Genomic DNA, 71,009 nt, shown 5'->3' with positions numbered 1-71,009 from the left:
GTTCTTAAGATTCACTGATGGTATTTATAAAAATATCTTGCAAAACTGTGTAACCTGTGTGACTTTTTCTTTGACACTCAGGTAAAATATGTTTCTTATTTTGCACCTCAGCATTGATGGGAATCTTAATACCCGCCTTTGGGTGTCAGGCTCACTTGGACAAGTGGCAGTCCCAGGGCCTTAGCAGGAAACTGACAAACCGCTGAGGTGCTCGCTGTTCAAGCCAGCAAGGTGTGATGGGAGGGGGACATCTCTACTGACCACAGTACCCACAGCCGTGGTGCCAGACTCAACTCTTGGACCTTTGCTGAGCCTGGGCCAGGCCACACACTGTCCCGTACCTAGGCATCTGCACGGCCCCTCTGTTGAAAGTCCTACAACCTGTACACTTTATGGGGGACAGGGCACAGAATCCCCCCACCCCTCATTCCCCAGATTCAAGTCTCCCTGGGACGGACTTCTCCTCTCTCTTCAACATTCTGCACGTCCCTTCCCTCCATCCAGCCCCAGCTCCACTATCTGGAGCTGGAAGTCAAGGTGCTGCTGACTCTGTCCTGGCACAATGGGCAGCAGTGCACACAGCCCTGGGCTAGAGGGTCCTGGGACCGTGTAGCAGCCCACCACACAGGAACGGGGCCTGTGCTGGTCCCATCACTGGATGACGTCAGGCAGGGGGTCACTCGACCTCTCTGTGCCTGGATGCCACTAAAATGGGCTTATTCATAGGACCCACCTCACAGAACGACATGAGGATTAGACTGGAAACGCTTAGAAGCGGGAAAGGAAATGAGTAGGAAGAAGACAGAGGATTTTACATCAGTAAAAGAGACTGATACCATAACGATGGGTACTTGTCATGGCACAGTCACCCAAACCCACAGAAGGTGGGACACCCGGAGTGAACTCCACCATCACCTGTGGACGAGGACAATTGCGGCGTCTCAGTGCAGGCTCATCTGTTGTAACAGAAGTCCCATCCTGCTGCGGGAAGGTGGTCATGGCAGAGACTTTGTGTGGGAGGGGCAGGCAATATTTGGGAGTTCCCTGCATCTTCCCCCTCAATTTTGATGTGAACCTAGAACTACTCTTATAATTTAAAAATGTAGTTTAAAAATGCTTGTAACAATCCTCAGCATAAAGCATGCATTCAGAACTAATCATTATTTTTTATTATTATTAATTTCCTATACTCAAAGAAAATAAAACACAGTTCACTTCTTTCCTTTTTAAAGTGCAATTTACACACAATAAAATGCATGGACCTTAACGGCAGCAGAAGACCCTCAGGCTCAAGGCTGACATTTCTGTGTCCCCAGAGAATCCTGCCCTCACCCCTGCACCCCCCACCCCCGTCCCTCTCTCAGCTAATACCCCACCCACCCGGATAACACCGTCTGACTTTATCAGCAGAGGTTACTGTTGCCACTTCTTAAACTTAATGCATCATTTCTAAACCAGGGCATCCTGCTGTACGGTAAGGGGCTTGTCAGAGACCAGATGTCCTGCCATCCCATGTTCTCATTGGACATAGTCAGAGAAGCAAGATGGGGGAATGGGGTAGAGGGTCGTCAGAATGACCCGAAATGCCCCCAGCTCCCCCAGACCCCCTCTTCCTGGCTCAGCCCAACAGGGCAAGAATGGGGGCGAACACCACAGCAGAGCTGAGCAGCGTGAGCTAAGAAAGAAATGACTGCTCCAACCAGGGTGTGATCAATAATTGATTCAGGGAATACGGCTTTAAGGGTGATGAAGCTGTGGCGTGTGGACCCGAATCGCCGACCCGTATCAGGCCGTGCAGCCCCAGGCAAGAGCCCCTACGCTGGCCTGTTAATAATTCCAACCCATTTCACATGCACAGTTGGCTTCGCCTCCCAAATAAATTAATTATGGACACTTTAAAGGATTTTCAGAGGGAATCTCATTACTAACTGCACATTCTGCCCTCCCAATCAATAGTTCTTTCATTTTTACATAGCAATTGGGAGAGAAAGGGGGTTTTGAAGAAAGAAAAACTCCTTCCAATTTCTCATTTTATCATCTGCAGCCCCGGCATTTAATGGATGCTCTGAGACAGGCTCAGACTCCAGTCTCCTCAGTGTCACCTTGGGCAAGTTCATTGAACTCTCGGAGCTTTAAAATACCTTTGCTTTTCCCTCCACCTTGAATGCTCCTCACTCTATTGGCCTCACTGGCCACATGAGAAACTCCTATTCATTCTACAAAACCCAACTACATTCATAAAGGGCAGGAGATTGGCCTGGTGATAAGACCAAGCTTTAGAGTAAGACCGATGGTCCTGGATTCAAATACTGCCCAAGCGCTTACTAGCTAGGGTGACAGTGGGCAAGGGACTTAGGTCTCAGTCTCCTCATCTGCAAAATGGTACCAATACTCACACCTCCCAGGTGGCTGTGTGGACTAAGTGATAGAACACACAGGGCTGGCCACACAGCATGTGCTCAGTACCTGTTGGCTATTGCTGTTTTGTAGATGTTTATCCCACAGTTGTCTGCGGAGAGTCTACCATGTAGCGGATACCATGTTTAGACAGAGTCTGCAGTGAGCCACTGCCCTTCTCTGGATTCCATGTGGCTTCCCCACTTCATGACTGTGTGGGTCACTTTCTAGATTATATTGGTGGGTCAGCAGGTCACCTATTAGAGGCCAGAGACCAGTCTCATTGGCTTTGCATCCCCAGTGTTTAGCACAGCATGTGGCACATAGGAGGCAACCATACCAGTTGAACTGCTGGCATTTAAAGCCCCATAATACAGGCTTGTCCAAGGTGTTACAGGAGCATGGGGAGAAGGGCACAATGTGCCTTGAGAGTCGGAAAAACATGCTCGAGAAAGTGCTGCCTAAGCCGAATCGAGGAGGATGAGCTGGAGGCACCAAGATAAAACAGGGGGACTGCATGGCTGGTGAGGCTTCTGGGGATGTTGCCACAACTCCTGCCTCTGGCATCAGCTCACAGCTCCAGGTGGCCAGTGTCCTGGAGAGCAAAGCTGCAGAACAGACCATAGGAGCTCACAGTGCCCAGCAGGGTCCTGGCAGCAGATGCAGTGTGAAACCCTGGCCTGGAGATGGCCAAGGGCAGGAGGGAGAGGCGGGAGCCAGACCTTGGGCGGCTTGGGTGCATGCTAAGGAGCAGTGAAGCCATCTGCAGGTGCAGGAGGTGGGGGTGGGGTCTCCTCCAGGGTTCCAAGGAGAGAGACCCTCCCAGACTCAGATTCCACAACAGAAGCCTTGGGAAGCCAGCAGCAAAGGCCTGCAGGAGAGCTGCTGCAGCTGCAGCAGCTGGAGGCCCTTGTCTGACTGCTGTTTGCCGTGTTCCCAGGGCCTGGCCCCTGGGAGATGCCAGTAAGTGCGTCCTGAATGAACAAGGAAGGCTCAGCTCCAAACCTGGAGGACACTTGGGAGGTAGCCATGTGGGTGGGAAAAAGAAAACCTAGACCCACGCTGTCCGAGAGAATGTTCTGCAATGACCCGCCTGTCCTGCATCTGAGCTGTCCCGCGGGGGGAGGCATCCACCAGCTGACGGCGCTCTGGAGACGTAACCAGTGCCATCAAGGAACTACATTCCACTTGAATGAATTTAAATAGCCACCCGTGCCTGTCACAGGCCAGACCCATCCTCAGATGAGAACACGCAGTGCAAATGGAGAGCAATTAGCCCCTCCTGTCTCGAAATATCTAAATGCCCAAGCTATGAGTGAGCAATATTTTTTTAAATAAATTTTTATTACTCACAATGCCAGCTGGCATTTCTGATCAGCATGATGTAATCTCACACAAAAAGTTCATCCACCAGGCAGTGAACAAGGAGTACCATTTCTGCAGGAACAGCTGCAAGCCCAGGCAGGAGGAAAGGGTGGGGACTCCGAATTCGGCAGCTGGAGCCCTGTGGCCTGGGTGCAAATGCTGGCCCTGATGGTACAAACTCTCTGTTTCCCTCTCTGTCTGTGACTGGATAATGCATATTTCCTGAGATTGTGACAAAGATTAAACTGGTTCACACCTATTTTTTAAAGTCTGGCACCTAAGTGCTTAATAACACATAGGGATTGCTTGTGTGTGTTTTACATACATCGTCTCAGCAACTCTACAAGGTGTTTGTCACTCTGTCCTGCTGATGAAGGAACATGCTCAGTGTCCCCCCGATAGTGAGCACAAGGGCCGGGAGTCACACCCAGGTTCCCCCACCTGCAAAGCCCTGAACTAACACAGACTGACACACACAGGAGAGGACAGTTTTCCTGGACACCAGGAAGTGCAGGACAGCGACCCCGGAGAAAGGGGATACGAATACAGTGAGCTCTGGGGTCACCCCGGTGCACCCCTTGGGGAGCCTATCCAGGCTGCAGAGCAGGAAGGGGAGAGAGGAGAGGCCTGCGCATCTGAGCTGACTTGATAAAGCTGAGAGTCTGTGGCGGGGGCCCCAGGGAGCTCCAGTTTGCAGGACAGAAAGCAGAGGGCCTCCCACACAGAGAAAGAGAGCAGACCTACAGAGGCAGAGGCGGAGATGGAGAGAGAGCTCTGCAGACCGGCCCACGCTCCCCGTGAACTTTGGAGTGAGCCAGCTGGCACTGGGGGGCGACACTGTAGGGAAGCAGAGGAACTGTCACCAGGTTTCAGAAAAGGCCAGGAAAAGGTCATGTTTTCACTGCTCTGCAATTCCTGGGACGTCCGAAGGACCCTGGCTCTTGGTAAGGCCCAAGGTCTCCTCGAGTCCCACCTAACGAGGCTCCAAAGTCACCTTCGAAAGGATCAAACTGTTCGCGCATCAGTGTATCCCAGAACCACAACGACCACATCTCAACAGCCGTCCAACTGAGCCACCCCAGCCTGGGGTGGAAGTGAAAAGAGGGCAAAGCGCTCTCGGAGCCCACGAAACGCAGTTTGCTCGGTGCTTTCATTCACCGCTCGCTTACTATTTGTGACTCCCTGTGATGTGAGTCGCAAACTGAGTCAGGCACAAAGTCACAGCAAAAGTAAATTGTGACACGACTCTGGAGTCAGAAATGACAGTGTCCTGCCCACAACCTTGTGAAGTTGTTCATTCTACCAGTGAGGAAACTATAGGAGCTTGGACGGCAAACTAGGTCTTTCTTAGTCCTTGATCTCCACGCCTTCCACGGAAATTAATAGCACTCACAACACAATCCCAGAACCGCCCTGAACAGAGATTTAGCCGTTTTTACATAAAGGCTTTCACCAATTCTTTTAAAAATGGATCGAACATAAACATCAAAAGCCCACTGTATCATACTTACTGTATAAAATTATGCTGTATTTGCTTCTTGTTGCCAAGTGTGAGGATTGACTTCCTCAACTAAAACCATTTTACAGTCACAAAGGACATCTTAGCTGTTGCTACAGATATAAAATGCATTTCACAGCCGCAGCACCAAGTAGCAGGTAGGAGCACAGACTCTAAAGCTAGGGGGCCTGGGTCCAAGTCTTGGTGGCCCCACTTACCAGATGTGTGACCATGGGGCTGGTCCTTGTCTCCTGTTCTGAACAGTGGAGGTGACAATATCCCTGTTTCCCTCAGAAGCTGTAGTGAAGGTTGAATGAGTTAGTATGTACACAGCATCCACAACAATATCTTGCCCACAGTCAGCATTATATGAGCTTTAACCCAAGATATTATTAAACTCAGATCAGGATATTATCACACCCAGATGGGCAGAATATTGTACCTAGATTGGTGTCCTAGTAAGATCCTGGTGCTCAGAAAGAGGGGCTGAATAAATTGGTAAGCGGGGGCATGGGCGTGCTCTCCCCCACAGGGGGCATTTCTGGGCGAGGGGCTGCACGTTGCGGTGGTCCCAACAGACACGCACTCAGACCACGCCCCCCCCCAGCTCGCACATCAGCGAGTTTTTGAGCCATGACATCTATAGAGCACTCAGGAATCGTTCTATCACTCACATGAAACCTAGTTCAGATTTTAAAATATCTCGTTTGTAGAAGCTCCACTCTGAGTTCACCTAACCGCGGATGAATATTTTAAACATTATTTTCTATAGGGCCTCTGAAGATTTCTTTGAAGTGGTATCAGAGGGATAACTTTCAATTAATACTGAAGAAGTAGAATGGAACTGCTTAAGATCGATACCCATTTTTCCCCCTTCTTCTATAATTAATGGAGTGACGACTTTGCTTTGGCAACTGCAACTTACTATGGGCGGGAGAGAGGGAGGACAGGGAAGGGGGGGAGCCCCACTGGGTGGGAGTGAAATACACTCGTCATATATTAGTATTTTGGCGTCTCTTCTCCTTCGTCCGCAGGCTTTGTACGAGAGCTTCCGCCTCTGGGCCGCTACGACTCGCGGTGCTGAGAACAATGATTCACGCACTGTGAATCTGTTTTGCAGTGAATTGAGGTGCGTGCTAGCTTTTAGAAATGTTTAAAGAAGAAACAAACTTCTCAGGGGTGGTCGGGCCACAGTGGAAGCTGTGCTCTTCGGAGCTGCCTGAGCGCCTGGCAAGAAAGGCGATCCCCTAAGAGTGTGGGGAAGAATAAACAATGAAACACCAAAGTCAGGAAACGGAGCCCCGACCTAGACCTTGGATCTGCACCACTGGCTGTGCCCACTGTTACTCTGCTTTGGGAGACACGCATTGCTCGCTCTCTCTGTGGGTTCCCGTGGGTGCCGACCACTCCCGCCCCTGGGATGACCGCATAACTTATCCTTTAGACAATGGCACTTTCTAAAGTTCAAGGCTGTTTAAATTAAAATTACACAAGCTTTGAAACATGTATTTACTACACAATGAATTGTCTTTATGAAATTGGTGGACCTATAAAACAGTTCTATTCAAAAACTGCTTTCAAATGTGAGGTTTTTTCTTTGAAAAGATATTGGCTACCATTAAAACACCAAGGGAGGGAATTTTCTTTGTATTGATTTTTCTGAGCATTAAAATAACAAACAGAATAATTATTCTTCATACATCAAAGACTTCAATTTATCTGTCTCTAGTACAATTTCTAAAGTATTTTCTAAATAATTAATGGCTTTATCATTTTTAATGTTTTCATAAAATTGCCCATACTTTTTCCAAATTGCATTTTATGTTTAATAAATGTGGAATTGTTGAGAGCTTTGATTCTTGCTATCAATTCAAACATTTTTCATAAATTTGAACATTGTTAATATCTGATTATTATTAGGCAGCCCAAGGAAAAAGGCATATACTCTCATACTCTCAACATTAGCTTAATCACAAAAATTTTGTAGTTCAATTACTTAAACTTCATATGTATAAAAAATGTGTAAAATTTGACAGGGAAATTTCTCTTTTAATTAGAATATCACAACTTATTTGGATACAGTTGTGAGTTATATGTACAATACAACCAATTCCAAGCGCAATTTCACTCCATGGGTTCCATAATGTAGTAAAAACACCATTTCACCTTGATGCTGCGTGGCACCCAAAATTGTATTTTTATTAATATGTTAAAACTAATGTGACCTTCAGGGTTGAACTTTTTAACTTAATTGACAACATTCATCATAATATCAGATGTGTTCCCTTCAAAAGAATGAATTTTCAAATTTATTTTGTTTCCAATGATTGGGTGAAATATTCAAATCATTATAGATATTAATGATTTTCCAGCTGTAGCATCTCAGGACCCGGCTGCAAAGCCAGTGCCATTGAACTATTTGCAAAGGTCTGCTTCCCAAGGACAGCACATTGGCAGTGGTCATGTGACTTTTTCAAGGCCCCCTCCTTTAACCCCAGGGGGGTACTCGTATGGGAAGCTCCCCTATGAGCCACTGGAAGGAGGGCTGCCTTGCACCGCCTCCCCCTGGATAACTGAGGGGCGTCCTCTGTGTCACTGCCTGCCATTGCTCACAGGCCTCTCCACCTGCATTTCTGAGCGGCAGCTGCTGTGCCCCTAACTGCACACCACGCGGGCCGTGTGATGATGGGACTTCAGGAAGGGCTCACCTGTCCGGTTATACTCTGCAGCAACCTCTTCCTCCCAGCTGCGAGGTTGAGGATTGGGTCAACAACAATGGCTTTGGTATTCGTTACTCATTAATTCAGAAATAACTCTAAATTGCTCTCAAAAGTCTCCCATCGTTTTAGAGGGGAAAATTCAAATCTTCTATTACTGACTGGGTCATGCTATCAACTATTACCTACCAGGTGCAAGTGTCAGAGTTTTGTTATATAACAATTGATCATCGCGTAAGTGGGGGATGACATTGGCACTTCCAATAACAAGGGCCACTTAAATGGTACAAGCAATAAAGGGCATGAAAGTCTACAAAAAAGGAATCTTACTTCCAGGACGGCTGTCCATCCTTTCACCATTCGGGGACTATTAATTGATAACCTTTGACACACCAGTCATGGGTAAAAGACACTAAAAGTACATCAATCAGCGGATTTTAATTTCAGATTCCACATTGCAATGAATCTCCTGAAAATTACCACCTGTTGAATTTTGGTGTTGCATCAAAGAACATCCACAATTATCTAAAAGGCTATTTAAATAATGCTTCCTTCTCAACTGTCCATCTGTGAAAGGCCAGGTTTTTCTTCATCAACTTCAAGATAAACAACGTATCACAACAGATCAGACAAGCAGTTATGAGAATCCAGCTCTCTGCATTAAGCCAGATGAGAAAGATATTTGCAGAAATATAAAACAATACTACTCATCCCTCTCATGCTTTTTGTTTTGAAAAATGTAGATGTTAATTATCATTTAGCATAAATGGTTTATCATGTTAAAGGAGTTAATAGATAAATGTGTCTAAAACATCTCCGTTTTACTTTCTAACATGGTAAATGCCAGTAGATAGAACCTACGGGAACTGAAGCTTTCAGGGGTCTTCAGTGATTTGGAGAGTCGACACGGGGCCTGGGATAAACGTTTGAGAACCACAGCGGTAACATCACAGTCAGAAACCAAGAAGGAGGCAGAAGCCATGCAGAAACTTGAACAGGGAAAGTCTAACATAAAGAACTATTAATTATGAGGAATTTTCCAACATAAGAATGGAGTCACTATAAAGACGTACAGAGAACTCTAACTAATGCCAAGAAAGACCTACCCAAGTAAGGACAAAATCAAAGGGGCCCTCCCGAGGCTGGATTCGGAGGAAAAGGTGTGGCTGCGGCCCACAGAGCAGCCAGGAAGTTTGCTGGGCTGCCCAGGCTACAGCTGGTCCACAGGCTTTGGAGAAACCGGACCACCCCTCCCCTCCTGAGCGCGGAGGGGCAGGCGATGAGGTTGTCCTGGCAGCGCACGGCCTGAGCGCACAGTGTCCACAACAGAGGGACCGTAGGAGGGGGACCAGGCCAGGACTGTGAGCTTGCTAAGGAAATGCGTGCTCTGGACGCACCTCTGGGGCTGAGTGCTGTAGACAAGGAAGCATCCCCGGGAGCAAGAAGGAACAAACACAGCATTCTGGTCCCAGGAAGAGCATCCGGTCCTCCTGCGATGGCCCTCTGGCGCCCTCTCCTGACAAAGCTTAGTATGCTAAGCAGTACTGTGCTGTCCTGGGTGGTGGCCCAGTGGGTGGGGCGTGACTTTAGAACTCAGAGGTAATAAATTGATAGCTGGCATACAGACTGAAAACGCAGCACATAAACCTGTTTCAAAATATTACATTTGTTTATATTTCCAAAACTGTTCTGGGGACCACAGTTTAGGAGATGCTGATCTTCTACACCAGGGCAGTCTCCTCAAAGGCTTTTACCCCCATTGTGTGCATTTGCCGTTGTTGAATTCCCAAATGTGCTGTGTCAGCATCCACATCGGGAAAACACGCCCCACTCAGGAAGGCTGCCGTGCCCAGAACTGGCAGGTATAAGCGTGGGTTAAATGCTACAGCAAGATTCTTTTTGAATGCAGGAAGCCAAAAAGATTCGATGAATCATTAATAAGGGCAATTGAGCAAAATCTATCAACGAGTTCTTGCATTCGGTGACAATTTTATGAACCTCTTCCCTTTAGCCCAGACCTCTGGTCACACCGGCTTTGAAAATGCCCAGCCCTGACCAGGGGGGCTCAGTTGGTTAGGCGTCATCCAGCAAAAGGAAAGGTCCCTGATTCAGTCCCTGGTCAGGGCACTTTCAAGAGGCAACCAATCAATGTTTCTCTCCCTGTCTTTTTCCCTCTCTTCCTGTCTCTAATAAATGAATTTTTTTTAAAAAGACAGAAAAAAATAAAACGCCCAAATTACACACCTTCTGAACTAGTACTCGGCAGAAATAAAAATCCAAAAGCCTAGAGGTACAACCCTGGCTGCTTTGCGCATCTCCCAGAGAATCGTCAAGGTCTTTCTTCTCTTCCAAGCACTAGCTCAACCCTCCAGCTTTCCCAGCAACCCCCAATCAGAATCAACCTCACCTTCCTATATATGCTGCATTTGTTTGTGCCTCTGCTGAATCCCTTCCCCAGGCCGACTTGTGCAGCTGGGCGCGTCTGCACCTTTCTCTGTCTCCTTCATCTTTGTACTGCAGAGCCAAGCACGGGGCTTGAGGGGGTAAGCCCCCTAGCCGTTCACGCTGACCCAAATTTGTCCACTTGGAGTGAAGGCAGGATGATACCTCGAAATCTCGCGAACATCGTCCCCGGCCTGCGGAGGAGCAGGGCCACAGGCTGGCACCTCATTAGCTGCTTCCTTCCTGCTGTGAGCCGTCTTCAAGGCTTTTTGAAAACACTGGTCTTCAGGGGGATTCTTTGGACATAGGCATACAAAATTTATTCAAGAAGTTGGACATCCAGAAAGATTACAGGGTGATTCAAAACCCAGGAAAAGCAACCTGGCATTTTTTTTATATATCAGTTCTGTTGCGGCTTCATTGCTTACTTTCTCACTGAATCAAGTCTTCCTCCCCGGAAACGCGAGGCAGAACTTTTTGCCTGGCAGACTTCCCAGATGTTTAGCTGGTAGCGTGAAATGCTTCATACCCCATTACAACTCTTGCTAAAGAGGTCAGATCCACTGGATTATGAGGCAGGAACCAGCAGGTGCTAAATTCCAGTCCCTTTGTGTGGTAACAGTTTCTTTCCTACTTTTGCAAAGTCCACTGTGCGTCTGGGCATCTCCAGGGCGAACTGTGCCCACTGCAGTAACTCAGTGTTGCAGGTGAGCCTCACCTGGTGCCTCTGACATCTCAGGACAAGGTAGAAAAGACAGAGCACGGAGATCTCCTGTTTGCATGGCCTGTGCTTTGGCTCAAGAGAGACACGCATGTACCACATCAGTCACAGCAACATTGGCCGAAACCAGACACAATCCCCACTCATGGGTAATGAGGATGGGACATGCAGTCCCCCATGGACCCAGAAAGGAGGGGAAAACCAGATACTGATGAGCTCTGCCGATGCTCACTTCCACAGTTTTCTCGAGGACTTTGTAAGTTCAAAATGCACAGTGCCCCTCCCACCAAGCCCACTCCCCATGTGAAGCAGCCCTGGGACCTCTGCCGGCGCCTGGCAGAGGGAGGGCAGATCGGAAGAGGCAGCTTGCTTCTCCCACCCCTGCCCCCTTCCTGAGATGAGCCGGGAAAGGTCTCCTCCACTGAAACACAGCCTCACCTGAAGCAGCAGGAGGAGGGAGTGCACTCTCCCGCCCTTTCCCACCTACGGTCTTATCCACCTGGGAGCACATTTGTTTCACAGAAGGGTTCTTACCAATTAGCAAGGAAAGAAACACAGGAATTAAACCAAAAAAAAAACAGTTGGCCATTTCAGGATGTCCAACCTTAAAGTGCAACCCAACCAGGGAAGGAAAAAAGAATAAAACTTGAAAACTTCCAGTCTTCTTTCCAACTTCAGTACTCATTGTATTTTAATATTATATACCCTGTTCTGCTTATTTAATAATACAACTCAACACCTCCAACTAATATTCATTGAATACTCTCAATATGCCTGACTGCAGAAAATGGAGACCCAAGTACGTTGAATGACTAGGATGTTCCAAGCTTCACACTATAGGCTTTTTATATGTAATAAATTACTTTATCCTTTTCACAACCTTGTAAGGTTGTTGTGATGGCTGCCGTTTTACAGCCAAACAAACCGAGGTTCAGTGAATGAAGTAGTTTGTCCAAGGCCATGACCAGTAGGAGGGGGAGGTGGAAGCTCAGCCACATCCTTCTGGCTCATGAGATGAAGCCCCACAGATTCACCACAAGTTGATTAGAACTTAGAAGTTATTGGCACACAGCCTTTTGTAGGCTTTATATTACTCGAAGCCTATCATGGAGAGATCGTGTGTTTATTGAAGTAAGTACTGGTCTATTTGAGGAAGTTGACGTTTGAAAGAACTCAAATCCTCTTGGGGGTCCTGCTTATTCCTCCACAGAGGTCTTTTCTACAGCCTCCGCTTCCCTCTCTCTCTGATCACTGGGCGAACAGAATGTAGCCCTGTAGCGCGATCCAGAGACGCGATCCTGGTGGAGATTAAATGAGGGAATGCTCTCTGAACAAGTTGTTCGTAACAAAGGAAGCAGTTGATTTAAAAAAAAAAACAAAACACAAAAAAACCTGTTATTTTGTTTGGTAAAGTTGTGGAGCATTGGATCCTTATCTCATATAATGAGAGAAAACCTGAAGAAAATAAAATGCTAATATCCTTTTAGAGTTGTATCATAAGCCAGAAGAACTGAGATAAACACAGAGATGTCTAAAGTAACAAATCTTCGGCTTCCAACAGGTACTCATGGGGCTTAACATGATGGCTTGTGTGCCCAATTATGGACAAGCAAAAACAAATTGAGAAACATCCTCAGGTGTTGGAAATGTATTGGCAAATTCACAACTAAAAGGCAAAATGTAGATAGAAGTTTCATAGTAATTTTTTAGCTCTTTGAGAACAGCCCTTCCCTTACACTAAATAAGCCTAATTTTAGACTTTCTTCCATTTGACTTTCTACACATTTTCCAGAGACGTCATACACAAAATTAGAATAATGCCAGCATGTATCTTTTACAATTGGTCTCCTTTGTGCACTGAACCCCCAGCATCAAAAGCAGTTCCTGGCACACAGTAGGCTCTCAGGAGGTATTTGCTGAGCAAAAAAAATGACCAAACCTGCATGAGATAAAATATGTGGCAACAACAACGAAAAAAATGTTTCAAAAGCTAGGCCTGAACTCTTCCCAGGGAGAAAACTGCCCTTTTTGTGATAATCATTGATGGGACTTTTATTTACAGCAAGATGACAGATCGGGTACTTTGAATCACCTTTCCAATGAAGAATCACTGAACTACTAAAAGAAATCTTTAAAAATCATCTTTTAAGTGCATTACTAAGTAAGCTGGTTCAGCTTTAAGGAATGTTCAGAGGCAAAAACAAACAAACAAACAAAAGCAGGTGGTGACTGTGCTTGGGAACTGAGTTTTTCTCTGGAGTGTTCTGCTGGGCAACCTACAGACCTTGAACTTAACTGGGCGATCGACAGGGGCTGAGGGGAGAAGTGGGAGACACAACCAAGTGTGCTTAAGGCAGCCAATTCTTACTATTTTCACTCCTTCATAAGGTCAACTTCCAATTCTTCCCATCAGTTTTACCTGTGTACAGAGCTGGTGCTCTCAAAGGCTATAACTTGCTTATGAAGGAAGACTAGAAATTTGTTGTTCAAATCGGGGTGCATTGGGAAAGTGGGGGAGGAAGGGGTGAGTGGAGGGTCTTCGAATGGGAATCAGGCTCTCTAGCCCCTCTTTCCAGTGGGCCATGAAGCCTCCCAGCTTTCAGATAGATGTTTCATCCAGAGCACCTCCAAATACACTCCCTGTTCACAAAGGCTGCTTCCCAATTCAGTCCCTCCACTCAAAGATTAAAAAGCAGAGCAGGGCCTTCATGTTAAGTCAACAGCCGGGCTTTCTTTATTGTATTCACATTTTCTTGTCTTCACTTTATCATACATACGAACAACAGTCACCTTCCCAGGATCCTCTCTACAGCAGGGGTGTCAAACTCATTGTCACCGGGAGCCACATCAGCCTCACGGCTGCCTTCAAAGGGCTGAAATAATTTTAGGACTGTGTAAATGTAACTACTGCTTAACAGTTAAGGAGTTGAAATTACGTTTGGCCCTTTGAAGGCAACCGTGAGGATGATGTGGCCCCCCGAGTGAAAATGAGTTTGATGCCCCTGCTCTGCAGAAGCCTGCTGCCCTTGACTTTGATATGAACAGCACCCTGCTGGGAAAAGCCACCACAGTGGCTGGGAGAAGTCATGGGACGTCACACATGGGTTCACCCTGAGCTCAGGGTGTGTTTGAAAAGTCAGCCCCAAGCTGGGCAGACAATTCAACAGTATGGGAGAAGTTACATCTCTTTGTCTTCAAACCTAGTGTTCTACTCATACCTTCCCGGGGACAAGGTGTACAAATGAAGTTTCTGCCAAAACAACTTGCTATAAACAATAGAGGAGGAAATCGATATGCCAGTATCAATTTTCTGAGAGGGGAAACAAAGCAAAGGAGGTATATTTTCCAAAGGCACCAAGAAAAAAACAGCCCCAAATTGGATTCGGGCCTGTGCAGACCTGCTGAGCATCTTCTAAGTGTATAGCACAGGGCGAGGCTCAAGCATTGCAAAAAAAGACCAGGTGACATCAGGATGCACACACTCCCATCCGTGCGTTTCATGGTCCACTCCACATTTGTATAAATCTTCTTATTGAAACATAGCCCACACACAGAAAAGCTCATGAGAACACAGCTCAATGCATCTGCACAAGGTGAGCACACCTAAGTAACCGCTGCCTGAATCAAGAAACAGGCTGTTTCCCAAATTCACCGCTACTTTGGTCGGTCTCTTATGCCTTCAAGCAGCTGTTTTGCCATTTTTCCAACTTGTATACTTTTGTCACTGGCGAGTCAGTCTGTTACCAGCTATCCCTCCCTCATCCATAAGCCGAAATTCACTGTATTCTACTGACTTTTCAGCAATGCTGTGAGAAGACATCATTATCCTACTTTTCAATTTGAGGTTGTTGAGTCTCAGGAGTACGTACCTGGTTCAAGAATCCAGCTGATAAGTAGTAGAGATAAGATTTGAAGCGCCAGGGGGATGGCAAGCACAGACGCTGAACGAGCAAGCCACACTGCTTGCTTAACAGACAAAGCCCTGTGGGTGAGGAGCTTACCACCTTTATGGGATATTGTAATATTTTATGTAAATGTAGACACCAACCCCTTTATATATTACTTATGTGTATGTCCTGTATGTACATGAATTACATAATCCACTTTATCCCCTTCAACCAGGACAACGTCTCATCTCACCTAAGCACTGGAACCATCCCATCAGGTAGAAATGAGGCCTCATAGGTTACAGGGGCTGAGCAGGCAGCCAATGGGCAACCTGATTCCGGGTGCTGGCCTCGCCATTCCTCCGGCTGTCGCCCAGCCCTCACCCGCAGCATCCATGTGGCTGGGGAATGTCTGTGGGATAAAGGAAGGAAGCCGACACTCACTTGTAAGATAAAGTTGATGATCCAAGAGGACAGCACCGCTGATCTGAGATCATTCACTGGATGTCACAGAATAACATCTAACTAGACTTGCACGAAGTCAACCCCAGGGGGTGGTAGGAAGAGACCGAATCCCTTGATCGAGTTGCCCCTTCATTTTTTATCATTGCCTAGGATGGGATGACCTGTGTCCCTTGTGGAACGCTCTTCTCACTGGTCCAGTCGAAGTCATTCTTACCTCTTAGAAGGGACGTATCAGGAGAAAGATGACAGTGGGCTCTTGAGGGTGGGCTCTGTGTGTGCAGGGACTGGGGGACCCTTTCATATGGTTCTTTGTGGCAGCCCTATTTCACAGATGAGGAAGCTGGGAATCTCAAGGTGATGCTACGCATCCAAGGTCATGTACCTAGAAATAGAAAGATCAGGGATTTGGGGTCCCTGTCCACTTCATAGTCACCCTCAGTGGTAGACTTTCCCTGGCTCGGGGACTCTCAGAGCCTCAAAGTCAGTCCTCGTCTCCTATGGCCAGAGCACTTCATGGCCCAGGCACACAGGAGGACCCCACCAGACTCAGGGTAGACACCTCTGAAGGTCAAGGTTGCCCTCACGCTGCCTTACCAACAGCTCCTATGTTAGTGTTTACTCCCCATCCTGAGATGACTTTCTATCTGTCATCTCTTGATAAGTACGTTTGTGCTTAAAACTCAGACTTCCTCAAGTTTTACCTTTGTGCCCACTGGGAAAGGCCTATTCTTTGCGAGACAATGGTTAAAAGAAACTATACACAAGAAAAGGGAACAATTTGTGCATTGAACTGGCACCAGAAACAACTACTTCTCCCTGGAATTCACCCGCCAGGAAGGGTCATCCTATGGGGGAAACTTTGTGCAAAAGACCCCCCATTCGCAACAGATGAAAATAAAATTACCAAGACATGATCTGCTTGGGGAGGAGAGGTGGTCAATCTCTCAAAGCAGAAGGACCAAGAGCCCCTTCCTCAATGGCTTTTATTAGGTTCGTAATACACCAGGATACAGGTAAAGCTCATCAATCAATGTCAGGTGGCAAGGGTCAAACAATAGATAGCATTGCAAAGAAATCTGAGGGCCTAATCTGAGTCAGTGTCTGTCAGGTAAGGGGGTTGCAGAAACTTTGGGAGACATATTCATTTCCTGCTCAGACCCTTATCACATGAATGAAAGCACTCTTAGCAAAGCAGGCTTCACAGGACTTTAGGAATTCTTTCTTATGCCAAATCACCCCAGATCCCACTCTGGCCAGTAAAGGGCTGCACTGCTGGGTCCCAGTCATAGGTTTTTAGGCTTAAGTGGCTTAGAGCCAGAAAGTGCTTCTCCCAGATGGAAATGGGGACTCAGGCTATGTCAGAATAGCCAGGGAGCATGGGTACATCACCCCCACTCCTTTGCTACAGCCCCACCAAGTACTTCCTTGAGGGCCTCCCAAGTGATTGTGTCTGGCTTAGGTCCCCCCCCTCCCCCAGGGGTCTTACCTGTCATGGACTAACTGACCAAGCATTGGGGGCCAGAGATGGATGAATCAGAAGCAGTGCTCCTGCCAGTGAGATAAGCTTTATCTCCTTAGTGGCTCACAGTCTGAAGGTTGCTCACTCAGCCTGATCCATGGGGGTGGTTACAACTCCTGAAACCAGGCAGAGCGGTTCCCAACATCTCCCCCTTTTTTGTTTGTTAAACCAATTGTAGCTGTTAGGCCTGTGAAACCTACTATTTGATGTTTCCAACTGTGATCACAAGTAAACAACTTCCATATAAGTCATAAAGCACAAATGAAGATTAAGACAAGGAGGAGCCCAAGGGCTGCCAAAACCCAAGCTCCTAAGTTTGGTTCACTGAAAAATGTTACAAATGCAAGAGAATGACAAAAGTAACAGGTCTGGTTACACTTCAGTCTTTGGGAGAATTGGCACACACTTCAGCAAGTTACTTTAAAGATATGCAGCAAGGGCTTGTGCCTGAACTTGGGGTGAGAGAGTGTTAGCAAGAGCAAGTCACAAAGCATTATTAGAATCAGTAAACAACTGGTGGCTGCAAAGACCCACATTCTCAGATTAAGTCCATCAAACTGATTTTTTTTGGGGGGGTCAGCTTGCCAAAATTATCACAGAGGGTCTGAAAAACCTCCTGCTTGGTTAAGCATTGAATGTCCTGCAGCTGTTGAGGTAGCTGTAGCTTCAGTGTATCCATTTGTCTCTTTAAGTTGGTAGAAAAAGTCCCTCTTAGGTGATGTTGAGTACCACTCCAGGAATGCTGGCTGGAATTCCACTTCAGGGGGGATGATATGCAGCTTGGAGAAGTCTGGATTGAGAGAGTCCCATGGGTGGAGGTGGGTCATCATCAGGGAAGCCTTTCCTGTCATATGGCTTCACCCTCATCACTGGCAGTTCCAAAAGTCATTCTGCAGAGCAAACATAAGCATACCCCCTTCCCCAAGTTAACAGGTCTACAGGACCCTGCCAAGTACCATCTCCTAGCAGATCTCTGTAGAAAATCTGAGGGTAAGGTGCTTTTGACTCTTTCGTCTGAAAATGTTTTTCAATTGGAGTACAGAGCAACTCATCGTAATTTAGAAAATTATAGGTAAACATGGCCAACAAAATCAAATTTTGGGGGGGAAGGACTCATGACTCCCCTTTTTTTGTTTGTGAAAAGGATATTTAAAAGTATGATGAGCTCATTCCACAAATGCCTGACTGGTTGGACTGTAAGGTACTCCTGTTTTATGTCGGATATTCCAACGCTGAAGAAAATTCTGATTAGAATGGGCAAGGTACCCAGGGCCATTGTCAGTTTTCATTTCCTGAGGCCTTCCTAAATGACCAAAGGCCTCAAGCCAGTGGGCTTGAATATTTTTAGCAGATTCTCCTATTAAAGCAGATGCATGTAGGGCATCAGAGTAAGTATCAGTAGAAAGATGAACGTATTTGAATTTTCCAAGCAAAATGTACTGAGTGACATCTGTTTGCCAAATCATTTGAGAACTTAGTCCTTGAGGATTAACTCCTGTGAATGGGGTCCCTTGCTAAATAAGGGCTTGGCAATCAGGACATTCTTTAATAATTTGGAAAATGGTTACACGCCAAGGGCCTTTTGTGACTCGACTGACTTACCCTTTCCTCCGGGGGGAACAGCCGGTTCTTCCCCAAGGAAATGATCAGTGTTTACAGGTACTGGGTTAAAAAGTGGTACTTAGCCTTCTGTGGAGAAGGGCTAGTTTCTCCCCCGGGAGATAAGTACACCTGTATTTCATTTTTACAATAAAGGATCATGGCTCTGGCATAACAGGGACGATTCTTAACATTTCTTTTTAATGTCGTACTCCGCATCCTACTTATAGCATATTTTAGGTTGACAAATTTGCGAATACAGTCACAACTCTCAGAAACAGATTTTTCTCTATTGGCAAATACCTTTACTTTTGTTGTTGTTGTTATTGTACTTCTTATTGATTACTGCGAGGGGGAGGTGCTAAGCTCCACACTCCTTGTTCTTAGGACTAAAGCAGTCTCTGGGCCTCCAGAAGGAGGATTCAGAGTGGTTAAAAGACACATTTTCTCATTGTTTTTCTTCCTGTGCTTCTTACTGTTGGGGGAAGTGAGATCTTTTTTCCTTCTTTAAACAATTGATTTCAATTCTTTCTGAGTAGAATCCTTATGATGTAACCACATTAGAGATCTCATTCTATTTACCAGAGGTTTAGCAAAACATTTTGAAACTGAGCTGGTTCCTTTAAAAACAAACAAACAAACAAAAAAAAACCCCAAAACAAAATTCAAGCAAACTAGTATTTTCAAATTAAATCCTCCGAAGGAGGCAGTGAGACACTAACCTTAGAACCTTATCCCACACCACCTGGTGCTATGTCAACTTCTGCCCAGCCTTTCTTAACTCACTAAGTGTAAAGATCCCTTAACAGGGAGACATTCAGCAGCCCCATAACGGCCTAAGTAGCTTGATACATTGCTCTGGTTCCTTAGAGAGCTTGATCCCAACGGTTGAGGATTCTTAGAAATTCCTTAACATAAATTGACCTTTTCCTGAAATTCCCCCCACTGCAAGCACAGAGATTACCAAACCAGTTTTAGGGCTCCTACTTCGCCCGCACTCTCAAATCTTACTTCCTGCTAGGGAAAGGAGTGTAGTGAGTCAGAAATGTGAGTCACCTGAGCAGCAGCAGCCTCTGCCAGCTGCAGGCACACCCTCCCTGCCTCGCACCTCCTGTCCACCCTCCTGCCACCCACACCCCTGGCCCCCCACCACACCCCGCTGCCCTCCGGCCACCCCCCCCTCAGCACACCTCGCCTGGAGAGCCAGTGGGAAGAGGAAGGGAGCTGTGCAGTCTCTCCAGGGACAACCCTACGTGTGGTAGGTGTGGGTGCACTTCCTGCCAAGGCACAAACAAAATAATCTTTTGCTAAAATCTCTTCTTTGGCAGGAGGCAGGGTGGCAGGAAGTGGAGATTTTGTCCATTCTACTCCACCTGCACTCTTAGATCCTATCTCTTGCCAGAGAGCAGAGTGTGGTGACTCAGTAATGTTCTGTTGCCGAAAGACGGCCAGGGAAAGGGGCACCGAACATTTCGGGTACCCTCAGTCCTACTCATGGGTCTCGGGTTCACTTCCCAGTCACCTAAACCAGCTGGGAGGGCTCGGAGCGCTGGTTAATGAGTCCTATCTCGAGCTCCCCTGTCCAGCCCCAAAGGTTTACCTGAGATGGAATTCCCTGCAAGGCCCCTGCACATCTCAGGGATTGGACCCCAGACACTTCTGCTAGGTCTCCTACTCACAGAGAGACCCAAGATCTCCAGCTGCAGGGAGGTAGTGCCTTTGGTTTTTTTGGTGTCTCAGCAAGAAGCCGAAACGCTCATAATAATACCACGCTACTGAAGCTGATAAAAGGGGAAGTCCTTACTTTCTCCTCCCAAGCCTAAAAACCTGGAATGCTTGGGAGGGAGAAAGCAAGACTCTTATTATGAAGGAGAGTGCAGGGGAGAGAAATGAGAAGGAAACCACTCAAGGGGTAGTAACAGTAACCTTTCTTCTCACCTGTAACATGCCTGGGGGCCTTACCGAGAGGTGCCCCTGATCCCTCTGGGGATGCAGTGCTGATTTCTGTCCTCTTTGGCGTGTCATCCATGACAATGGCTCGTGGCCTCCTGTCGAAGCAGGTCCCCACTCCTCAAGTCCCTGACCCAGGCGCCAGATGTAGGGGAAACTTTGTACTCAATCCCCCCCAAACCCCCTCCCCCATCCGCCAAACATGAAAATAAAACTACCAAGACATGATCTGCTTGGAGAGGAGAGGTGGTCAATCTCTCAAAGCAGAAGGACCAAGAGCCCCTTCCTCAATGGCTTTTATTAGGTTCGTAATACACCAGGATACAGGTAAAGCTCATCAATCAATGTCAGGTGGCAAGGGTCAAACAATAGATAGCATTGCAAAGAAATCTGAGGGCCTAATCTGAGTCAGTGTCTGTCAGGTAAGGGGGTTGCAGAAACTTTGGGAGACATATTCATTTCCTGCTCAGACCCTTATCACATGAATGAAAGCACTCTTAGCAAAGCAGGCTTCACAGGACTTTAGGAATTCTTTCTTATGCCAAATCACCCCAGATCCCACTCTGGCCAACAAAGGGCTGCACTGACTTCCCAGTCATAGGTTTTTAGGCTTAAGTGGCTTAGAGCCAGAAAGTGCTTCTCCCAGATGGAAATGGGGACTCAGGCTATGTCAGAATAGCCAGGGAGCAAGGGTACATCACCCCCCCCCCTCCTTTGCTACAGCCCCACCAAGTACTTCCTTGAGGGCCTCCCAAGTGATTGTGTCTGGCTTAGGTCCCCCCCCTCCCCCAAGGGGTCTTACCTGTCATGGACTAACTGACCAAGCATTGGGGGCCAGAGATGGATGAATCAGAAGCAGTGCTCCTGCCAGTGAGATAAGCTTTATCTCCTTAGTGGCTCACAGTCTGAAGGTTGCTCACTCAGCCTGATCCATGGGGGGTGGTTACAACTCCTGGAACCAGGCAGAGCGGTTCCCAACATCTCCCCCTTTTTTGTTTGTTAAACCAATTGTAGCTGTTAGGCCTGTGAAACCTACTATTTGATGTTTCCAACTGTGATCACAAGTAAACAACTTCCATATAAATCATAAAGCACAAATGAAGATTAAGACAAGGAGGAGTCCAAGGGCTGCCAAAACCCAAGCTCCTAAGTTCGGTTCACTGAAAAATGTTACAAATGCAAGGGAATGACAAAAGTAACAGGTCTGGTTACACTTCAGTCTTTGGGAGAATTGGCACACACTTCAGCAAGTTACTTTAAAGATATGCAGCAAGGGCTTGTGCCTGAACTTGGGGTGAGAGAGTGTTAGCAAGAGCAAGTCACAAAGCATTATTAGAATCAGTAAACAACTGGTGGCTGCAAAGACCCACATTCTCAGATTAAGTCCATCAAACTGATTTTTTGGGGGGGGGTCAGCTTGCCAAAATTATCACAGAGGGTCTGAAAAACCTCCTGCTTGGTTAAGCATTGAATGTCCTGCAGCTGTTGAGGTAGCTGTAGCTTCAGTGTATCAATTTGTCCCTTTAAGTTGGTAGAAAAAGACCCTCTTAGGTGATGTTGAGTACTGCTCCAGGAGTGCTGGTTGAAATTTCACTTCAGCGGGATGACACACAACTTGAAGAATTCTCGATCGAGAGAGTCCAATGGGTGGAGGTGGGTCATCATCAGGGAAGCCATTTCTGTGCTATGGCTTCACCCTCATCACTTGGCAGTTCCAAAAGTCATTCTGCAGAGCAAACATAAGCATACCCCCTTCCCCAAGTTAACAGGTCTACAGGACCCTGCCAAGTACCATCTCCTAGCAGATCTCTGTAGAAAATCTGAGGGTAAGGTGCTTTTGACTCTTTCATCTGAAAATGTTTTTCAATTGGAGTACAGAGCAACTCATCGTAATTTAGAAAATTATAGGTAAACATGGCCAACAAAATCAAATTTGGGGGGGAAGGACTCATGACTCCCCTTTTTTTGTTTGTGAAAAGGATATTTAAAAGTATGATGAGCTCGTTCCACAACTGCCTGACTGGTTGGACTGTAAGGTACTCCTGTTTTATGTTGGATATTCCAACGCTGAAGAAAATTCTGATTAGAATGGGCAAGGTACCCAGGGCCATTGTCAGTTTTCATTTCCTGAGGCCATCCTAAACGACCAAAGGCCTCAAGCCAGTGGGCTTGAATATTTTTAGCAGATTCTCCTGTTAAAAGCAGATGCATGTAGGGCATTGGAGTAAGTATCAGTAGAAATATGAACATATTTTAATTCTCCAAAGGGAGCATAATGAGTGACATCTGTTTGCCAAATCATTTGAGAACTTAGTCCTTGGGGGTTAACTCCTGTGGATGGAGGTGCCTTAGTAAGGGCTTGGCAATCAGGACATTCTTTAATAATTTGGAAAATGGTTACACACCAAGGGCCTTTTGTGACTTGACTGACTAATCATTTCCTCTGGGAGAATAGCCAGCTCTTCCCCAAGGAAATGATCAGTGTTTAGAGGTACTGGGTTAAAAAGTGGTACTTAGTCATCCATAGAGAAGGGCTAGTTCTCCCCAGGATATAGTACACCTGTATTTCATTTTTACAATAAAGGGTCATGACTCTGGCATAAACAAGGAGGATTCTTAATATATTTTTTAACATATCACACTCTGCATCCTACTTATAGCATCCTTTAGATTGACAAATTTATGAACATAGTCACAACTTTCAGAAACAGTTTTTTCTCTACTGGCAAATACATTTACTTTTTTTGTTGTTAATTCTTATTGATTACTGCAAAGGGGGAGAAGCTAAGCTCTACATGCCTTGTTCTTAGGACTATATCAGTCTCTGGGCTTCCAGAAGGAGGGTTCAGAGTGGTTAAAAGACATGTTTTCTCATTATTTTTCTTCCTGCACTTTGTACTGTCTGAGAGAAATAAGATCTTTTTTCCTTCTTTTTTTTATTATTATTTATTTTTTTTAAGATTTTATTTATTTATTTATCTTTAGAGGGGAAGGGAAGGAGAGAGGGAGAGAAACATCAATGTATGGTTGCCTTTCATGCGTCCCCTGCTGGGAATTGGCCTGCAGGGAACTGGTCTGCAACCCAGGCATGTGCCCTGACTGGGAATCGAACCGCGATTGTCTGGTTCGCAGGCCCGTGCTCAATCCACTGAGCTACACCAGCCAGGGCTTTTTTCCTTCTTTAAACAATCAATTTAAATTCTTTCTGAGTAGAATCTTTATAATGTAATAACATTAGAGATCTCATTCTATTTACCAGAGGGTTTAGCAAAATATTTTGAAACTGAGCTGTTCCTTTCAAAACAAAACCAAAACCAAAATTCAAGCAAACCGGTATTGTCAAATTAAATCCTCTAAAGGACGCAGTGAGACACTAACCTTAGAACCTTACCCTACACCACCTGGTGCTATGTCAACTTCTTCCCAGCCTTTCTTAACTCACTAAGTCTAAAGATCCCTTATCAGGGAGACATTCAGCAGCCCCAAAATGGCAGACTAGCTTAAAACACTGCTCTGGTTCCTTAGAGAGCTTGATCCCAACGTTTGAGGACTCTTAGAAACCTTTAAAGAAATTCCTTAACATAAATAGACCTTTTTCTGAAATTCCCCCCACTGTTAGCACAGATATTACCGAAATAGTTTTAGTGCTTTTATTCTGCCTGCACTCTCGAATCTTATCCCTTGCTAGCAAATGGAGTGTAGTGACTCAGCAATATGAATTGCCACAGCAGCCACCCCTCCTGCTGCACATCCACACCCTCCAGCTGCAACCACACCCTCCTGCCACAGCCACTACCTTGGACCAAACGCCCCGGAAACGCCCCCACTGCCCTCACACCTCCGGCTCCACTGCCGCCCCACCCTCTGCTGCAAACCCTGACCTGGAGAGCACAAAGGGAGGAGGCGGGAGCCGGACAATCTCCTCCTGGGAGAGCTGGGTATAGGAGGCTCAGGCACTTCCCACACAGTCCCAAACAAAAAAATTTTTTTCTAAAATCCCTTCTGCCACAAGAGGCAGCGATTTTAGTCACTCTACTCCACCTGCACTCTTAGATCCTAGCTGTTGCTAGTGAGCACAGTGTAGTGGGTCAGAAATGTTCTGTTGGTGAAAGACTGTCAGGGAAAGGGGCACCAAATATTTCAGGGTACCCTTAGTCCTGCTTATGGGTTTCGGGTTCACTTCCCAGTTGCCTAAACCACCTCGGAGGGCTCAGAGGGCCAGATGACCAGTCCTATTTCATGCTCCCCCCTGGAGCCCAAAGGTTTACATGAGATAGCATTCCCTATGAGGCCCCCACACGTCCCAGGGATTCGACCCCAGACACCTCCGGGAGGTCTTGTACTCATGTAGAGATGCCCAAGATCTCCAGCCAGAGGGAAGTGCCTCTTTCCTTCAGTGCTTTAGCAAGAAGCTGAAACACTCATAAAAATACCTCGCTACTAAAGCTGATACAAGGGGAAGTCCTTGGTTTCTCCTCCCAAGCCTAAAAACCTCAAATGCTTGGGAGGGAGAAGGCAAAACTCTTATTATGAAGGAGAGTTCAGGGGAGAGAAATGAGAAGGGGTGTTACTGTTACTGAACAGAGGTGGGGAGGGAGGGGAGGCAATACTTGGCCCACCTAGGGATGCCAAAAACTGTTACAGAACAAGAGGGGCCCCTCCCCAGGACAGAATACTAATATCTACTGGGCTCTTCTGTCCGCTGCCAATCGGAAAAACATCTCTCAATGCCAGAGATTTGTGAAAAGGAAACGAAATGTTTATTTAATGCTATTTAGGCCTAATGCCTCCACTAAAATATCAAAATCCTTTAGGGTATACTCCTACATACACAGCGCTCCCTTTTCCCACTGTCCCAACTCCGAGTACCGTAAATCAGGAAAAGAACACATGTTCGTTTTTCCAGGCCACTGGTATCATCAGCTGTGTCAGGCAGGATCTCTAGTTAATCCAAAGTACTGTGGTACTGGTCCACTGGCAAGTGGTCCACTGGCAAGAGTTCTTTGTACCCAGTTCCAGTCAAAGTCTCTCCTGCTTTCCAGGCCACGTGGCCAAAGGGGGCACCTCAAAGCCGCATGGGCCTCTACCAAAGCTGCAGGGGTCTGCACTCCACCAAAAGCATGTGTCTTTCTTCTTCACCTGGCTGCAGGGATCTCCATTCTGGCAAAGCTGCGTGGTTTTCCCTTTCACCTGGGAAAAGGGGAGGTCTGCACTCTGCCAAAACCACGTGGCTCCCTCTTTCACCTCACCAAGAGGAGGTCCTCACTCTGCCTAAAACCGCATGGCTCTCCCTTCACCTGGCCAAGAGAGGAGGGACCGTTACTTTACTGAAACTGTGTGGCTCTCTCTTTCACCTGGCTGCAGGGGTGTGCCCTCTCACCAAAACCGCATGGTTCTCCCCTCACCTGGCCAAGAGGGGACCCTTACTTTGCTGAAACTGCATGGTTCTCCCTCCAATGGCTGCCAAGCCTCGGTTTAAATCTCTGTGCCCATCCTCCTTTGCGGCCCCATTTCTGACTCCTCCTACAGTCAGTTACACCTGCCAGGACTCTCATACCCTCCCAGCTTTACTGGGCTGCCATCATTAGTCTGGGCAGATATGGCCCCATAGTGTGGAGCCAATCTTCTCCAAGCTCTCATGCAGGTGCTGTAACTCAGGGGACTAGCCCCCTGGGTTACATCCTGGGTTACATCCTGGGTAGAAGCCACTCCCTTCTCCCTGGCTCAAAACTTGGCCACAGCTATTTAACATATCTATGAAACCAGTTAAAGGTTATAGATATTTAAATAGTCATTCTAGAGGTTAGCTGCAAAACTGTTGCTATGCAAAACAGTTCTCAATGGCCCTGGTACCATTTGTCCCTTCCCTCTGGGGTGGGAGGGTGAGGACATCTTAATATTTCTTGGATACCCTAAGCTCTGGACCCCATCCCAAATCCTTTTCTGCCCCCCCTTGGCTGCACCCTGTTACAATCCCTCCTTTCACACTTACAACCCCTTTATAATCATATAAAGGAAAATGGACAAAGGTCTCATCTTTTTGTAACTACTTCCAGCTGGACATGGACGTTGTCCTACCTACTCTTGGGTCAGGAGTGCCCTGAAAATGGGGGGGGGGCAGGTGAGGGGTGCAGCATGGAGGGAGTCCTTCCCATAAGGGGAAGACCTTACAGGGTCCTGTTCAGTTGGCTGTCACCAGACGTCACAGGCTTGCTGTCCAAAGGCTGGCATTACTGGACTGTTGGCATTCTGGTGAGGTCATATTCTGGAGGTGACAGATTAAGCAAGCAATTGGAAGCACAATTAATCATAACCATTAGTTGACAAAGGCGGGGACTTCAGTAAAGAATGGCTTATCTAGTAGAAGGTGTATAAGTCATACTACACCTATCCAAGACTCTTGTGGTCCACTATACTTCACTCAGGCTGAGGGGAATACATTAGGATTTCCCTCCTTTAAGATTTCTGAGCCCTTTATGTCCAAGCTGTCAAGACAGAAAAGGGAAAATCAGTTCCAAAGTGAAGCCCAAAGACTGCCCCAACCCTTCACCAACCCAACCACTTAGTTCAGTCAAACCGTTGAGTCTCAGGAGGGCAATGATGAAGATGGGCTCCTTAAGTGAGGCCTATATTGCAACCCAATCACTCATAGGCATAGGCAGGTCATAGGCATACATCCTATGAAAACAGAAGAACACACAGGTTAATTCACACAACAATCTCCAAACCAGTCTCTGTGCCTGTGAGACTGTCTTTTGGGAAGACATTCCATTGTGAGGTCCTTTGTACCTGTAAATTGTACATCTTCAGTGACATCACAAACCTGGTTTCAACTCTTTAATGAAAACAAACTTTCAAGACAGCTGTGCCATTCTGATGTCCAATACTGAGCATTGTGATTCTCCTTGAACTTCAATTTTTCTCTTTAAGATCACCCTCACTGTTATTACAGGGACTACTTTGGGTCCCGCTTTGATTTTGACTGTTTGTTTGCATAAACACACCAAGAGCAGCCTGGATCACTTATGATCCTTAAGTCTGCTTTGCTGGAACTCACACAGGGAACCCTTAGATTGACTTCTCCGTATGCCCCTTGGGACACAGAAGCAGAGCCACACACCTCCATCTGGCTTTGCCTGTACCAGTTGTTTCACTCAAATCCTTGAGCCTCCATTGTGCTGACAGGTTTCTTTTTAGCCATCTTTCAGGAAAGCAATCTTCATTCCTTCCCTGGAAAGACTGGCATGAACTGCACAACCAACCAAAGTACCAGGCTTTTCTCATGGGATTTCACTAGCTTCACAAGTCAATCCCGGTTCCTCAGGGCTTTCTGGTAATAACCAGAACCCATACATACCTCTTCCAAGCATGACATTCCAGTCAAAGTCCTGGTTAACAAAACTACTTTTAAAGACTGCTCTTATTGGTTTTATGCAAAGAAACCTTACGTCGTCACTCATTCCTTAAGGAAGAATGCTAAGTTGTGGAGAGGTCAGGTAGGGAGAAAAACACAAAGTGTGATGGAAAACCCTTTTCCTTCTGATACCCACTAAGATTGCATCTCCATGCCTTATACCTTCTATTACTAACCCCACATAATTCCTTTCCAAAACTTTCGCAAACTTCTACAACCTTTTACACACCCTCTTCTATCTGCACAGCTTCCCACAGACCTTCAGCAATATCCAAAAAACTTTTACATCCTTTCATACACGTCATCATTTACATATCTTATACTTTCCCTTGTTCATTTTCTTACAGAGTATGAAGTTTCAACCTTTTCTGGAATCCTCAACCTCCTTTTCAGAGCAGATACAGAGCAAAATCTGAAACACAGAGTTTCGGAACAATATGCAGGTAGAGGGATTCTCTTGCACCAGTGCATCCACTGGTGCCTCGCAGAGACACGCTCTTTCAGGCCCGGTCTCATGGCAAAGACATGCTGCTTTGCCTCAGGCTGAAGCACTCGTCAGCCCTGAATGACCCTTCCTGGGTCCCAGGGGGCAAAGGCATTCTCCCCAAATGGCTATAACGACCTTTACCAGGTCTTGCAGTATAGGTTTCTGATCAGAAACAGAACCACGTGGCAGAGACTTGCTCTCTTCCAATACGGTTTCATGGCAGAGACACGCTTCTTTGCCTCAGGCTGAAACACTTATCAGCCCCAAATGACCCTTTCTGGGGCCCAGGGGGCAAAGGCATTCTCCCCAACTAGCTACAATGACCTTCACTAGGTCTTGCAGTATAGGTTTCTGATCAGAAACAGAACCACGTGTGAGAAATTTGCTCTTTTCCCACAAAAATCAGAAAAAAAGTAGTTGAGGTTTCCTTTACTCCAGGTTTAAAACTTTTACATCCTTTATACATATCTCTGCTCATCTAGATTTACCCATCATTCTCTTTTAATCTTGGTCCCTTTCCCACACTGGGAAGGACTCTACTTAAATTCAGTACTTAAACTCAGTATGTGGCAGCTAAAAGTCCCTAGCACTATAGGTACCTTCCACTAAAAGTCCCTAGATTCTCAGGGACATCTCGCACCTCTCTGAAGCTTAGACCTTGCAAACACCCTATAAATCAGATGGTCACCCTTGGACCTCAGTTCACGACCTTCAAAATCAGAGCCATTTCTATCAGAACCAGTTACACAGAGAACCTGACTGCTGCAGTGCCCACACAGCAGCAGCACACAGCCCATAATCAGAAGAGAAGCCTCATCCAGTTCCAAGATGGCGGCGCCCATTCATGCGGGCTTGTCCAAGATGACGACGCCCACGCATGCTCTGTCCTCCATGGTGGGGCACTCACATGGCTCATCCATTTTACCCAAAATGGCAGCACCCTGACTCTGGTTCTGCCCACCTGGGTGGGCAGCCCCGAGGCTCTGGCTCCACTCCCCAGAGCTAAGGAGGCCCCAGAGGCCCCCCAAGGCCCCTTCCACCTGCGGGCAACTCAGAGCTGCCCTCCACCCATTGGAAGTGGTGGGCTGAGGCTGCAGTCACCAATGCAGGTGGAGAGTAGGCTCTGCCCTCCTGTGAAGGTGGGGGCCCTGCAGCTCCGTTTTCCAGAGTCAAGGAGGCTCCTCCCAACCCCTGGTGCAATGGGTGAGCAGAGCCTGAATTCACAGAGGCTGCGAATCTGTGGTGGAGACTTCTCCCACTTGCAGGGCGGGAGAAGCCGTAGTGGGCTTCATCTCCCCAGAAAGCAGTGTCACCTCCGGAGTTCCTCCTCTCTGGGGTCCCCCATTCCCTTTGGTTCAGAGCATTAATGAGGTTTCTTTCCTCATCATCTTTCTCCTCCTGTGATCTACTATCAGGGAGAGGTTCTGAGACCCCTTTTTCCTTCTGGACCATTACACACTTCTGTGTAGAACTACTCACACAGTTCCAACAAAGCAAACAAAGATTCAGAACAAAAAGAATACAGATGGTGTAAAGACCAGGTATTTCCCCTGCTATCGCCCACAATTCCAGCTCCATTGTTGCAAAAGAGCAGTCAGAAACTAAGTTTTTGAACCCAAAACACTTTCACGTCTCTGCTCCCTCCCCTCTTTGTTTCCTTTTCATTTTTCCAGGCGTGACTAGGCAGCCGATGCCCTCAAGAGCGCAGAGAAATTCTCAGAGACTGGGAAAATTCCGAAGCCTCATGCTCTGAGACCTGAGGGGGTCCGTCTGCCACGGACAATTATCGTCCCTTTGTGGTCACCAAAAACTGTTAACGAACAGAGGTGGGGGGGTGACTCATAGCCTGTGGTCAAAGCGGGTCCCAAATCCTCAGGTCCCTGTCCCAGGTGCCAGATGTAGGGGAAATTTTGCGCACAGGTCCCCCCGTCTGCCACAGATGTAAATAAAACTGCCAAGACATGATCTGCTTGGGGAAGAGAGGTGGTCAATCTCTCACAGGAGAAGGACCAAGAGCCCCTTCCTCAAGGGCTTTAATTAGGTTCGTAATACACCAGGATATAGGTAAAGCTCATCAATCAATGTCAGGTGGCAAGGATCAAACAATAGATAGTATTTCAAAGAAATCTGAGGGCTTAATCTGAGTCAGTGTCTGTCAGGTAAGGGGGTTGCAGAAACTTTGGGAGACATACTCACTTCCTGCTCGAATCCTTATCATATGAATGAAAGCACTCTTAGCAAAGCAGGCTTCACAGGACTTTAGGAATTCTCTCTTATGCCCAATCACCCTGGAACCTGCACTAGTGGGCAAAGAGATGCACTGCCTTCCCAGTCATAGGTTCTTAGGCTTAAGTGGATTAGAGCCAGGAAGCCCTTCTCCCAGATGTAAATGGGGACTCAGGCTATGTCAGAATAGCCAGGGAGCAAGGGTCTATCACCCCCTCTTTGCTGCAGCAGCCTGAGTCCTTCCTTGAGGGCCCCCAAGTGATTGTGTCTGGCTTAGGTCCCCCTCCTCCCCCGAGCGGTCTTACCTGTCATGGACTAACTGACCAAGCATTTGGGGCAGAGATGGATGAAGCAGAAGCAGTGCTCCTGCCAGGGAGATAAGCTTTGTCTCCTTAGTGGCTCACAGTCCGAAGGTCAATCACTCAGCCTGATCCATGGGGGGTGGTTACAACTCTTGAAACCAGGCAGAGCAGTTCCCAACATCCGGCCAGCTTATAAAGCATTGAGAGGCTCAGAGAAAAGCAAATGCAATATAATCCTTTTCTTGTGCTGAATGACGCCCTCATTCACATTCTCCCCATGTTAATTTTCTTTGTTTCATCCTTAACCAAAGTCAGTGGCTTCTCGGGCAGTGTTGTTCACAAGTATTAGACAGCCCTGAAATGACAAAATGCTCCTCATTCCATCTGCTGATAAAAGTCAATTTGACAGCAACACTGAGCTTGGCATTCCTCAAATTAACAATGCCAACATTTAATAGAATTTAACCTGGTTGCTGGCTTCCCCCACCCAAGGCCTGGTACTATGATAGTTTCCCAACTGAACAAACAGCCAACATCCAGGGCGAAGGCTGCATTTTAAACAAGCTGCACACCAGTGTGGTCTGCAGGTGCATGACAGTCTGCCATTAACTGCTCGTGTCTCAAGAGGCCCAAAGGGCCTGGTGGTCTTTAGTCCCCCCAAGTGTGGTGGCGGGTTAGGTTACCTCTTTGAAGGGCTATCACAACTGCTTTGTAAAGACTCCTTGTATAGAGTCTACAAAAGCCCCACCCAAAAGGACTGATTACATATCTCAATCCCATTTTAACTGAAAAGATAATAAGAAAGCACTGAGCATCATCACTGACACATAGCGGGAACTCAGTAAATGGCAGCTGTCAGCCAAGTAACTGTCTCAGAACATCTCTCCCTCTGGACATGACCGAAGTCCCAGCTGTGTACCAGTCAGGAGGCTCTTTTCCCTCTTGGAACTCTGGCCGTATGTGGTCTATCACGTTCACACTCATCCGTTTAGGCTGCGCACTCACAGAGTACCGCTGAGGGCCAAGCGTGCATTCTCTCTGGGTATCACACGCCCTTCTCACAGATTCCCAATGCACATGGTGGAGGCTCGTGTAAGTCCTGCAAACAATACACAGATGGATAGAAGAACGAGAGACAGGTGAAAGATGCATGGGTGGGTGGGTGGATGGATGGATGGAAGCACAGATAGATTTTCCGTATTTTCCTTACTGACTGAGCCCTTTTCATGGACCCCATTGCCATCCTGAAGCAATGGGGTTCCGAGAAACACACTTTGGGAAACAGCAGAGGTCACATCCAATGCCATGTAGCGTACCCCACAGAGTCCAAGTGTAGTCCTCCACCCATTGTAAGTTTTCGGAGAACACTCACTAATGTCAACGCTGGAGGCTCTGGCTGCTGCTGCTGCTGCGAGCTCCAGGAAAGATGTGAACTAAGTCTGTAGCATCAAGACCACCCTGCCTCCTAGATGCAGTAACCAGGCCTGCTGGCCTCAGCGTCCGTCACCCGGGCATGACTGAAATCCCAGCAGGTCTGCCCAGGGTCGCTGCATAACCTCCCTGGGTCCCGGAAGCTCAGTTAACTGAGAAAATGTGTGAGGAAGACCAAAGCGCTCCTGAGCCACCAGCAGACGCTTTGCCCTCACATGTGCCTCCGCCCAGGCCCAGCTGCTCCTCCAGCCACACCATCCCTGCCCTGCCGTGGGTCCCACTCCCAGTCGCTCCATCGAGACCTGGATATGGAATCAGCCTTTCCCCCAGTTTGGAGGGCGAAGGGGGCAAGGATACAACTGGTGGCCAGTGAGAACCAATGACTTTTTCCAAGCACGCATGCACACACACACGGCAACGTCATACTTCCCCATGCAGGAGATGAGACAAAGAAGTTACATGACAAGCGTGAAAGCAACCCCAGATTGAATATAACCCCTACTTTTCACATCTCCCAAGCCGCACGGCACCTTCCGTGTATAAACCGCTGAGTCCTGGCCTGTCCCCCACACCGCTCCACTGTTCTGCATTCTTTTCTCCTCTATCTACAACTGCACTCCAGGCCAACTGGTTGGGTTGGAACCGCTCTCCTGTGACGCAACTGCCCTCAGGAAAAGGCAATCACACTCACAGGTAGCGAAGCTGCCTCTATTCACCCTCCAGAGACACAGAGGCCTCAGGCAGCTGCTCCAGCTCCATCACTGCCCTGTCTCGGGGCAGCCGGGGGGTAAAACAGTACTTCTCCGTCTTCAGTCACTCAGGTAAGACCTTCTCGATTTTCAGCCTATGTCCCAGGTGGCAGCAGGTGGCACTCCTTCCAGCTGGGGTCCAGCCCGTTTTTCTTCTGGACTGTGCATTTGATGCTCTGTCTAAACCGGCTCCGGAGTGCCCGAGGCCGTTGGGTTTCTCCTGTGTGATCTTCCAGGAGTTTTACACTTTCGTGTTTTAGAATGAGGGGTACGCTCCGTTTCTTAAAAAATATTTTATTTACTTACTTTTTAGGGAGATGAGAAGGGAGGGGGAAGAGGGGGAGAGAAATAACACTGTGTGAAAAATAAATCGATCGGTTGCCCCTCCCATGCCCCCAGCTGGGGACACGGCCCACAACCCAGGCATGTGCCCTGACTGGGAATCGAACTGGTGATCTTTTGGTTCACGGGCCGGTGCTCAGTCCACTGAGCCACACCAGCCAGAGCAGTATGCTCCACTTGAAGTTGGTTTTTGTATATGGTGTAAGGTCTGGATTTTTTTTTTTTGCATGCAGACATCCATCATTCCTGCACAGTTGGACGAAGATACTGCTTCTGCTCCCTCATCGCGGATCAGCTGGCTGTGCTACGGGGCTCCGTATCGGGTGTGATTCTGTCCCATCGATCTGTTTGCCTGTTTCTCCCCCAGTACCTCACAGTCCTGATTACGAGAGCGTTACAGGGCGTCCTGAGGCTGAGTGGTGTCAGTCCTCCCACGCTGCTTTCTCTTCAGCATTGTGTGGGCTGTTCTGGTGCATCCTGTGCGTGATGTGTGGGCCTATCTACTTTGTACTTACTTTCTTTAGCCGCATCCTAACAATAATATTCACAGAATCAATGATTTCGAGGTACTTGTCATGTATGTTCCTAACCCCCACTAAACTGCATGATTGTGGAATAGAAAGCAATCACCTGCACCCCACCGCACCCACACCTCCTTGTACGGCTCCCCCACGGGAAACAGACACACATGCTCTTGGCAGCTGGGGTGAGGGGACACACAACGCCCCCAAGGGGAGAGACCAGGGCTCCACGCTTGGCTCTTCCACTCATTGACTTCAGACCAGTCATTTTAATACCCCTAGTCCCCAGTCATCCCTTCTGTGCAAGGGGTCAGTGGAACAAATATCTACTGGACTTTAGCCTATCCTGGCCACCAGGGCCATCCAGGACAGCCTCTGGCCGAGCAGGGGATCACAGACCCCTGGGTTGGTCTGAGGTTCCCATTCCCTGCTGCCCACACCTGCTCCCCTTGCCTGAGCCCTCCAGCCTCTGCTGACAATGCTGAAGTTCAGAGCACAGACAACCCCTGCCTCCTGTCCCTCACATTTCCATCTGCAGCGTCTGTGCCCTGAGCTCAGTTAACATCAAAGAGAAAAGCTGCTGATGGGCACTTAGCAACCTAAGTGGATCAAAAAACTGTGGAACATTTACACAATGGAATACTACGCAACAGAGAGAAAGAAGGAGCTCCTACCCTTCGTGACAACATGGACAGAACTGGAGAGCATTATGCTGAGTGAAATAAGCCAGGTGGTGAGGGACAAATACCACATGATCTCACCTGTAACTGGAACATAATCAACAAAAGAAAAAAGCAAACAGAATATACCCAGAGACATTGAAATTATGAGCAATCTAACAACAGCCAGAGGGGAGGGGGGAAGGGATATTGCGGGGAAGGGTTTTCAGGAACTACTATAAAGGAAGGACACATGGACAAAACCAAGGGGGAGGGTGGAAACAAGGGAGGGAGGTGGGATTGTCTGGGGTGGGGGGAAGTGTTGGCGGGAGAATGCAGACAACTGTAATTGAACAACAATAAAGTAATTTAAAAAATAAATAAATACAATGAGAAACTGGTTAATAACCCAGGTATGCTCTAAATCAGTACCATGTATTTTTGTTCTTTATAATTAACAATAATTATTTATCTTTTAAAAAAGTTATCATTATCCTTTTAGTTGTTCTGTCCCTTATATATTTGCTTTATTATGCATAATGGCCAACCTTAAGGGTAACTGCATCTTCTAACGGGAAATAGTAAAACTGTTAAATAAGTGCCAAAAAGCCAAAAAGAGAGAGAGAGAGCTGCTTCACATCTCCCCCCATCCCCGGCCCACCCTGGTGACCCTCAGTCACACTCACATGGGCAGATGACAATTAATCAAGCCAGTGTGGTTCAACGGTGGAAACGCCAGCGTTCACGGCCAAACTCTGGCTTCATTTACGGCTCTGTGACCTGCCAATACCATGATGTTCACCTCTCTGGGACTCGAGCGCCTTGTTTATAAGTAGGGAAAATCCCACCTCAGGGTATTAGTGTGAAGACCCAGTGAAGTAACACGCTTGACCCCCCAGCACCACACCCCACGCGCAGCGGGAATTCAGTCCAGGTAGCGAGGCCTCGAATGCAGTCACTAACCATCTGTCGGTGCGTGGGGGCGAGGGACGTTTCACAGGGACTCCTGGCACAGTGACAGGGGATATGGCCTTTGTCCAGTGGTTTCTGCTCACTCGTGGTCTCCACTGTTGTTCGCGTGTGTGTGCGTGTGCTGTCATCTGTTTGCATGTGTATTGGGCCTGAAAGATGTTTCCAGCTTGGTCATGTTTGGGAAGCATCTACCACTTTTTTGAAGCTGACTTTCCACTTCAGTGAAGAAAGTAAACAAGAGGAATGTCAGGGAGAACGGGTGAGAGGAGGGAGGGAGCAAACAATCAGAATGAACAGCAGCAAGTCTCCCATACTTGAGGTTACTTATCGATCTCAGATCTGCTCAGAGAGCTGAGCAGAGGCCCCAAGAGGAAAAGAAAATTGCACCAAGTTTCTGTGCGGTTTTCCAACACCACGTTTTCTCATGTTGCCAACGCCTGCCACCTTGTGGACATTCCCTGAACTGCTTGCATTTTCTAAAATGCTAGGAAACTTGGAAAGAAAGGTTCCTCGGGAGAAAATGTTTTAGGCTTTCAGAGGTTCCCCGTGGCCTGCAAGAAGAAACTCCCTAGGTAGAGACCTTTCCTGAGCCATCGCCTGCCCACCAAGACGACCTCCACTTGGCGCGCACCCTGCCAGCACTCTGTGCGGCAATGACAGCGAGCTTCCATGGTCCCCCACCACTAGCGCTGACAAGCGACCAGCCGGGAATCAGACCAGCGTTCCCAACGCTGACGATCAGACTCCTTCTCTCTGGAGCTGTGTGACCCCGGGGAAGCTACCTACCCTCTCTGTTTGCACCTCATTTGTAAACTTAGGATAACATAGCATCTATCCACTAAAGCTGTCGTGGAGTTGAATGAGAGCAAGTGTGAGACTCACCTTATAAATGCATTCCCCCCAGGATGGCTCCAGACGCCATTTGGAAACTTCCAAACTTGGAAAGAACCATGTTCTTCCTGCCTCTGAGCCAGTTACTTATGGAACGTTTATTATGAAGTGCGTGGTGACAAGGCACAGTCTTTAAAGACCTTGAAGTTGAGTGAAAGAGAAATACAGACGCATAGTTATTCTACTTTTAATTTTGGTAAAGGCAGTGGTAAAGTTAAAGACGATTTGAGACCCCCCTGAAAGCAAACCTAAAACAAGGGATCGTAGACCTAATTTATTTGGGGACATGGCCCTGGGGACAGGGATGGAGGGAGGGGGGCCTGGGGAGAGCGAACCTGGGCAGAAGTCAGGTCAGTACTCGGCCCTTTATGAAGCTGGATCACACGTGAAATGGGCCTCGATCCCGCTGGGACTTTCCAAGGAGCCACGAGAAATGTGCTTCAGAGCGACTGCCTGAGGGAGAGGGGACCCGCGCCCCAGAGGTCAAGTTGCCCCGTGGAGCGTGCACTCCCTCGCCCTCCCAGGTGTGTGCCTGGTCCACCTCAGCAGGCATCCCACGCTTCAAGGTTAGGCAAGCACAGGGCAGAGCGAGAGAGGCGGGACAACTGAGGAAGTGCCACAGCGCGCACCTGCTCGGAGCTGGTGGCCCCAGCCGTGGCTGGAGTCACCTGCAGGCACACAGGGTGTGTGTGGGGGGGCCAGGGGTGTTCAGCGATGGCACAGGAGCCCCCAGGACCAGAGGAGGGACACCTAACCCAGCCCAGCCTTTGGTCCAAGATGGGATTTCATCATGGAAAGCTTCCTGGAGCGGGTGGCAACACTGGCTCTTGGACACGAGGCCACTCAGGGATGGAGACAGTGTGAGGGAGGAGGGCGGAGCCAGGGTGGTGGGGAGCGTGGCGCGCAGAGGCAGAGAGGGCCCAGTCGTGGAATGATGGGAAGGCCACATCAGCGGGCGTGGTGAAGGGTCAGGTGGAGGAGGCAGGGAGAGCAAGGGGGCCCAGGGCGAGACACGGTTCCTAGGCTGTGCTGGCCCCCAAAACCGAAAGATCTGGTTCCCAGGGATTGTAGTGGTTTGACTGTTCATGTCCTCCCCAAATGTGTAAGTTGAAATCCTAATGTCTGATAGTTACTGGGAAGTGAGGCCTTCAGGAGGTGTTAGGTGATGGGAGTGGAGCCCTTGTGAATGGGATTAGTGCTCTTATAAGGGGGACCCCAGAGGGCTTCCATCAACCATGTGAAGATGCAATGAGAAGCCTGGGACCCCACCAGGGCCCTCCCCAAGTCATGCTGGCGCCCCGATCTTGGAATTCCGGCCTCCAGAACGGCAAGAAATGAATGTCTGTTGTTCATAAACCACCAGTGTGTGGAGTGTAACTGCAGCCCGAACAGACTGACAGAGGGTCGGGTGCTGAGCTCTGACACGCCACCTTCAGGTCACCTCGGGCACACCCACGTGGAGAGGGTCCAGAGGCTCCTTGGAGCTGGAGTCTGGGGTTCAGGGAAGCTTTAGAGTTGACGTACTGGACAGGATCTCAAAAGGGACCTGGCAAGTCAGTTCTCCTGCTGACACCCACAGCAAAGCCCCTGACAGGTACCAGGGCCCGATGCTCCCAGCAGAGTGGTGAACTGTTTCTGCAGGGCCCAGTGAGCGGCTGGGAAGCCATTGCCAGAGTCCCTGAACACCACCTCCTGTCCGTGACAAAGAAGGGGCCAGACCCGGGAACAGCCACTGGAGAGCCACCGCGTGGCCCCCAGCCACTCACTCTGAGAAGGGGCGGGAGGGAAGGCAAAGTCCTGTGTTTTCCCACAGGCCGGATGTGGGCCATGTGGGGAGGCACAGGGCCCTGGACAGTGGCCCAGAGGGCAAAGTGACATAGCACAGAGGGGAGCGATGGACACCTAGGCTGTAGGTGACGGCTGCTGAAGGAGAAAACCATGATGTTTGGGGTGCTGGCCAGAGGCGGTGGTCCGAGGACCCCGGAAGGGATCCATTCCCAGCAGCACCTGTGGCTGATGCACCAAAGTCCGGGAGGCACGTCCTTCCTGTCCTGAACTGTCCCCGACAGTGGACACCCGGCCCACTCAAGCCTTCAGGGGGACGCAGCCTTGACTGACATCGGACAGCAAGTTCATGAGAAACCCTGAGCCAGGGCCCCTGAATCCCTGACCCACAGAAACTGTGAAGGACAACAAATCTTTTAATTTGCCGTGTTTGGGGCGGTTTGTTCGGCAGCAATAGACAATGAGTATGCGGTTTTACCCGACAGCTGCGGACCAGGACTGGGGGGGCTTCCAAGAACGCGGTTTCAAGAAGCTCCCTGGGCGATGCTTCTGAGGGCTGAAGTCGGAGGAAAGGACTGAGGCGGAGTCTCGGGGAGCCCTGACATTCACACCTCCAAGACGCACACAGCCCTGCAGGTGACACGGGCAATGCGCACCCCAAAGATGGCGTCTGTCCTGTGGTTCTGTTTTTCCTGAGATGTGACTGACATATACTTTGCCAGTTAAAGGTATGTACCTGTTGACTTCACACATTTGTAGATTCCAACAGTTACCTCTGTGGCATTAGCTCACACCTCCACTACAACACATGGTTCTCACTTCTCTCTTCGTGGTGAGCACATTTAAGGTCTAGTCTGTCGGGCACTTGGAAGTAGGTGATAGTGTTGCTGACTATACTCTGCTGTGCATTAATCGGATCTCCCAAATGGACTCATCTCCTAGTTGCCAGTTGTTTCGTTGTAACTGTGGGGGGGGTGTCTGTCTTTGAAGGATCTAGGAAATGGTCTCAGACATCAGTCTTTAAGTGTCACCGAAACACACCGGAATTACGTGTAGCCAACCCAGCCAGTCACGTTTCCACGTAAGCTGTCAGTGCCACCGAGTCACACGCAGCTAAGAGCCAGCCCCCGTCACCAGGCGCTGAGAGTCCGATTCAGACCACGTCCGCCTCCCTGCTGCTCACCGGCTACCGATGACCTGGACCGCAGTCCCTTCCTGGGCCTCTGAGAAATCTGCTTTGGAAGCTCAGAGAGGAAAAGTGTGGATACATAATAAACGTGACAAACAAGTGATGGAATAAAGGCATTTTCAAAATGTTAGGTCTGCCTATACCCATGGAAATAAATGTTTAAAAAAATACTCTGCATTTTTATTAACCAAAAATCTGATTCTCCACAACAGGCATGTTTCACATCCATGTGAAGAAGCCCCGAGGCCTGAGCTCTCCCAGGTGGACCACACTCCCCACGAGGCTTGTGGAAAAGGACCACCAGGACCGTTGCAGGAGCAGGCGAAAGTGCGAGGCAGGAGCACAGTGAGGGACAGAGAGAGAATCCAGTAGCAAGTTTACCGGTTCCGGTGCTCACGCTGTTTCCCAAAGAGCAGAGGTGGGGGGTGCACCCCTAAGTCTTGCTCTCCAGAAAAGGACGAGGCCGAGAGCCACCCGGAGCTGAGAGCCTGAGGTCCAGGCAGCCTCGCTGTCCCGCAGCACCCACTGCCTATGACACGCTGGATGAGCCTTGGCGTTGCTCTGGCACGACACTAAGGAAGAGGGCTGGCCAAGGAGCTTGGCAGGCAGGGATTCTGGCACCAGTTACAGCCTGTGGGTGCTTTCCCCACACCAAGCGGTTCTCCGACGCCAACTGGGTGTCCCATGTCCACTCAGTTCTGACACTGTCTAACTGGTGATGTTAGGCCCGGAATTAGATAAAAGTAGCCAAGAGGAACCCGAGGCAGGCTCCAGACTGTCTCAGCAAGGAAGATAGAAAGTACAGAAAGTACAAAGAGTGCTGAACAAGATAAACCGCCTTGTGCATGACCTTGTCCTTGCAGAAAAGTACCCATTGTTGTAAGCAGAGAACATAGCCATGTGTGTTCTCTCGAGATAGCCAATTGCTAACAGCTACGTCTGCTTCTGTATTTGCTTGCTTGCTCACCCCAATAAAAACCCCAGGCTGTAAGCACCAGGCGTGACTTTCATTTGCAGCCTCTGGGCACCGTGTCTCCGGACACCCCAAGAGTTCGCCCTTGTGCAGGTAAAGCTTTGGCCAATAAAGTTCCATCTTAAACTCCTGAAAGCTTCCGACCATTTGTTGCTCGTGTTGGTGGATGCTACAGTGACAGCATCACATCCCATGGGTCAAGGGCTCAGTCCCACCAGATACCCCGCACTCTACACTTCAGGTGCCAACTGCAAGTCCGAGCTGTCACCTGTGCTTCTGACCAACCGACTATAGACAGAGGTTCCAGTAACCCCCTCCTCCGGTTCCATGAATTTCGCTAGAGCGACTCCCAGCACTCAGAGAAATGTTTCGCTTACTGGGTCACCAGTTTATTTAAAATGATACAACTCAGGAACAGCCTGTTGGAAGACCACACCATGGGGCGTGGTGTGGGGGAAGGGCACAGAGCTGCCTTCTCCCCGCCCCGCCCACAGGACAGCACCCTCCCGGTACCTCCACGTGGTCACCAACCCAGAGGCTCTCCCAACAGCATCCTGTGATGGAGCAAATCTGTGGCCACTGGCAGTGGATTCAGCCTCCAGCCTCTCCCCTTCCCGGAGGTGGGGGATGGGGCTCAGCTCCCAGAAGCCTCCTGCACCATCACGCTGGGCATCAGGATCTCCACGTAGGCGTTTAGGGGAGCAAACATCCAGACCACAGCGCTGGGTGAGTAAACAAATCAGCCCCACCCTTCTGGGCCTCCGCCTTATTTCCTGTAAGATTCGGCTATCACCTTGAAGGATAAATGTGAAGGACAAAGACAGACTCCTCAACTAGCTACACAGACTCACCAGAGGACAGAGCGACGCACTCTTGAGTAACATACGCACAAGCACTGAGAACAGGGCCCAAGGACTTGTATGTAAACGCCACAGCGGCGCTATTCTCAGCCGCCGAAGGCGGAAGCGGCTTCCATGTCTGTCTTCAGACAGATGGACAAAGGTGCTGGCGCCTGTGCACACGGCAGGGCGACGTTCAGCCACAAACTCAGGGAAGTCCTGACACTGCTATGACGCGGAAGAGCCTCAAAATCCCGCCGTGGGAATGAAGCCAGACGCGGAAGGCCCCATGATGCATGGCCCTGTTGACATACAATATCCACATCCGTGGAGACAGTCAGTCGGTTGGTGGTGCGCAGGGGCAGCGCGATGCCTGCTCCAGGGCGCGGGGTTGACTTCGGGGCGGTGAACGCGCTTTGGAACTGGGCAGAGCCGGTGGTGTCAGAACACCACGATCGTACTAAATGCCACTGGAGTTTTTTTCACTTTAATATGGTTGACATTTTGTCCTATGAATTTGATCTCGATAAAATTTTTTTAAAAAGGAATCAAAGAAGAAAACACGGCCTTCTTAAACAGTGGCCAACTGGTGACCAGGGTTCTGGGCTTAGTTCTACCACTTTCCAGCAACGCGGGTGGTAAGTCGGCTTGGCTTCCTCCTCCGCAGAATGAAGGACCGGCCCTCCGCGCTCGGCCAGGACAGCCTGCACCCGCCGCTGGGGTGCGGCGTCCGAATGCACGGGGCCTGCCCACCACCCGCACCCAACGCGCCCGCAGGAGAGCCGGGCCCTCCCTGTGCCCAGAAAACCCACTGCAGGGCAGGTCCACCCGCTTCCGAACACCCCGGACTGAAGACGGCCAGCAGCCCAGGACTCCAGCACGATCATCTACGACTGTGCATACGCGGCACTGCGACCACAGAAGCCCGCACGGTCCATGAAGCGCATTTATTAGGCAGATAAACTCCGAATAATCACAGGCCATTCTTGCGCACACCTGGCCACCGCACAGGAAAAAGAGGCCTTGGCAGAGCGCGCTGGGCTCTGCGAACAACACGAAAGGGGGTTAAGGCAGTTTAATGGAGGCTGCGGACACTACACCTGGGACAGAAACGTAACTCCTGTCCCTGACGCCAACAAATCCCGGGCGCAGTCAGGCCGACAGACACGGTCAGGGACACACGGGCTGTCTCAAAAGCGCTTCCACGGGACGCCGAGACAGGGGGCCGTGCAGAGACCTCCGCGCTCTGGCGGTCAGTGTGGATGGAGGACACTGCCATCCGCGGGCCTCCACCTGTGCGTTTTTATTTCACGCGAACACTTGACACTGCCTCGGAGAAGCGAATGCACATTAGGTGAGAGAAAAACGGGCCTTGGGGTCTCGTACCACCGTCAGGGTCACCGAAAACACAGGGCCAGGCGCGGCCACACAGAGACACGGGGGCTTTCGCGGCAGACCCCGCGCCAGCACCCGCACGGGGCTCAGAAATACGCCGGGGTGAGTTCGGTCTTCCCCTCCATAGTTACCACCTGGACTAGGCTTCCTGAGCTGGGCCGGTTTTTCTCTGTGATCCAGTCGTGAAAGGTCCTGGAACAAACAAAGAAGCTTTAGACTTCAAAACAAAAATCTGCCACACGCTTATATTCACACCCACGACTTAGGAGGGCGGAGCCGCTGCGAAAACCACTAAGGAATTCCTGGCGCGGCGCCAGGCCCGGTGATCTCAAGCCTTGGCTCCTTCTGGCTTCTGAGTGGCAGAATCTGGCAAGACTGTAACTCCCGCCTTTGCAGTTTTCCGCAGTGTTGGAATACTTTATAACCCAGTGGTATGGTTTTAAGTAATTTTTTAAAACTTTAGTTAGTTCATACTAGGAGATAAACATGTGCAAAATACTTCATGCTTTGTTATATGACCTTCCCAGATATTTGAGAGAAAGGAGAAACTCATTCTTTTTTTTTTTTTTTGGCAAGTATTTATGAAACACCTACAGCTCTGTCAAGCAATGGGACATGCAATACAAAAACCAGACTACTACAATAAAATACATTAAATGCCAGAAGAGGAGCATTTACTAATTAAGCCTGCCTGGAGGAGTTGAGAAGACCATCTGCAAGGAGACTGGGGTAAGAAAAGGCGTAAGAAACTCACGCCGCTGAACAAGTGGCTGATCACCATTGAAACGTCTGCTTTGGGTGTGGGCGCAGGGTCCCTCTAACAACCCCCGGCTGGGACTCTGGGCCCGCTCTAACGGAAAGCACTCGGGGGTCGTGGGGCATCCTCAGAGCCCGTCTGTAGCTCCTGGACCAGAGCTAACACGCAGCTGCAAGTCTTCCCAGTTCCCCTCCGAGGGCTGCACAAGCCCAGCAGGCCTCACACGGGCTCAAACAGCAAAGCGCGGCTACAGCTCCCTGAATGACCAGAGCTGGGAACTGCTCCATCCACCGCCCACGCCCCACTCCAGGGGGTCCCAACTGGTGCACCATGTGCACTCCGAGGCCGCGAGCTCCCAGACAACCACAGTGTCGATAAGCTGGGAGGACACCGGCATGACCTTGCACCCTTCAGGGGCAGAGAAAGTGGGCTGGGAGCCATGTGGTCACTGATGTGAGACCATGACACTCACTCGACGAGGAACTCCAAGGGTGTCCAGGAGCTGAAGTCGGCCTCGGGCATCGACTTCCTGTTCATCGGAGTGTCCAGCGTGACCCTGCGGAGCAGAGATGAGCCGGTCATTTGTGTCTGCCCAGCTGCCCACCTCCCCCCCCCCCAGGAGGAGCCCCCGGCACCGGGGCAGTGGTGTTTCCATGGAGAGACCACACAGGACAATCAGAGGGAGCCCAGGAAGCTGCCGCAGGCACAGAGGCCACACGCAAGCTGGGCTCGCTGAGGCGCTGTGTGACTCGCCCGAGGCAGATGGGAGCAAAAGGAAAAGCCACATCTTGTGTTGTTTTTTTTTTAATGCAGTCTTTAATGAAGGAAACCACTTTGCTGCGAAAAGTCTTCACTCACTCCCTACAAGGTGGCAGACTCACTTCTGAGGATTTCTGCAGTGTGAATACCATGCCTCTAACCGTGGGGAAAAAGATGGCCTCTGTCTTCATTTTGTGGCTGTCTTCCATGAAACCGTAGGGTTTTCAGGGAGAATACATGTAGTGCGACTTTCCCAAGAACCTTCGGGCTTTGGGACCCACTCAGAGCAGCTGCGGGACCAGTGTACCCGTGAAGGTACAGGACAGTCCAGGCCCCCAGCCATCCCGACAGCTCCTTCACAGGGCCACAGGCCACAGGTAAGCCAGACGGTGCTTGACCAGCAAAAGGGAGCCCCTGCCTCCAAGCTGCTGCCTCGCCTGGTTCCGCTGAGGGGACCTTCGTCCTGATCACTGTCTCCCCAGTGTCCTGCGTTCTCCCTCAGGCTCCTTCCCACCCCACCCCACGAGGACTGAATACAGCCCCCTTCCACAGTGACCTCACCATGACATGAACAGAGAATGATAAACATTAAAGTAAAATGCATAGACTAATTTTAATTAGGAGGAAGGGCAGGGGGAACAGATGAAGGTCAAAAAAGAAAACAAGAAAGAGGCAAGACAGCAGACCCTTCCATCAGCCGGTCCACCGCTCTGGCCTGCCCAGGCTCCCCCAGCACCTGAAGAAGGCTCTTTGGGGCCAGGGGTGAATCTGAGGCGCAGCCGGGTCCCTGGGGGAAAGGGCTCAGGGCAGCGGTGGCCGGAGAGCCCCCAAGCACTTACGGCAGCACTGCGATGGCCGCGGACCGGGGCGGCATGCCGCTGTTCTTCCCCGCGAGGCTCTGGCAGAGCTGGTGGACGGCGCCCTTGGCCATGCCGTAGCCGACCATCCCTGGGACAGGGGGAGGAAACCATTCAGTGACCGCTGGCCACCACCGGTGTGTCCAAAGACCCCCACCCCAGGGGCCAGAGGAGGCCGGGAAGAAGGATGGACATCTGTGGAGAGCGAGGAAGGGATGTAACATGTCAAGGGCACCTACGTCGCCTCGCACTTAACATGTATCTAAAAAAGCCATGAAGTTGACCCTGTTTTTAATTTTATTGCTGAGAAAACCAAAGCTCGGACAGGGTCACTAACCTGCCCGAGCTCACGCACACACACTGGCACTGAGGCCGACACAGAGGCAAAAGGCCAGGCAAGAGCCAGGTGCTGAACCCCTGGATCATTAACTGCCTGGGAGCAAAACTGAGCTGTCATCTGAAGTCGGGCAGGACAGGTTCAAATCCCAGCTCTTCCACTTAACACTAAAGAAATCCTGAGCAAGTTCTCATTGCCCTTCCAACCCTCAGTTACCCGATCTGTAAAATGGGGATGAAGTACCTAATTCTGGGCTCAGCACAGGGCAGACACTCAATAAATGTTTCCCATCAAATTCACAGAAGCGATGTGCCCCGGAGTCCGACTCCCTGTGTAAAGGGCTGCATTTGAGCAGTTCTGACCAATGCATGCAAGGCCGCCTGCCCGTCTTCCTCTGCTCCGTTGGCCAGTGAACGTTTGCGGACCGAAGCGAGACCTGCGTCTCATCAGAACAGGCTTCCGCCTGCTCCGCCCGCAGACAGGTGGCGGCCACAGGGTCTCTCCTCCCCAGACCCCCCACAGCCCCCAGCTGCAGAGGCTCCCTGAACACCACAGTCTGTCAGGGCAGCAGAGATCAGTTCACTGCTGTGAACACCTTCCTCCTGCATAAAACTCCTCCCAGAGGTCGGCAGCCTCTCTGAAAACACCCAGGGCACTTGCTCTTTAAAGTGCAACAGCTGATGCCCTCCAGAGAGAGGTGGGGATCACAGCCCAGGCGGGAACCAATCGCCAAACCGCTTCCACCACAACCCTGGGCTGCAAGGGCGGTCAAGGTCTCCAATAGTTACTTAGAAGCACAAGCAGAGTATTTCACCATCCTGGGTATCTCTGCTTGATCAGGGGCGGGGCCCACAGTGGCAGAAAGAGCCAGCAAACCCTGCCCCCAGTGCCCTCCAGCACTCACTCCTCATTCCATTCAAACAGCACAGGGGGGAGGGGGGGTTGATGAAGAGGGATGCAAGCCACCAGCAACCCAGAGCATTTAATTCTACTGAGTTCTACACATGCAGGCAGGGAGATCATTCGAAAAAAATTTTTTAAGTATTTCGTAAGACGATAAATACTTTCTTCCCATATCAAGGTAGTCCCTCAGGACTGATTTCCAAACACAGCAAAACAAAAGTGATCACCCTCATTTTAATACAGTGTATCCTCCATTAGATAATCTACAGATACAACCTTGGAATAAGAAGGTGGGGGGTTTCTCAGTATCTTTCCCAGTGAAAAATGTCTCTCCACTTTTGAACTTTTCTCGGGCTTGAAAGGCTGCTAACCCTCTTCATTCTTTACGTTCAAATTGGTCATAGATTTCCCCAGATTCTTCTGGGGTCTGAATCAAAGTTGAAAGATTCCATGACTCCAATAAGTTTAACAATATCGACAGTTGACAAAGATGAATGACACACTTATTAAGACCTGAAGCAAGAGTAGCCAGACAAGAGTAAGCCTGGAGTAAGTAATAAGACTGGTTCACATTTACGATTCTCTCCGTCATACCTGTCTAAGCCATTTACAACCATGAAGATGTTTTCGAGCCACAACCACCGTATAAAGGATTTTACTATTTATCCCCACTTCACAGATGGCAAGACTAAGGCTCAGAGAGATGAAGTAACTTACCCAATATCACACAGTAAGTGGCAAAATCACAACAGAAACCCACCCTGTATAGTCCCCGAGCCTGTAATCTTCACCAGTAACCAAAACTACAAAGGATATTTACAAACCAAAGGAAAGTAGGTAACTGTTTTGTTCTTCCCAAAAATTAGTCTTTCAATCCTAGGTTTTTTTCCTTTAAAGGTCAAGCTATTACTCATTTCTCTTGTTACTTTCTAGTGCATCTGCTCTCTGTCACCTGTAATAAAAATCAGAGCTCAAGCACACGAACATCTGACATTTACACAGTGACTGCCATGGCCCCGGGCCTGCAAGATCAGATGCTCTGAGAAACGTAATGAGAAAGTGAGAGGCTAGACACTGTTGATCTGCAAGGGCCTCACAGTTCCAGGAGTTACATTCAAACTGGAAAAGGTGCTCAAGGTCTCTAGCACACCAAGCAGGTCAGAAAACCACCCTCCCTTTTATTAAAGAGTTTAACTTAGCCAGCAGAGGTGGATTCTTTCTGCCTTTGTGCTGTGTCCCCTAAATCCCACTTAAGTTCCTTTAATCCCATCTGAAAGGGAGTATTAAGGGTTGAATTGTGACCCCCCCAAAAAATTCATATGTTGAAGCCCTCAGCCCTGCATCTCAGAATATGACTGCATTTGGAGATGGGGTCTTTTCCAAGGTCATTAAGTTAAAATGAGGTCATTGGTGTGGGTCCCAAGGTAGGATGACCATGTCCTTATGAGAGGAGACTGGGACACAGGTGGGCACACAGACAGGCACAGAGAGAAGAGCGTGTGAGGACAGAGGAGAAGACAGCTATCGGCAAAGCCGAGGGGAGAGATGCCAGAAACCAACTCTGCTGACACCTTGATCCTGAACTTCCAGCCTCGGAAATCATGAGACAAACTTCTGCTGTTGAAGCCGCCCAGGGTGCTCTGCTAGGGCAGCCCCAGCGAACGGACGCATGGAATGAAACACTGCAAGGGGAACCAGGTCTGCCCGACATGATGGAAAGGCACGGAATCTAGAAACGGTCGGGTCCTGGTCCACAGTAAGTTCACAACCCACTTACTGCAGGAACCCAGGCAGGTGAGTTCACCACGGTAAGTCGGTTTCCTTACCTGTAAGTTGGAAACAATTTTAATAATGACATCGGCTGCAGGATCACATGAGAATACACGTGACGTGAAGCGACTCATGAGAAGTCTCGTCACGTGGTGGGCGATTCAAGCACATTATTACCGCCAATGATTTACAGCTACTCCTCAAGGTAGATGCTACAGTCACTAGTTACAATTACAAGAACTACAGCAGAAATTTGGTCAAATACACACATAATCTGTTCAAGGATGAAGACTCCCCCCCCCCATTTTTCTCTGTAACAGCTGCCGAGCTGCTCCCCCTAGGACACGTGAACACAGGGTGAGGATGGTAATACACGTTTATGGAATAATTCACATCTACTACAACACCGTTCGTTCCCTGAGTGGGTCATGGATAAATAAACCAGCTCGGGGGGGGCGGGGTGCCAGATGACAGCATTCCTTACCACAAGGACAATGCAAATAGAAGAACCAGGAGTCCTCTTCCTAAGATTCAGGCGTAAAGGAAGCAAAATCCACCACACAGAGCATCTCAGAGGGTCCAGGGCCCCCACGTTCCTGGTTCCATGGAAGTCCCTGGCAGCCCCCGTGAGCGAGTACCAGCACTGCCATCCCACAGCTGGGGAAAGGAAGGCTTACCAGGGGTCCCATCCAGCGCGGCCTTGGCCCCCGCCAAGGTCAGCAGGCCCCCTTCCTTGAGGTGCTTGGTGGCCAGGTGGCTGGAGATGGTTGATGTCCACACACTCTGCTTCCACATCAGGTCGCAGTTTTTGAAGAGAGCTGAGAGAAAGGACAATAGGCTGGCTCAGCACGCGCAGGGAACACAGCGAAAGCCTGTGGCGCCGATGTCCACAGGAGTACCAGACGCCCCCAGTCCCTGCCCACAAGACCTAGGACGAACAGCACAGAGCTCTGTGGGCAAAGATGTAGGTTCAGATCCAGGCCACCTGATCCCTAGAGTCTCAGCTTCCTCACTATAACCTGGTAACAGTTAAGCCAATAAATGAGGACTGTTAACAGACGTCTGGGACTGGCTCTAATTCCAAGACTGTTCTACTTTACGAAGGGCATTAGATCCGTAATAAGAACGTGTATGTCTACGTCAGGTCTTACCCATGATAAAAGCTGAGGGACCACAACCACGTGGTGGACGTAAAAAGAGCTTTTATAGAGCTACATTTTTTTTTACAGCTGAAAGTTCAATGCTGGCTTTAAAGACCCTTTAAAGGAAAGCTGGAATGACAACCATTTCAGACCTATTCTAACTGTCTGGTCTTGCTAAAGATGAGGAGAAATAAAGAGTAACACCTGTAATTCTGGTGGCTGGGCAGCGGCCCCCTCCCCTCCTGACAAGGCACAAAGAACCCAAGGCACAAGTGACGCCGTACCCATGACCCAGAAAGAAAGGCCCCCTGATAGACCAGGAGGGGCCCTCCCTCGGTGATAACCGAGGCATTGCATTTCCCTGCTAAAAAGGACTAGAAAAAAAGGACCCGCATTTATCATTTCTTGTTCCCGAAGTACACAAAAGGCCATCAGGGTGTGTGGCCAACCTGATCACCCCACAAAACACCAGTTTCGTGTTCAAGTGTGGTTCACAGAAAATCGAGTCCTTTTCATACGGCTTTGACTAATAAATGTAGAGAAAATGACAGAATCAGAAAACTACCATCTTCCAACCCCCTTGGAATAACTGATTCAGGCAGGGATTAGCAATGGATGCTTAAAAGCCTTAGGTTTTAAAATTTGGAATTCTCAAAGCGTTAAAAAGGGTGTTCACCCACAATGCCAAAGCACCCTCCCACAGATCGCTTACCCATTGCAGACAGAAAAATGGCCCTTTCCAATGGAAGTCTCTCAGCTCCCACCTTAGCCAAGCATCAAATTCGGCATCGCTCTGGCTGGGTAGGGCCATCTGACATGGGGAGAGTCCCACTGTGATCGGTGTGAGTACACGTCACTTAGGGAGAATTCTCCCCTCCAGAACATTTGATCTGAATCTAAGCAAGTCCCTGAACCTAAATTCTGGGTCACAGGAAATACTAGGGATAGAGGAACAAGGTAAATGATACATCTTAATGGAACAGGGGGACACATTCATATGTAGGACATTCTCTATGAAAACTGCCCACACTCAAGGAGTCTGTCAGAGGAAAAACAAATTCAGGGTTAGAGACTAACAACAACAACAAAATAAGGCATAAACCACGAATGGAATAGGTTTAGGGAGAAAAAACACCTATAAAAGACATGGAATAAGTCGGGGAAATTGAATATGAATTGGGTATTATTAATCTTATAGAATTTGTTAGTTTTCTTTGGTAGGATAATGGTACTTGGATAATGTAGGAAAAGGAGCTTATTCTGGGGATGCGTGCTGAAATTGGTCACATGTCCACTTACTTGCAAGCGTTTAAAAAATACATGCACACTGACACACATACGGTGCAAGAAAGCCAGAGACCGCAAGTACAGCAACTGCTGAGTCTATTATAGACTGGGGGGTGAAGGGGGTTTGCTGAACTCTCCTTCCGGCTTTTCTGCGAGTTTGGAAATGTCTATAGTAAAAACTTGGAAAGTGTACTCAGCTTTCACAAAGGCTCAATGTTGAGTCCTTTTGACCTGCGGAATGATCTCTCCATTTCACACATATCCCCCCAATTCCCAGTAATAAGCCCTGTAAGACCGGGGCGGGAATATGCTGATCTCATTCTGCCTCTAAACTTCAAACTCCAGGTCCCCGTCCCCCAAGTCCCTGTGTGGGGAGAGTTTTCTTCATCTGTAAAGTGGGGTGTCCGCTTCTACCTCACAGAGCTACTGTGAACACTGGGAGATGCACGGGAGAACGTCTGGCCTGGCACACATCACAGACCCACCCCTGCCCCCGGACAAAGAGCAGAGCGGAATGAATGATTAACTCGGAAACGGACTCACACTTGGACTTGGCATTGCCCCCAGCCCATCCTCCGGCCACACAAAGGATGGCGTCCACCTTCTCTTCGCCCAACAGTTTTCCGACCTCAGCAGTCACCTTCAACAAAAAGATGCATAAACCGTCCAGGTCAGTGTAAATTGGCTGATACATCAGTTCATTTTCCACTTTCTTTAAGACATTCAACAGTATCTGTCAATTAACACTTTGAAAACTAGATGTACAGTAACTGTTTTGGATAGTGAAGCCCACCTACAAGTCCACGTGATTTTTATAAAGCCATCTAGAACCTTCTTTTGAGCATTCTAAATGGTGGGGCTGTGAGCATCCTTGGAAGGACACGATTAATTTCTTTTTAGGTAGAAAAAGGTTGAAAACACCACCCAGAGCGTCAATGCCTGCAGCTAAGTTTCTGGCACATACCTTTGCAGAATTTTCTTTGCAAATTAGATTCATAATTTGAGATAATTCTACTCTTCCCCAATACAAAAAAAAAACCCCTTTATCTGCAACTCTAAAAGAAAATGCCAAATTATTTTTTAAAGCAAAAAAAAAAAAAAAAGGTCAATGGAGAAATGTTATGTCACTACTGAGTACACGAGGGTTCGTTTTATTTATCTAATTGTTTGACTGAAATTTTTGAAGTGTTGAAAATATTTACACAGAAGTCTGGCGAGAGGCAATTCTGACCATCAGCCAGGACCCTTTTCAAACCCATTTCTGTGGACAGGCCGAGAGGAGGCCTACCATGGCTTCCTCACCTCAGGCTTCTGAAGACTTGTGCAAGACAATGTGTCTGCCTCAGCAGGAGCACTGCGGGCCCTGCCCTGGGTCCCTGGGATTCCTCTTTCAGAGACAAGGCATTGGCAATGGGAACAAGCCTTGCCTCTCTCTCCCTACACCCCACACCCAAAGCTTTCCTTTTAAGAAATTCCTGAGGTTCCCTTGGCCTCTGCTGATGAGTCCCTCACCTAATCCTGACTTATCTGCTGTTGACCTCCTTCCTGTTACCCTGGCCTCCTGGCTGGTCCCTCCTTTCATTCTTAAGCCCTGTCCTGTTGCCAGGAGCCCAGTGCCCAGCGGCATCACCACCCCTGACGTCTGTGCCTTCGACTTTGTAAGAAAGCATGGCGCCGGCAGCAACGATGCATCTGTTGGACATGTTTTTTTTTGGTTTGTTAAACTCCTCCCCCTCAAATTTTGCTTTCTGCCCAAGAGTTTTCTATAGATTTCATGCCTTCCTCAGGTCTGCATCTTTTCATGGTCACTAGGGACTTCCTGCCCAGGGGGCCAATTATAGGTGCACTCAGGTTGAACTTCCTCTCCTAGAGTTTTAAGAACTGGATGGCCTGCTGCTGTCCAGAAACTCTTAACTGGGGGTGGGAGGGCAGGAGGACGGTAGAAGAAGGTGAAGAGTTTGAAAGCACAGGTATCGTCAAGTCCCAGAGAGGGACCACCTCCCGCTCAGAAAAGACATCAGAACCTGCAGCTGACCACAGCCGAAGAGACTGACTGCAGGGAACCGCATGGCCAAGCTGCTCTCGGAGCCCAGGGCGCCCTGGCATTCAATTATTTAAATTCAGGTTTTGTTACTTTGCTCACATGGAGCTGTTTTGCCACGAGGCAGCTTGGCCTGTAGGGAGGAGAGTAGACGTCTAACTGCCCAGCTGTGCTGCCCACTGCTCGTTTGACCTTGAGCAAATACCATGGCCTGTCTGTGCCTCAGACTCTCCATTTCTAAAAGGAGGACGAATGAGAAACTTTGTTCTGGGCGAGATAAAGTGAATGAAGCACTCAGAATGCTGCCCAACCCACAACCAAGCCATGCCAGGTTTTACTAATAAGCCCATTAAGGCCAATACCACAGAAAACATTAGGACCGTAGTATAAAACGAACAAAATCCTACCTTCTGGAATAAGGTGGCTGGCTTTTTATAGTCAAACCTACGTCAAACGGATGCTTTAGAAAGTGAGGAGAGAATGCTCACAGTGTGGGTTTCTTTTTAATTTTTAAGTTTCTACACACACACGTTTGCAGAAACAAACTGGAAGCAAAGCTCACAACACTTTAACGAACTGCATAGCAGGACTAGACATGACTTCCCCCTTCCTTTGGGTTTATTGTAGACCAACATCATACATGCCTCACTTAAAAAAATTTTAAATGTGTTATAAAAACCAGCTAAGGTGCACCAAACGTGGGACCCCAACCGTGTTCAGATGAGTACGGAGAGCAAACTCAACAGAAAACAGACTCTGGACTTGTTAACGATGTTAGTAAGTTGGTAACAAGTCTCACGTTAGGAGATCCACTCCCGACTCCACCACGAGCTACCTTGCTGGGTGGATCACTTAGTGTCTGACACTGAGTCCCCTCAGCCACAAATGGGGCTGGTGGTCACCCCCTGCCCGCCTGCCTCCCTGAGTGCTCCTGGAAAGGTGACCCATCACGCAAAGGTGGACTTCCCTAGGGAATGTGGGCGGGGCCACCGGATGCAGAACCACGGAAAGCACATCCTCAGGTACCTGGGGAACCACTTAGCATCTCAGCCTTTAAGACCAAGACGCCCATCCGTCTGGCTGTTCACAGTGCTGCCTGCAGGGTGGGGGCACACAACCCCGGGGCCACCAGGGGAACCGCACCACTGACTGACACAGTTATAGTTTTGTTCGACCTCTTGTTTTATGATGAGCCTGTCATTGTATAATTCAAAATAACCTGTTTTGTTCATATCCTTGCTTTGAACTAGGGAACTCCACTTTTTAGAATCCATCCTAAATAGATAATCAGAGATGAAGAGTGAGATGTTGACCACAGTATTCTTGTTAATGGTAAATATAGAAAATTGCATAGAATCTAAAGAACTTGAGACACATGGTCATAAACTAAAGGGCGGGTAATGGTGGGGACGGGGGGAGGGTAGGGTGGAGGGGAATGAAGGGGAGAATAGAACAACTGTAACAGCATAATCAATAAAAAAAAAGAATGAAAAAAAAGAAAAGAAAGGTGAAAGTGAGAAAAACAAAAAAAATTGCAAAAAAACGTTAAGTGCACAACATGTGGAAACCAAGAAAATTGTGGCCAATCCACAAAATTTAAAACTACACGTTGACACAGAGGGTTTTTTAAGTGATCTGGAGAAGTACTAAAATTAAATTTTAACTTAAAAAAATCTGATAAAATATAAAATACAAGATTATCTCAACTTGTAATGCTCATAACACACAGTAACCACAGGAAACACAAGAAAATGGGCTAAAACGTGAACAGTCTGCTAACTAGAAATCAATTATGGGCAATTTATCTTCACTTATTTTTTTCCACTTTTCCCATGTCCCTCACTGGGTACATCTGGCTTCCACAATCAAGAAACAATACTTGTAAAACTGAGGACCACATCACCTGTGGATACCTCTCCTCGGGGCTCCTCTCCCCCAGGCGTGGGGGGGCCTTTTCGGGGTTACCTGGTCGGCCTGCTCCGTGAACGAGTCTGACATTTTAACCACGACACTGGCGTTGGCCTCTTCATTCTCCACCACGTCGATGCTGGCCACCCACTGGAGAAGAAAACAGCTTCAGTCAAGAGACAGTAAGTTGTTACTCCTTTAAGGACCCACGCCCAGAAAGGGGGCAGTAGGGGCAGATGAGCGGCTCAAAGGAAAACCCTCGGGAGAAAGGATCTAGCCACCGACTCTCTTGCAGTACAGGGGTATGACCTGAGCCAGCCTACCCTCGCCTCGCCCCGCCCCTTAGCTCCCAGCTCCTCATCTTCCTCTCCTGTTCGTTGGGAAAGCCAAACTCTGAACTTCCAGAGAACCCCCCCTCCCCAACCAGGGTCTGCAAACTTTTTCTGTAAAGGGCGAGAGGGGAAATATTTTGGGCTTTGCTGGCCCTGTGGCGTCTGTGGCAACGACTCGACTCTGCTGTTGTGAGTGACGGCTCTGTTCCGACCAGACTGCACGTGCTGAAGTAGGGATTTCATGCCGTCTTCATGCCACAGGTGTTATTCCTCCTCTGACTTCTTTTCAACCACGTAACAACGTGAAACCAGCCTTAGCTCTTGGGTTGTACAAAAAGAGACAGCAGGTGGGGTCTGGCCTGTGGAGGACTCGAGCTCTGCACCCCTGCCCCGGAGCACAGGGGGACAGCTTCGGGCTTGGGAACCCGGCAAATTGGGGTTTGAATCCTGGCTCTGCCTTAGAGTGCCTTTCTCGAGCTCCAGCTCTGCAGAGGGTCCTGACCTGGGAAGTGGGGGCCAGCAATTAAGAGGGTGAGTGTGACAATGAAATGAACCAGAGGCTGCAGCTGGCAGGTGACGCGTGGTTCTTACTCAGAGGGCTCCAGGGCCCTGAAGTCTGACGTCCCACAGACAAAGATCTCTACCAGCCTTGAAGCACACAGTGTCCATTCAAGAACACTCACCACTTCCGCTACCAGCCCCGGCAGATACAGAGACAAAGAAGCCCTCTCAGGAATGAAGGGGTGGGGACAAAGTCAAAGGTCAACAGTCACCAGACTCCACCACCAAATCAAAGGTAAAGCAAAGTACCCCCGACCCGGGGGGGGATAGTGGGGGTAGCACAGCACCTCAGATCTGTAACAGGCAGATGCCAACAGGAGCACTGTGTCAAAATTGTTGCACAGAGTAAAAGAAATGAAACGTATGTACGGGATCTGGTTTTGGGGAACACGGTGCCTGGCGCTGGGCTGGAACTCCTGAATGTTACAACTGTCACCACCTTCCATCCACGCAGACTTCCCAGGTGCCAGAGCAGGTCTACCGCAGGAAGGGGGTGGTGTGTTTAGAATCCCTCAGAAACATATTCCTATACCAGATTCTAAGCCAGAAAAAAACCCTGGGACCCCCTCTCTCTGGTCCCAAGGCACCGTCACTCAGGCTGCCCAGTTGCTAACTAAACCCTCAGGACAATGCCCCAGAGCTCCAACAAGGGCGTTGAGCAAGTGACAGGTGCAGCAGCAGGAACACAGGAAGAGTCCCCACCAGGACCCTGCAGGTCCCTGCGGGGAGGCTGGGGGCGGGGCTCCTGGCCTGAGACCAAGTCTGCTCCTAGTTGCTGCCTTTAGGGAGCGAATATCTGATTTTGCAAAGTAGCTGCAAGTCTACAAAACAAAGAGGCCACCAATACCAGGACCAATGGAGGCTAGGGTGTAGGTCAGTATTTTTATAAATAATAAGGGAAGAAACACTGCGTTATTCTCCTAGGTTCTTCGGGCTGGTCTAATAATTAAATTAACATGAGAGAGATTTACAAGAGAAAATAACCAAACTGAATTACATACGTAACTACGAGAACCCCACATACACGAGAAGTCAGAGATGGAAAGTTAAAACGAAGTAGATATGACCCTGACCGGTGTGGCTCAGTGGGCTGAGCATCTGACTGCAGAGTGGAAAGTGGCCAGTTCAAGTCCTGGTTGGGGCACACGCGATGGTCTCAAACAAGGGTCAAAACAATCCGTCTCCCTCACACACCAATGTTCCTCTCCATTCCTTCGCCTCTCTCCAAATATAAATAAATAAAATATTTTTAAAAAATGGAGTACCTATGATCTTCTGAGCTAAGGATGAGGTAAGGCACCTTGGGGGGCTCCGAGGTGAGAAAGGTCATCTGAAGGCCATAAGAAAAGCATGTGTTCCAAAGTTATAAGTCTGTATTCCCGTATAGATGAGTCCTAAAAATATATTTCTGGTAATAATTCTTATTAGGGGCAAGGCCCCTAATTTAAATTTTTAAAGGGAGGTGTAGAAATTTCTCTTGAACCCACAGGGTCTCTATTATTACCTTCAGCTCAAAATAATTCACATGCCAGAGTGGCACATCTTGGTGAGGCCTCTTCTGAACCCCTTCAATACGTAAAATATATAATTGTTAACATTTAAAAATCCTTTACCTGGAGCCAGGTAATTTACATGCTAGGACACAAATAATCTCATTTAATCCTCAGAACTCGCCCAAGGGTCACACACTCTTTATCCCCATTTTAGCGGCAAGGAAACAGGTTTGTGGAAGTTAAGTAATCAGTTCACGGTAACAGGACTGACTAGTAACCAGAGTCAGGCAGTATAATTTCCAGATCCTTCCTTCTCATTTTCTCTCCCTGTCTCCTCAGCTGCGCTCCTCTGCCTCCTTCCCTGGAATTCTCTCCTAAATCACACCAGACTTTCTGGGCCCAAAGGAGTCGGAGGGGAGCCCCCCACCTCCCTTCTTGCAAAGACCCCAAACCTATGGCCGGCGTGGGCACGTACTCAGAGGCAGGACTAGACGTGCAGATTTGTGCTCATACTTGCAAGCACTCACGTGTAGGTGCCCCCGCTTCCTCCAGACTGCTCCCCAAGGATGCACCGGAAGGGCCCCTTCACCCCAATCACCAACGTGCCCGCCGCCCCGCTCCCCAAGCCGAGCCCCAGCTCCCGCAGGCCGCGGAGTTGCCCCCTGCCTGCGGAGTTACCCAGTTGCGGGCCCGGAACGCCTGCACGCATCGGGAGCCCAGCGCGCCCCTGCCGCCATACACCAGCACTCGGCGCGCCTCGCTCGCTGCGGTCGCCATCCTGCCTCTCCTGCTCGATTCCCGGGGCTCAGGGCGCAAGGAGCACGAAGGCCACGCCCCTGAACGCCCCGACCCCGCCTCTCCAGCCAACCGGCCTAGAGGGACCGCGGGGCAACCGCGCCCGGCGTCTTGCTCGCTGCTGCCGCCTAGTGCGTGGCCACGCTGAGCGGGGAAAGCCACCCATCGGGGCGAGCACTCACGGCCGAGACCCCCACCTGGCCGGCCTGCCCCTGGGGCGGGTGCTTGAGCTGAGCCCTGCTGCCTGCCACTAGCTACTGGGTACCCAGGCCGTGCAGGGCGCGGAGCTACGATGGAAACCGTGCAGAGCAGGTGCGCGAGTGTGGGCACCCCCTGCCATCACCTGAGCGTCAGAGAATGAGGCCGTTGGAGAGATAAGACAGCATACAGTTTATTTTTCCTCTAAGTAAGAGCGCAAGGCCACTGCACTGCCGCCCTGTTTAATAGCAGTGTAGCATTTTCTCTCTCGCAAATCAGCAAACTTCTGTGCATGGCCTGTGCCCCTAATACAGGATTTCTCAGTTGCAGCACTGTCATGTTGCGTGGGCATGGGGCGGGGGGAGGGGACTGTCCTGTGCATTGTAGGATGTTCACAGCATCTCTGGCTGTACCTCCTAGATGCCAGTAGCAGCGTCCCACCCCTCCAGTCATCACAACCAAAAATGTCACCAGATATTTCCAAGCGCCCCCTGGGGTGAAGAAATGCAACGATCTCCCATCACTGAGTAGCACTGTCCTAACGCTGTTGTGACCTTGATAGCAGGCTCCCCTGCTGGACATCCCTGTGTCACTCTCCACCCCAACACAGGGCCCGTTCCAGTTCCCAGCAGACACACAGATGTTTGCTCAATAAACTTGTGCCAGATAAGACACCCAGAAACACGTCATTAGAGAACAGGATGCTTCCTGTAACTCACTCTATTAGCTTTGTTGCCAGGAAATAGAACGGCTGGAAGCCTGGGTGGGGAGAACACCATTTACTTAGGGCTCTCTGTATGCGGTGCACTGTGCTGAGTGATCTGCATGTGCTATTTCGTTTTACTGCGCACAACCGTCCTACGACAGCTTAGGAAACAGAGTTACGGGAGTCCCAGGCACTTGCATGGAAGAGCAGGCGTTTGAACGCAGGTCTTCAACAGTTCTGCTGAACCACACCTCCGCTTGTCATGCAAAGGCTTGTTAAGAAGCCGTTGTTTTTTCCAGAACTTTCCCCAAAACAGTTGCATTACCTCTAAAACACTGAAAGTTGATATAGGTCCATCATTCGGGCCTGAAATGTGATGCAAAAGTGTGACACACGTCCTGCCTCTCAAAGCGTAATCTTCAAATAAGAGTATCATTATTGACCACTCATTGCCATGAGAAGCACTCTTTTATATGTACTTCGTTATTTATTACTAGAAAAGCATTTGCTATTTTCAGGTCATTGTAATGAAAAAGAAGTACAACCTGTCAAAGAGCTGAAACCCAGCTGCAGCCCTGACCTGCCATTTGCTCAGGAGAGAAGTGGCTGGGACGGTAGGCCCCCTGCTTACCATAGGTGGTGCCTGAGCATCCGGGTGAGCGAGCCCGCGAAAGAGCCCTGTGTAGGTGGCAGAGCTCTGCAGAGCTTCAGGGGCATCTCTGTGTTCATTTCGGAGAGGCCACAGATGTGAACCCCAATTACAGAGAGGGAAGCCGGCTGGCATTTCCATCCCCGTGTTTCCTTCCTCCCCATCAGCACTCTGCAGGTGAGGTTTCAAACCCTGTGGGTTAGCGAGGAAACCTCCTGAACCCCACTCCCGACTGTGTGACCAAAAAAGGGATTTACCGTGACCCTTCTGCCCAGGTTCCCTCCCGCAGCTATTGACAGTTGGTTGTTGCCTGTCTCACAAGATACTAAGTTGATATTTAAGTAATAGACTAAAGGTCAGAATTTTTAAATCCACCATATTAACATAGAAAATGAGGGAATATTTCATTTCTAGTGGCTACAGAGCAAAGTAGGCATTTCTAGTGCGTATCTTCACTGTGAGAAGAGATAAAGGGCCCCAAGGGGTGATCACTGTTTGCTAACGCATTAGAACATTCCTCTCCCATTTCAGTGACACGGCAGGCCAGGCAGGGGGCGGAAGGGAGGAAGGTCAGTGCTGGGGTCCAGGCCACCCCATCGGCCACAACAGGCCCCTGCTGCAGTTTCACCCACGGCAGACCTGCCCGGTGATAAATCCGGGAATCCCACGACCTTGTGTCCACACCGCAATTAAAAGCCCTGAGCACAGAGGTCATCTGACGGTATTACTAACAGTGCTGGGGACTCTGACAGCGGTGCCGTTTTAGAGACACAAATGCCCGGGCACACATCATCGGAGTGATCGACATTTGATATCATGCATTGTCAGAATATTTAAATGCCGGTGGTTCCATTTATTTCCTTCCACTGAATGCATTTTTGAGAAATGTCAGCCATCTCTTTATGGTCAGAGCTGCCTGGTTTTTGCCTGCTAATAATGTCGTCCTCCCTGAAGAGGTCCACACCGGGGTCATTTAAACACTTGAAAGGAGGAACAATTAAACCCTGGGCTGAAACATGAGTCTAGTGGGGGGTGTCGGGTTGCCTCCTTCAGTAACACACTCCTCCACCCTGTCAGGTGAAGACTGTCTGCAGAGACTTCCGGATGTGCTTGTAGCAAACACAGGCTGCGGAGCAGACACGGGGAGTCCCTGGGGGTGGACTTGGGATCCTGAAATGGTGTGTTTGGGAGAGCCGTCCTTGGACCCGAGGATCGCGGAGTGCCCGGGAGATGTCGACCGCCCCCGCTGCAGCTGGGACACCTGGGGGATGACCTGCGCCCACTAGAATGCCTGGATGGTTCAAAAAGGTGTGGTTCGGGCTGGCGTCCCTACTCAGCTTCTCCTCCTTCGTCCTGATCATCGCGGCGCTGGCGGTGCCCCACTGGCTGAGCGGGAAAATCCTTTGTCAGACTGGCGTGGACCTGGTCAACGCCACCGATCCGGAGCTGGTCAAATTCATCGGGGACATTTACTACGGCCTCTTCCGAGGGTGTAAGGTGCGGCAGTGCGGGCTCGGGGGCCGCCAGTCCCAGTTCACAAGTGAGTATATTTGGGGCACGAAAGATGCTTAAGAACACTTTTTCCCCCCCAAATTTGGAAGGGTGTTTATGTCTAAGTGTGGAATTCGACTTCTGCCTCACTCTAAGGCATAATGACAAAGTCCGCACTAACCCAGGGGTCCTGGTTCGGCACTAAGAAGAGACCTATTATCTATCCCCCCTGCAGAGGGTCATAGAAACATAGGAATAGGGTTTGTGATCCTTTAGTTAACCAATATGATGAATCAATAACCACTAAAATATTGCGTGCTCACCTGTGTCAGACATTCTACTGGGGCTTTACACGGCTGGTCTCTTAAGCCTTGTAACAAGTGTATGAGGAAGGAATGACTGACTAATGAGGAAGGAATGACTGACTAACGATCCCGCTTCGCAGAGGTTGCATAACCCGCCTGAGGTCACGCAGCCAGGAAACGGCAGAGCCAGGCTTCAGAGCCAAGGGCACATGACCGGGGTGTGCTCGGCCAGCCTGCAGGTGCACTAGACCTCCTGCAGAGATGAGCCTCCAGGCAGCTCGGCAACGGCTTCCCCATCTGTTTATATTAAAGCCTCCTAGTCTGAGAAAAAGCAAAGGGGCTCAGTGCCTGGTCTCTGGAATCAGACTACGTGGTTCAAAGCTCAGCTTGGATGTTTGCTGGTGGGGAGACCTCGGGCAAGGCCCCAGGCTGCTGGCCATGAACGTGGGCAGGTACAATGGTTGGCTGATGGGCACAGATGTTCGCTGGCATCCAGTGTCCGGTCAGAGCTGCTCTGGATGTAAATAGATCAGGACACCATGACAGGCTTGTGCCGGGTTTTCTGGGAGGAAAAAAATCAAAACAAAGCAGAACAAAAAGGCAATATCCTGCAAGCCTTTAGAATCAATCAGTTCGCTGGTGAGAACAGTGTCCTACAAAATCATAATTAATCAACACATTGCTGATGTAAGGGGATAAAGAATTCTATCCAGGATTTGATTTCTATATTTCAGAATTGCAGTTCTTAGGAACCTGGCCAGGGTTAGTATCTTATTATATTTTTAAAGACAGAAGCTGGGCCACTGACAGATGCACTAATAAAAATTGCCATCATTTTATATACTTGACAGAAGTACATATTTGTTATGTAGATTCAAGAAAAAAGTCTCTAGGAATAGTTGCATTTAAACTGGAATGCAACTATTAAATTGGAATGGGGACACTGATGATATTGGAAAAAATAGCTCTATTAAGAATATAACATAAAAGGCAGAACACACACACACAGTCAAAATAAAGGACATGTTAAAAGGAAACTCACCCCAGAGAATCCATCTCCAAACCAGTCACAGAGAAAATTAAGGAACTATACAACTGACCTTTGAACAGTATGGGGAGAGGCGTCAACACCCCCACAAAGTCGAGTTTCCGTGTACAGCTTTCGAGTCCCCCAAAATGTGATCACTAAGTCCTGCTGTGACCAAAAGCCTTACTGATAATATAAACAGTCGATCAACATGTATTTGGCATGTTATGTGTATCACATACTGTATCTTACAGCAAAGGGAGCTAAAGAAGCTATTAAGTCACAGGAAGAGACAGTACACGTACAGTACTGTGCTGCGCTGATCGACCCCATCAGTTTGGGCCATCTGTTTACCACATGAGAAGGAGCAGTGTGTACCTGGACCCGTGAAGTTCAGACCTGCGCTGTGCAAGGGTCCCTGCACATCACAGCCAGTTAAGGTCTTTTACACCTGAGCGCACAGGACTAGTCATTCCATATCTGGGTTTTTCTCCAATGATTTGCTACTGTAATGAATACCAGGTGTATACAGGCTTGAGCACACATGGGTATGCTCTTGTGAAATTGCTTAGACAGATGTTACCCTCTGAGGAGGGGGTGTGAATTCATATGCCTACAAAGTCTGGCAGTGCCTTCTTCCCTTTGCTTTTGTCGACACAGTGTATTAGCAAATGTTTAGATCTTTGCCAGCCACAGAGGTGATTATTTCCTGTGTTACGTGTTTGGTGCGGATTACTACGCTGGTCTTGTGTTGCCGGGACTGCATTGTAGGAAACGGGATAATGAAACAATTAGGCAGCCAGACATAAGCTACCACATTTGGAATAAAAAGGGGCTTCGAGTGTAAAAAAAAATTATGGGGCACTGAGACGGAAGGGAAGGAGAAGGAAGAAAGAAGCCTCACCCAGAAGAATCCCTTGGAAAGAAGCACGTTTTCCAGGGCACGGTTTCCAAAGCTGATACGATAAGCGGATGGAGATAACTGTTGGTGGAAACACAGACCGGAAAGTTAGATCAAAACTAAGGATGTAGATGTGGAAAGTCTGGAAACTTCTGAGTGGAAAGGACACTTTAAAGGAAGAAGGGCCCAAATGCTAGTTCTCAGGCTGGGGAGGCACCAACCTTCCATGAATAAAGGGAGGCTGGGAGCCAGGCGAAGCCCCGGGTGGGGGTGGGGGGTGGGGGGGCAGGTGGGGCTGTGTCGGTGAGAGGGACCGGGGAAGCTCTGGGTCCTGGCCACTGGCGGGGGGGGGGAAGAGGGACAAAGAGGTGCTGCCCAGTGGTATCAAAGGACGAAGCAGAGTTTGGAGCTCGCAAGATGGAGCCCAATTTGACCAGGACGTGTTCAGTAGAAACCCTGGACCAGTTGCCGAAGAACGGGTATATGCCCGGAGGCTCTTTAGTGTTCCTCCTGGTAAAGTCTTCCCTCACAACTACTGAGAACAGTGATCTAAACTCTGCACACCACATGCCACGCGAGACCACTCCTGCGTGTCGCGTTCAGGCTCACCTTGCCCAGAGATAGGGGATTTAGCGTCTCGAGCCTGTGGGGAACGGCGGTGAATAAAATCGACCTCATACCTTTGTCACAAGGATCAAAGGAGAACAAATATAAAATGCTTGGCCCATGACTGTGCTCCGTAATCGCTGATTACCCTCAACTCACGCACTAGGCAGCCATTATTATCCCCATTGCACTGATGGGGAAACTGAGGCTCTGATGAGTCACATGATTTTTCCCAAGTCAGAGAATAAAAATAGTAACAGCAACAATCACAGCCATCCTTTTGGGAAACTGACAATATTTAAAATACTCTGTCGCAGCTAGGATGTGATGGCAAATATAGAGAAAACAAAGACAAATGAATATTTCACTAAATTATCCTGCCACACACATTCGAACACTCTGCAATAAGAGAATATTGTGCAACATAAGGGTTGAGTGTCCACTGGCCACAGGAAATAATGTCTACCTTGCTGAGTCATCGTGAGGGATCCAAGAGGGTGCTCCTGGCTTCCCATTAGTGCCCAACAGTGGGCGCTGTTACCATCTCTATGCTCGTCACTGGCTCCACTCAACAGCCGTGTAAGACGGGTGTGGAGGGCAGGGATTACAGGGGCCTAGGTTACAGTCGTGGCAAATGAGCAAAGCTGGGATTTGAACGCAGGGTTTTGGATGCCAGAGCTAGGCTTCACTCTACTACACCCCACTGCCCTCTGCACAGATACACCTGAGAACCATTCCGATCTGCTGAAGGCAAGCCTCTGACCCAGATTCGAGCTGCGTGATCGGCTCTATTTTGCTGACTCTTTCGCTGACTCTCTTGCAAGCCTCCTTTGCTAAAGAGACACCATCCGGGCTTATATGCTCCAGCTCATACCAGGCCCCAGAGCTGCAGGGTCAGTGCAACTTAAATTGCCAACCAGATCACATTTTGATTTTGCATTCTTCCCAAGGAAAAGAGGACTGTTGGTCAACTGACAAGTGGCAAGTCTAGGGGCCACATCTTCTCTTGGGAAGGCTCCAGGTCTTTGGAAACCCAGACTTGCAGCCTGGCCCTCCAGCCCCTCTGTTAAAACCTCTGTGGTGGGCCAGCCTGGGCTTTCTGAACTTGAGCTGAGCTTTGACATTGAAATAACGGCCGTGCCTTCTCTGCCCAGTCTTCCCACAGCTGGTGAAGGAGCTCAACACAGGCCTCCACGTGCTGATTCTGCTGCTGCTCTTCCTGGCCCTGCCCCTGGCTCTGGTCAGCATGGGCTTCGCCATCCTCAACATGATCCAGGTTCCCTACAAGGCAGTCAACGGCCCTGGGGGCATCTGCCTGTGGAACGTCCTTGCAGGTAAGGGAGGAGCAGGGGGAGGGACCTGTGTCCACACCATCACCTGGTGGCGTTCCGGAGTTTGGAGAGGAGACACTGGGCGGAGGTGGGAGGGAATTAACCGTGCTGCCTCAGCCTTCACTTCCTGGGTCTCTAACCTCCGAGTTGGGTTTTACCTGCCTGTTTTGTTTAAACCTCACAACCTCCATGTAAGGTGGTATGAAGTATTATTAGACCTTATCTACGGATGAGGAGCCTGAAACTCAGAGAAGTCCAGAGGGGTGCCTCGGGGCACAGAGCAGTGAGTGGCAGAGGTGGGATTCCAACCCAGGGAGAACTGAGTCCAAGCCCTTCACTTTTTCATTAACCCATGGTCTCATGTACGGTATCATGACCTGTTTTCCAAACCAAACACCAATGCAAAAGGGATGTGCGTGTCTATGTGTTGATTTGGAAGTATATTGATACATAGAAATTAATTCACATATAACTATAAACTTTGAAAAATCATCTGCAATGAAAATAACAAAACCCTGAGAAACAAGCGCCCTTTCAGAAAAGCCGCGTCCAGTGGTCCAGGCATCTCCCACGGCCTTCGCCTCACCCCGGGCAAGTGCGACGTGTGGGAACGGGCTGCTGCTTGACCGTACGTCAGGGCGCAGTGTCAGTAAGGCGATGACTGTCTGCTGGCCCGTGTGCGCAGGCTGCGGCCCTTCTACAGAACGACTACAGTGCACACGCTCGCCCGCACCTGGGCTACAGGTGTCCTGCTGCTCTCTCGGACGTGCACCACGCTGGCACGTGCAAGTGCCCGGTGCTGCTTCTTAAGGAAACGCTTGTCTCTGCCCACGTCCTTACTCAGAGAGACAACAGTCTCAGGCCCCATGGACCACAGTGTTAAAAACAAAGACATTCTGACAAAACGTGAGTGTCAAAAGGCATAAAAACACAAGTCCCCTTTTCATTAAACCACTCCAATAGGGACTTTTGCTGAAGCAATAACTAGGAAAGAACACAAAGATGTACCTAAAAAGGGTTTCCCTGCAGCGCTTTCCAATGTCAAAAATTAGAAGCAATCTAGGTATTTGGAAATAAGATGCCACTTAATTAAACTTAGTTAAATTAGTTAGGTATGTTGCTAGGATGAAATATTACATACCAGTTTAAAATGGTGCTGTAAGAGAATATTTGACAACATGGGAAAATGTTCCAGTAAAAGGCAAAATCAAGTGTAAAATGGTAAGAGCTCTGTAACGCTAATTTTGTTCAAGAGAAAGAAATGCAAGGAAATATACCAAAATGTCTCAAGTGTTTATAGAATAAACACTTGCTTTTAGAATAGAAGTAAATTTGTGTTTTCATCTTTATGATGTTCTCTGGGGTCCATGTTTTCTTCAGTGAAGATATAATAATCTAAACAAAAAGGGCAAGTAACCCGAGTATTTTCTTTAATTTTAAAAAGATTTTATGTATTTATCTATTTCTAAAGGGGAAGGGAAGGAGAGAGGGGGAGAAACATCAATGTGTGGTTGCCTCTCATGCGTCACCTCCTGGGAACTGGCCTGCAACCCAGGCATGTGCCCTGACCGGGAATTGAACTGCAATCCTTTGGTTTACAGGCCCACGCTCAATCCACTGAGCCACACCAGCCAGGGCATTTTTTAAATATTAATTTAAATCAAAGCAATAGAGAAGGAGAGAGAGAGCGAAGTCTGAAGCAACAGGCAGGCAAACAAGTGAAGTCTGGAACCCTTCCAGTCCCCCCTACTTTGCTTCCTTCCTCTTGCTGCTTCGTAAGCTACAGTCTGGGAGGAGGGTCATTAAAAAGGAGAGAACAGTCTACACTCTGTTGAGACCCCAGGCTGCACGGTAAGATGTTCTTAGCATCTTCCCACATTGCCCTCACGGTCTGCATCCAAATCCTAAAATCCTCAGGGACTGAACACATTCCGCTGTGGATGCCCTGGACAGAACGGCGCTGGGCGGGGGGAGAAAGTAGGTGGGTGGAGGGTGAAAGTCCATCTGATGTGAAGCTCCTTCTCTTTCCCCAGCACCTCTCACCTCCCACTGTGTGGGTTTTCTGCTGTTTTGAGAAGCAGTGTAATATCTGTGTCTCCCTAAGGATATTTTTTAAACCCAAAGCAAGTTTGTTGCCTGTGCCCCCAAAATGCCACCTCCTGTCAAGTCGTTCCTATGGCCCAGTTGGAAGGTGGGAATAAGGGTCCACTTTTCTGGTTTCAGGTGGAGTCGTGGCGTTGGCCATCGCCAGTTTCATGGCCGCGGTGAAGTTTCACGACCTGACGGAACGCATCGCCAACTTCCAGGAGAAGCTCTTTCGCTTTGTCGTGGTGGAAGAACGATACGAAGAGTCTTTTTGGATCTGTGTGGCCAGTGCCTCAGCCCACGCTGCCAACTTGGTTGTGGTGGCCATCAGTCAAATTCCCCTCCCAGAGATTCAGACCAAAATGGAGGAGGCCACGGTCACGGCCGAGGATATCTTGTATTGAGAGTTTTCTCCCGTCTCACCCCTTGCCAGGTCAGTTCTGTAGTAGGGATGGGGGCCCCATCACCTTTGCGGGCTTCACAGTCCAGAATGGCCATGATTTCAGCAATAAGAAGAGGGAGATGGAAGGAGGAGGGGTGGTACCTGGGCCAGAAAAGAAAAACTTTCCCTGGCATCTGTGTCCTTCCCTCTTAACGACCTTGGACTTGGAGTTGGAGACTTTGCACTTGCCAGTTGTGAGTGCAACTTAGTTGCACTTGGACAATGCACTTAGTGTCTACTTCTCAGTTCCCTCATCATAATATGGGGTTGAGAATGACCTCGCAAGAGTGTAATGAGGTTTTAATGGGCTATGATGTTGCCAGCCTTTGGATGTTGTAGAACATTCCACAAATGTAAGATCCTGAACACTCCAATAAACGCCTGCACACCATGGTCTGTTCTACACGTTCGTAGGGGGACATGTTGAGGTCCCCGCCCTCCAGAAACACCAGGTCTTCCCACACGACAGAGGAATCAGAGAGCCACAGTAACACAAAGAATGAAAGTTAGCACCTTTTTTTTCCTGGTTTAAAATATGCTCTACCTTTATTTTTACTCTTTTTTTTTCCAGAAGTATTTTTAATTTTTTTAATTTAATTATTGTTCAAGTACAGTTTTCTGTCTTTTACTCCCATCCCAGCCCATCCCTCCCAGTGCTCCCCACCTCCCTCCCATTTCCACCCCCCTTAGTTGTTGTCCATGTGTCCTTTATACTAGTTTTTTAATGTTTTCTACAGGCTGAAAACTGTTCTTAAAGTTTTACATACATTAAGCCCTCACTGCAACCACGCATGGTCAGTGTGATTTTATTTCCACTTTATAGGTGAAGAAACTAAGGCACAGGAAGGTTGGGTAGCTTGCTGAGGTCAGAGATCGAGTCGTGGATGTGGGAGCCACTGGGCGAATGAGTGTGATCAGCGCTGCAATGGTGCAGACTCACAGGGCCGAGGAGGGCGTGAGTTCTTCGGGACGGGCTGTGGGACTGAAGAAAGGGGCGCAGAGGTGACATGCGATCTGAACTTTGAAAGATGAGTAGACTTTTTTCCAGTGGTGAAGGAACAAGTTGGGAGAAGGGCATTTCAGGATGTGTCAGCAATGAGCGGAGGCACAAGGTCTGAGGTTATGAGGAGGGTTTGGAAGCATGCAACAGCCAGTGGGACTACAGCCGCTTCGCCTGTTGGGTAAGCCCGGATGTTTTGGGTTGGGTTTGGGTTTTCCCACGTGCTACTCTGATGGTACTTTAGGTGTTGACTTGGCTAGGCCATGGTACCCAGATATTTGGTTAAATACTATTCTAGAGACAGACTAGTAGAGAGTAGATTTTTACAAGTTGATTTGAGAGAAAAAGAAGAATGGAGAGAGAGAGATCAATTATTTGTTGTTCCACTTATTTATGCAGCATTGGTTGATTCTTGTGTGTGCGCTGACAGGGAATCAAACCCACAACTTTGGTGTATCAGGATGATGCTCTAACCAACCGAGACACCTGGCCAGGGCATATACTAGGTGTTTTTGTGAAGGTATTTTTCGGATGGGATTGACGTTTACATTAGTAGACTTCGAATAGAGCAGACGGCTCTCCATATGTGGGCGGGTCTCATCCAATCATTGAAGACCTTAAGAAAAAGACTTTCCAGCCCCAAGGGAGAAGGGATTCTGCCAACAATCGCTCTTGGACTCAAGATGCAAACCTGTCCTGCATCTCCTGACCACCAGCACACCCTGCAGGTTTTGGACTTGCCGGTCTCCACAATCCCTTAAGATAAACCCCCCTCTCTCTCTCAATACATACGTGTGTGTATGTATATACATATATATATATACATATATATATACACACACATACATACATACACTGTTGGTTCTATTTCTCTGGAGACCTCTCACTCATGCAACCCTATGAATTCATTTCCCCAGGATGCCGGCTGGGGTGAACCCTTTCCCAGGTCTCCTGACTTCATGACAAGTAAAAGTTATCTAATCCCACCCTAGCTGGTGTAGCTCAGTGGATTGAGCGCAGGCCTCCGAACCAGAGGATCGAGGTTCAATTCCCAGTCAGGGCACATGCCTGGGTTGCAAGCCAGTTCCCTGCAGGCCAGTTCCCCAGCAGGGGATGCACGAGAAGCAACCATACATTGATGTTTCTCTCCCTCTCTCCTTCCCCTCTAAAGATAAATAAATAAATATGAAAAAAAAAGTTATCTAATCCCCCAAATTAGCTCCAAATTAGACATCTGACTTGGACCCACTTTACCTTTGCTTAATGCTGAGCTTCAAGAAGTTTCTATGGCATCTCTTCTTTTCTCATTGCTTGTGACCCCCTGCAGGGCCCATCTGTCTCTTGTGGCCTTCCACCCCCATCCCAGACGGGGCTGCTGTTACCAGTTAGAGGACTGATGTCACTCATCAAATATGCAGATGGTACATGGCTGGAAGGGATACTTAACTCGCTAGGAGATGGATCCAAAAGATAGTGACAGGCTGCAGTGACGTCTGGAAACCAGTGGAAATGTCAGTGTCCTACCAAGGTTAGTGTCATGTGCCGCTGACAGGTAAGAACAATCAGTAACATAAACACAGAAGACTCGAGTGACCGCTTAGATAACTAACATCTGGGGACCAGGGCACGCTCACTCATCACTCACTCATTCATTCGGCAAGTATTGAAGTGGAGCTGGGTTCTAGCAGTAGGGCCAGTAGGGCGATGGACAGACTGAAATCCCTGCCCCCCAGAGATCACTCTCCAACTGGCTGGGGAGGCAGGTGGGTCGAGGTGCTGGGTGGGGCCGGTGTGAACCAGAAGGAAAGAAGGGAGAAAAGGTCGTATGAAAGAAAGGGAGTTTCTACGCGGTTGTACCGCGTTCCTCATCCCAAACAGTGTGCATCGAGTATTTCTTCTCATCCCCCTTTCTTCCTATAAAAATGTCAAACCTCTATTTATTTCTACGTGGTTTTCTTCTTTGTAACCTTTAATGACTGTCAGTGTGGAATCTCGTGACACGCTCCCCCACCCAGCAGTGGAAATTTCCATCAGCTCCTACAATCCCTCTCTCCTGTCTCCATTAAAGACAAATCTATTTACAAAGTCTGAGCCAGAGGGTAACGTGTAACAACGATCACGGTATTACTCAACAGTCCCCTCGCTTCTTGCTGAAGAAAAGATGAGGCTGTCACTAGCCACCGCGGTGACGTCTTCCTTGTCACCGGGCTTATTCCCAGACTGGAGGAAGTAAATGTCATTGCTCCTCAGCTAAAGGCCATTGTGACAAAGTGCAAAGCAAGCAGCTTTCCAGGGCAGACCGGTTCACTACAATGCAATACTAGCCCTTTCTCTCGCCCATTTATAAACCAATGGGGCTTTTAAAAGGATTTTTTATTGAGGAAAATTTTAAACGTATTTAAAAGTAGAGACACCACTACAGTGCAGTCCCATTACCCGTCCCCCCAGCTTCAGTGATGGAAACTCAAGGCAAATCTGGTCCCGTCTGAACCTCCATCAACACGCCCCCCACCTCAGTTAACAAAAGCTTCTCACTGAAAACTTTTCCAAATATTTGTTTGGATGCCCCTGGCCAGTGCTCCCATAGATCG

The 71,009-nt window shown here is 48.9% G+C and overlaps 2 protein-coding genes across 3 annotated transcripts; one reads left to right on the top strand and one right to left on the bottom strand.

Moving 5' to 3' along the window:
- Positions 1–42,267: 42,267 nt before the first annotated feature.
- QDPR (quinoid dihydropteridine reductase) lies at positions 42,268–57,711 on the bottom strand. The gene is made up of 7 exons (XM_037132749.2): positions 57,561–57,711; positions 54,554–54,646; positions 51,091–51,187; positions 48,796–48,936; positions 45,091–45,199; positions 43,965–44,048; positions 42,268–42,927 (listed from the first exon to the last, which is right to left on the bottom strand). The coding sequence occupies exons 1-7, from the start codon at positions 57,657–57,659 to the stop codon at positions 42,822–42,824; spliced, it is 729 nt and encodes a 242-aa protein (XP_036988644.2). The 5' UTR covers positions 57,660–57,711; the 3' UTR covers positions 42,268–42,821.
- Positions 57,712–60,314: 2,603 nt separating this feature from the next.
- CLRN2 (clarin 2) lies at positions 60,315–68,789 on the top strand. 2 transcript variants are annotated; one of them, XM_053672430.1, is made up of 4 exons: positions 60,315–60,770; positions 64,715–64,894; positions 67,115–67,409; positions 68,242–68,789. In XM_053672430.1, the coding sequence occupies exons 1-3, from the start codon at positions 60,518–60,520 to the stop codon at positions 67,378–67,380; spliced, it is 699 nt and encodes a 232-aa protein (XP_053528405.1). In that variant the 5' UTR covers positions 60,315–60,517; the 3' UTR covers positions 67,381–67,409; positions 68,242–68,789. The 2 variants fall into 2 exon arrangements, with proteins under 2 accessions (XP_053528405.1, XP_036988645.1); XM_037132750.2 differs by lacking the exon at positions 68,242–68,789 and having other exon boundaries at positions 67,115–67,938.
- Positions 68,790–71,009: the final 2,220 nt, after the last annotated feature.

The sequence above is a fragment of the Artibeus jamaicensis genome, unplaced genomic scaffold (genome assembly GCF_021234435.1).
Source record: "Artibeus jamaicensis isolate MK-2021 breed Jamaican fruit bat unplaced genomic scaffold, CSHL_Jam_final contig_76, whole genome shotgun sequence".
Classification (NCBI taxonomy): Eukaryota; Metazoa; Chordata; class Mammalia; order Chiroptera; family Phyllostomidae; genus Artibeus; species Artibeus jamaicensis.
Note: the sequence above shows the minus strand (reverse complement) of the source record. Positions and strands in the feature narration are given on the sequence as shown.

Excerpts from the sequence above, each read along its gene's own strand:
- CLRN2 (XM_053672430.1), top strand. The coding sequence starts at position 60,518 with ATGCCTGGATGGTTCAAAAAGGTGTGGTTCGGGCTGGCGTCCCTACTC. Across the intron at positions 60,771-64,714 it reads CCGCCAGTCCCAGTTCACAA|TCTTCCCACAGCTGGTGAAG; the intron begins GTGAGTATATTT and ends TTCTCTGCCCAG. Across the intron at positions 64,895-67,114 it reads CCTGTGGAACGTCCTTGCAG|GTGGAGTCGTGGCGTTGGCC; the intron begins GTAAGGGAGGAG and ends TTCTGGTTTCAG.
- QDPR (XM_037132749.2), bottom strand. The coding sequence starts at position 57,659 with ATGGCGACCGCAGCGAGCGAGGCGCGCCGAGTGCTGGTGTATGGCGGC. Across the intron at positions 45,200-48,795 it reads CGCGCTGGATGGGACCCCTG|GGATGGTCGGCTACGGCATG; the intron begins GTAAGCCTTCCT and ends CCCCTGTCCCAG. Across the intron at positions 44,049-45,090 it reads GCGGCCATCGCAGTGCTGCC|GGTCACGCTGGACACTCCGA; the intron begins GTAAGTGCTTGG and ends TCTGCTCCGCAG.